We start from the raw sequence: 67666 nt of genomic DNA, 5'->3' as shown, positions 1-67666 counted from the left end.
GCAGCCTTGATGATTCGCGGGAGGAATCCTGCATCAAGAAGGGGAGGCCAGGTCAGGGGCTGGGGTCGCATGACCCCAACCCCGCCCAGGGCACGGACACACACACTTACCTGCAAAGAGTCCCCTGGTGCCCGACTCGGCCCGGATCCTCCGCAGCAGCAGCCAGGTGGAATCAGCACGGGGGGACCTCACTGCAAGGTCAAGGCATGCTGCTCAGACCCCCTTGGGCCCCCACCGGTCCCTCTACACCAGCCCAACCCCTCACCTCTCACAGCTTCCACCGCTCCCAGTGCAACCTGGCGCTGAGTCTTCACCACATCGAAGGGCAAAGTCAGGACGGCCGCCACCTGGTGGATGGGGAGAGGGCTCAGCTTCATTCCCAGGACCCCCACTCCTGCATCCAGCCACAGAAGGTGGCTCTGGAGGGTGGAAGGGATGAAGCACTCACTACCTGCTCACCACGTACCAGGCCACTGCAGCACTGTTCTGGAGGCAACCCCCCCATCCCCCCCCAAAGACACCCCACAGGTCTCACCCTGCCCTGTCAACTCACCGTCCCTGAGATGCCGCCAGCCACAAAGCTGATGCCCACAGATGTCTGGTCCTTTGGCCTTGGCCCACTCAGCCAGCTCTTCACCATCTCGTAGTTAAACCAATACAGGGCTTGATGGACAAAAACACTCGTCAGAGAAGAGAGAGCAAGGCAGCAAACACTGAATACCCATCGTCCTCTGACTACTATATGCCAAGCGCTCTCCAGGAATTATCAGAGAGAAACCAGGGCAAATACAATATCTGCTGTGCCCGTTTCACAGACTGGGAACTCACAGCCAGGGAACCCATGGCTCAGAAAAGTTAAGGATTCCATAGCAGTAGTGAAGTTAAGGCTTGGCCACAGATCCCGGTGTATCTCCCAAGGGCTCCCTTACCCAACCCCCTACACCTCTGGGTTCCTACCTGAGAAGGGCACATCCCGTAAGGCAGTGGGCCCCCAGCCCAACCACAGGGAGCGCCAGCCGCCCTGAGCCACCGCAGCCTGGACGCAGGTGCCCAGCTCACGGTATGACACATGCCGAGCCTGTAGCTTTGTCCGCACCAGCTCCAAGGGGCTGACCACGGTCACGGTGCCCACTGTGGGGAATATGGGATAGTGGGGAGGGCTCTGGTCATAGGTTCCAGGGTTTAGGGGTCTAGGACATGCCCTCTTCCCCCCACAGGCTAGCAAAAGTCAATGCTGGGAACCAAGATGGGGTTCAGACACCCGTGGGGACAGAGAGAGATCAGGGGCCTGGGACTGTGCTCACAGCGGGCCAAAGCGCCAGCCACCATAGGTGCGTAGAGGTCAGAAGTCAAGGCTTGGCCACACAGGAATGTCTTGAGTTGGTCATAAGTGGTGAAGTAGATGGCGGTGGCTGGCACAGTCATCACCCTGTGGGTGCAGGAGTGTGTGCAGATGTCAGCTGGGACTCCGCAACTTTTCCTGGACACCCTGAACTCCTACCTTCTCCACCCATCCAGCTGACTAGGAACAAGGGATCAGAGGCCAGTAAAAGGAGATGTACCAGGGAAGCTACTTACAGGGTGGCTGGGAGGCCGCTCCACAGTGTCTTGGTGCCCTCATGCCTCACAATCTTCACAAAGGCATCCTGGCCAGGTGGGCCCCAGCCCAGTGGGAAGAAGAATGAAGAAATCAAAGCCCCGTGATGGGGGCTGGCCCAGGCCTCCACCCACAGCCCTGGGGCCTACAATAGCCTCTCAAGCCTCCAGGCATGCAGTTTCCCATTTGGCTTTAGGCAGAGCCCTATCCACTCTTCAAAACCTCCTCTGAGAAGGCCTTGCTAAGACTGAACTGGTCATCTCTACGTGCCTTGCGGTAGTAGTTCTTCTCTCGCTTCAATCAAACTGTGAGCCTCTTGGGAATATCTACGAGCCCATCTGAGGGTTCTGCTGCTCACCATGGTACCAGTGAAGCGGATGGGATCCTGAAACCAGATGGCACAGCGGGTGCCATTTGGGCACAGGTACAGGGGCTCCAAAACACCACTGCAGTACAGGAGGCACTTCCCTGTGGGTTGGAGAGAGGAAGGCACTGGGGGGAGAAGAGAAAGCATTAGGATAAAAGCGCCCTGAAACCCTGCAGAGGTGGTAGGTCCCCAGGGAGGTAGATGTTCTTATGCAAAACAAAAAACTAAGTGACATGACTTGAAGACATGTACTAGCTCTGTGGAACAACTAGATACACCCCCCCACCCCCACCCCCCCATCCCCCTGCCCTACCCCCGTCCTCCCTACCGCCATCCCAGGTTCCCCGTGGCTTGGGGCACTCACATTTGGTGTAGGAGACACTCCAGAGTCTGGAGGAAAGCTTCCATTCTAAAATACAAATAAAAAAAAAAATACCAGGCAGCCCCTAAAGTCAGGCCAAGCCCCTCCACCCCAGGAACCCCAGGTGGGAAGCTCCTTCCACGCCCAAGCACCACCTCCTCTGGGCTCCTGGGCCAGGCACTCACCACTGGCCACCGAGGGGCGCTGGGACTGCAAGCGCACCTTCACCACATCCAGGGGTGTCACTGGGGAAAAGCAGTTCAGAGAGCTCCTTTTGGAACACCGTCCTAACTTCTCACCACAAACCAAGCCCCCTACCCTCCAGTTTAAGCCACCTCCAACCCCACCCCGTCTGCCCCAGTCCCCCACTGCTCCTCACCCCATGACCCCAAGCCTTACTGAAGAGAGAGGTGACTACAGCTCCAGCACCCGAAGCCACCATTTGTTGGAAGAGGCTGATGCCCCCAGGGCCCTGATCAGCCATCTTGTAATTTCGTCCTGAAAAATAAATCTGAGTCACAGGGAGCATCAAATCACAGAACAGGACTCCTGGGAGGGGCAGAAATGAGGCACGACATTTTGGGGCGTTAACCGACCCTCAACCTTCACCCACTACTCGCTGAAGCAGAAGTTGCCTCAGATAACTCTCAGAACAAACTTTTAGAGTGAATATCATCAGTTCTGCTTTGCTACTGGAGAAACCGACGCTCAGAAAAGCGTAGCCATCTGTCCAAGACATAATTAACTACGTCGCTCCAAAACTAGGCAGGAAGCCAACAAAGTGACCCGGGTTTGCCTGCCTGCAAACCACACTTTCCAAACGCCGTTCGTTCGTTCATTCATTCCCGCCGCACACGGTTGCTGGGCACCTAAGCGCAGGCGCCGGGTCTGGCCCTGGCGCCTCAAAGACTGAAACGCCTAGGCCACCTTCCTCTGCTTCTCAGTCCAGCCCCCAGCCCCGGGCGGGCACGTGCGAGCCCCACGTCGCCAGGTATGCAGTGGGCCCGGGCGGCGAGCGAAACGTGTGAACAAAGCTGACGGCGGCGAGGGTCCGTCGGCCTTCTCGGGGCTGCAGGCTGGGGCGCTCGGCCCTGCTGTGCGCCCGGCCCCCGGAGCCTGGGCGGGAACAGCTACTTCTTTGCCATCTCTCCCCAAACACAGGCCGCGGGCTCAGCTCAGGGGCCTGGAAATAGGGACCGGACACAGGATAGCTCCTCATCGGCTATTCCTGCCCCGCCCCGGCGGGCAGGGGGGTGCCCAGTGGGGCCGACGAGGTCGACCCGATGGCCCGCGCCTCCCGTCCCCGGCCCCGCCGCGGCTCAGTCCCCGGGACCCCCAAAGGCCCGGCTCCGGTTTCCGCCCCGAGCCGGGCTCAGCCCCAGCCCAGCCCCGCCCACCTGGGTCTAGGCCGGTGCTCGCGCGGCGCGGCGCCCGGGGCCGGACCGGCCCATAGCGGCTCTGCGGCCGCTGCAGGATTCACGCGCGTTCGCCTGGCACGGAGGCCTCCACGGAGAGAGGCCGAAACGGCCCCGCCCCCGAGCGCGCCACGAGGCCCCGCCCCCAGCGCCCGCCGCGGGCCAACCGGCCTCATGCCCGGAGTGACGCCGGCCCCGCCCACTCGCGTCCTCATTCCCTCCCCTCCCCAGAACTCGCGCGCCAGGTGCGCGCAAACCCGCTCTGCCCCGCCCCCTGCCCCGCTCCCGCCCCCGTCTTGGCCGGGCACCTTGTTGGGCCAGCGCGCCAAGGTCGCGGTTAGGCCTGGCGCCCTTACTGTACTTGACAGCTTACAGATCCCCGCTCTATGCTCACAAACCCTACCCCAGCGCTCCCCAGCGAGCTCCGCCCGGGAACCCCGCGTTCCGACAAACTTTCCGGAGGATTGTGGGCAGCGCCCGCGTCACTCGCCTCTGCCTTCAGGGAGGTTAGCTCCCGTGTTCCAAGGTCGCTTGACGATCAAGTAACGATGGCAAACATCGACGCAGCATTCGCTACCTGCGGGGCTTCTGCTGAAGTTTTCGTAGCGACCCGTGTCCAGCAGCAATTAGCATTACCACATTTTACAGATGGTCGGATGAGGCCGCAAGTGAGAATCCACCATCTGCAGGCTGGACAGTGGGAAAGGCTGGCCTAGGAGCCAGAGTCCGCGTTCAGCCGGCCTGTCCCAAATGCATGTGGTCTCGGGCAAGATTCAATTCCGCTTTGAGCTGCAGATTCCTTCGCAGGAGCTAAGATTGAAGTAGGGGAAAAGGGGCAGACATTTTTGGGTGGCTTCTGTGTGCCGGTCACTTCACATTTTATTTCTTCTAAGTCTCAAAACTTTGAGAGGTAGGTTGTTTTTGTCAGGTGCCCCGAAGTCAATTTTCCACTCATAGCAACTTCATGTAATCATGCGACAGGGTAGAACTGCCCCATAGGGTTTTCTAGTTGTAATCTTTATGGCTGCACCAGTACTTGGACATGGAACTGTCAGAAATTCAAGCCAGATACAGAAGAGGACGTGGAACAAGGAGTATCGTTGTGGGTGTCAGATGGATCTGGGCTGAAACCATGGAGTACCAGAAAGATGTTTACCTGTGTTTCATTGACTATACAAATGCACTCAACTGTTGATCATAACAAATCATGCAAAACATTGTGAAGAGTAGGAATTCCAGAACAATTAATTGTGCTCAGGAGGAACCGGTACTTAGACCAAGAGGCAGTTGTTTGACCAGAACAAGGGGATACTTCATGGTTTAAAGTCAGGAAAGGTGTGCATCAGGGTTGTGTCTTTTCACCATACTTATTCAATCTGTATGCTGAGCAAATAATCCGAGAAGCTGACTATATGAATAAGAACTGGTTATCAGATTTGGAGGAGGACTCATTAACAACCTGTGATATGCAGATGACACACCTTGCTTGCAGAAATTACACTTGAAGATTTCATCTTACTGATGAAGATCAAAGACCACAGCATTCAGTATGTTTTACACCTCAACATAAAACTAAGATCCTCACAACGGGGCCAATAAGCAACATCATGATAAACAGAGAAAAGATTGAAGTTGTCAAGGATTTCATTTTACTTGCATCGACAATCAATGCTCATGGAAGCAGCAGTCAAGAAATCAAACAAAGTACTGCATTGGGCAAACCTGCTGCGAAAGACCTCTTTGAAGTGTTGAAAAGCAAAGATACCGCTTTGAGGACTAAGGTCCACCTGACCCAAGCCATGGTATTTTCAGTCTTCTCAAGTGCGTGTGAAAGCAGGACAGTGAATAAGGAAGACTGAAGAAGAATTGGTGCCTTCGAATTAGGGTGTTGGAGGAGTTGAATATGGACTGCCCGAAGAACGAACAAGCCTATCTTGGAGGAAGTACAGCCAGAGTGCTCTTTGGAAGCAAGAACAGTGAGACTTCATCTCATGTACTTTGGACATACTGTCAGAAGGGGCCAGTTCCTGGAGAAGGACATCATGTTTGGTAGAGGGTCAGTGAAAGAGAAAAAGATCTTCAGTGAGATGTACTGACACAGTGGCTGCAACAGTGGGCTCAAGCATAGCAAGGTTTGTCAGGATGGCGCAGGACCAGGCAGTGTTTTGTTCTGTTGTACTCAGGGTTGGGTCGCTGTAAGTCCAAACCATATGGAGGGCAGCTAACACAACAGCAACAATGAAGTCTTACGGAAGCAAATCTACCAGGAAGCTGCTGGGTGCATTCGAACCACCCATCTTTCGGTTAAGCAGCTCAGCATTTAATGACTGAGCCACCAACGCTCCTTTAGGCCATATTTTACGGAAGATGAAACTGAGGCTTGAAGTTCAGAACCCGGGATTCGAACTGGCAGGTACTTTTTCCACTGCACTAAGCTGCCTCCCCAGGTGACGCCTTGCAATAGAGTGGATTACAACTCATAGCAACCCCACAGGGTTTCCAAGGAGGGCCTGGTGGATTCAAACTGCTGGCCTTTTGGTTATCAGTGCAGCTCTTAACCACTGTGCCACCAGGGTTTCAGACAGGCTTAAATCCAGCACTGACTCTCTGATCCCGCTGCCCAAGGAGACTCACTTCTTTACAGCCCAGCCCCGCACTTGAGGCTCCGCCACCACCTCCCCACCCCCGCCTTTAAAACTTTTGAATCTTAGTGACTGTTTGTCCTAAGACAGAACACGCCTTCTGAGCCTGCTCCTTTAAGAAGGGCAGGGCGTGACTTTGACGTCACCACATTCTCCGCCCCTCCTTCCCCGGTGGAAGCGTCTGGGCCTGGAGCCGTCCAGTCAGTCGGGGCCTGTCTGGTAGCACGTGGATCCCAAGGGGTCAACCATCAGCTTTCCCTGAGAAAATGCGTTGCGGCTTCCCTCGTGTTGGAGATGCCAGTCTGGGGGCCGGGAGCGTGCAATCTGTGACCCAGAGAGGCCGCTGGGTCTAAGGGGCCGATGAGAAGGCGTACTTTACATTTCTTTCTCACCTCCAGCTAAGTTTTGAAATGATACCATTAAAGAATCCAGCCCCCATTAAGGTCCTTTACAGTCCCGAAGTTACAGTTTACCGAACAGTTTCATAACCAAGCCAAGAAATTCTCCCTGTTTTACTACGGAGAAAACGGAGGTCCTTGTGTGTAACGACTTCTATAGGGTGGAGTAGAACCCAAACTTTCCCACACAGTCTCCCATTTTACAGATGAGAAAACGGAGGCCCCAGAGGTCAAATCGCACTAAGGTCACTCAAGTGAAAGAGTCAGAATTCAAACCCCAACTCCTGATTCCAGGGGAGGCCCACCGCTCCCTTTTCCCAGCCAGAAAGCTTGGCTCCCACTGGTAACTGCAGTAGATTGATCTATTCAGCCTTCTGGCCCCCAAAACTGGCAAGAAGTACAGGGCGAGCTGGGCAGCACCTTGGACCTGCTTGAAAAGAAAATTTTTCAGAGCAAGTGGGAGGCAGGAAACAGGCTCCAAACTCCGCTTCCTCCGGCAGCAGCTGTGGGACCTTTAGCAAACATCTTAACTCCTCTAAGCCTATTTCCCATTTAGAAAATGAGCTGATAGTGATAGTCATGCTGGTAGCTCCCAGGGATTATGTGAGGATTTAATGAGTTAATAGCTGTGAATTGCTTAGAGGAGTGGTTGGCCAAGCCAAGCACTCAGCGACTACTACTATTACTGATTGTCCTCCAGGACCTGTGGTGCACAAAGTTCCTGAAAAGGCAGAGTGCCTGGGTTCTCGTCCCGCCTCTGCCTCCAATATGCACCATGATCCCAGGCTCAAATAATAACTCCTTACAAGGGCTGCTTCTTTCCTAGAGCCAACATCAGGCAGCTGTAAAGTAGGACAGCCAGGAATCAAATCTAGTGACCTCTGACAGGAGGGGCTTTTGCACTCCCATTTCTGCTTTCTTTTTGCTACGATCTTAAATAAGTTACCTTTGAGATTTGTCTCTACACCTCAGTTTCCTTGCCACAAATACAGAGGATATCCCCTACCCTGCCTGGCTTAGAGAGGATCTTAGCGAAGATCAGGTCTGTGAAAGCTACGTGAAGAGTCAGGTGACAGTTAAGTGGCCCCTGCCAGGGCCCTGGGGCTGAGTAGATCACAGGCCCTGCCTCCCCCTCCATGTACATACTCTGAAGCTTAGAAAACCGTGGGGTGTTGTTGACATGACCCAAGCCCAGTGTGGTGGCTGCAGCTTGGCAATTGGAGAGGTTATCCGATGGGCAATGAGGTGTATTGGAACTGGTAAAGATCTCCCCCAAAGATGACTGTGGCGGCTGTAGGGCAGAGCTGGAGGCCTGAAATGCCTATGAAGTTTGGGAGCCTTGGCTGACAGCTTCCACCCGTACCCTGGACAGAGGAGCAAGCCTGGAGGCCCAAGGAGGAGGTGGCCATTTCCTGGCTCTCATCCAGAGCAGCAACTTTCACCCCAAGTGGCCATTCCCAGCATCCTCATACAGATGGAAAAACAAAAACTCCATTCACCAGTAAGAGGGGGAGAAAATAGACCAGGTGCAGGGGTTGTTGGGGGGACAGAAGGACAGGTCCTTGCCCTGCACAGAGGGAGAGCTAGTTTATTGTGAGGCTGAATTCCTCCAGCACAAGGCCCCAGGGCAGGGCCAGTGTCCCCTCCATCTTGTACCTCTAGGGCCTAGGAAGACATTTATGGGGCTGAAGCGAGGCTCCAGGGGTCCACGGGAGGGACCCCACCAGTACCTGTGAGTCCTGGGCCAGTGCTGTCCTGACATAGAGCTGCCTCAGAACTGCAGAGCCCCTGGGAGAAGAGAAACCCAAACTCCAGGCAACAGCAAAGGGCGAGCTTTGAGTGGATCGGGGGTGGGGGGTGGGCAGTTGTCACTGGGACACCTGGAGAAAATGGAAGAAGGTCTGTAGGGTAGATATGGTTACTTTATCAATGTTAACTGTGTGGAATGTGACAACCATACTGTGATTACGTAGGAGAATGTCCTTGTTCCGAGAAAACGCGCACTGAAATGTTTAGAGGTAAATGAAGAGTTATGATGTCTGCAACTTAGTCTCAGATGGCAAAAAGCAGAGAGGGACAGACGGGGAAAAAGATAAAGAGAGGGCGCGTGTGTGCCAGCGTAGCAAAGCATTCACAACCGGGGAATCCAGGTGGGGGCACGCAGGTGCTTGGCAACTAAGAGCATACTACTCTTGCAACTTTTCTGAAGTTTTGAACATTTTGAAAATAAAAGGTTGGGGGTGGGAGGAATTTCCCTCTCCCTGAAATACGCATGTGTTACTTATAGAATCAGTGAAAGCAACAAAGCTGTCTAAAAATAAATAAATAAATGTAACAACGAGGTCAGTCCATCTGGGGAAGTGCCTCCGTACCCCACCCGATGGTCTGAGAAGGTGGGTTGGGCAGTTTCTGGACACCCAAGGCTTCATGGGTGGGGGTGGGAGAGCTGGATGTGGTCTAAGGAGATGGTTCCCAGAGAGGAAGGGTCCTGGCAAAGTCCTTCCAGAATTGCTCCTCCAAACTCCCCCCCAAAGCTCTGGGGAGAGGCTTTCGCGTGCTCAGCTTGGGTCGGTAGGCTAATTCATCTCTGTGGAGGGCAGTATGGGGCTGTCATTCTCAAAGTTCCAAATGCCCAGACCCTGTGACCCAGCCAGCACCTCTAAGAATTCCTCCCTGCAGGGAGTCCCTGAAGGCACAAACGGTTAAGCGCTGGACTACTAATCAAAAGGTTGGCTGTTTGATCCCATCCAGAGGTGCCTCAGAAGTAAGGCCTGGCAATCTGCTTTTGAAAGGTCACTGCCTTGAAAACCCTAAGGAGCAGTTCTACTCCGCACGTATGGGGTCCCCGTGAGTTGGAATCGACTCACGCAACTAACAGCAACAACAATATGCTTGAACCTGTGTGAAATGACATGTCAACTGTGTCTTCTTCCTGCAGCCTCGTTTGCAACAAGACAGGAAGGAGACTTCTTGCATGGGAAGGAGACTTTTAACTATGTGGCAGTGCCTCTGTATAACCGAGCACCATGCAGCTAGGAAGGGGATGCAGGTCTCTATGTCCTTTTGTAAAATCATCTCAAAGATACAGTTAAAGTAAAAAGCAGGCACTGCAGGGGTGTTGCACCGTTGTTCTCAACAGGGGCGGTACTGCCCCCTAGGGGACATTTTAAAAACTTATGGAGGAGTGTCTGTCGTCAAAAGATTGGGGACCCCTCCTGGCATTTGACAGGTGGCAGGCCAGGGATGCTAAGTGTAACATTAGGACTCCAAGCTGACACTCTCTTGGCTCTAATTTGGGCCTCTGGGCCAAGGAGAGGGATATGGCTGGTCGTGTCTGCCCCCCAATCCCTGACCACAAGCCGCCAAGCACCTTCCAATCCCATGTAGTATCATCCCCTTCTGCGGGCTGCAAGTCTGCTTCTCAGTGTGATCAAGGCTGCCTGGTATAAGTCAGCCACCAGACCAGGGGCTTCAGGAAGTGTGGCCAAGCCAGGGCTGGGTAGTGACCCCAACTGAGGAGAAGCTGCCCACCTGGGTCTGGACTGAAGGCCTGGCCCATGGGCATTTCTTTCTTTTTTTTATGTATTGAACATTCCTCTCTCTCCTTTTCTGTTTAACTTCTGTGTGTGTCTTGCATGCCAAGCACTGTAGTAGGCACTGGGTACAGCAGTGAGCAAACCACAGAAGGTCCCTGCTCACACTTTGTAGTGTAGGAGACACTACAAACAAGGAAACAAGGAGACACACACAAGTAAACAAGTAAATAAACAAGACAGCTGCAGACAGGACATCTGTGCAGTCAATAAAAAGGGTCACATGGTAGAGAGTATCTGGGATGGGCTAGAAAAGGGAGAACTAGCAGGTGAGGGATGCTGATGGCGATGACCCCACAGTGAAGGGCTGAGGGAGGGCAGAGCAGAGTGGGATAAGGGGAGGTGCTCAGGTGAGCACCTGGGGCATCTCATTCACTTAAAATGAAGGCTATTGTGCTTATAAACACAAGCTCTGGACTCAAGCCTGAATTCAATTTCTGGTTCTGTTTCTTCCTAACTGTGTGACCTCAGGAAAGTTGCTTAACTTTTCTGAGTCTTAGTTCTTTCATCCTATAATGGGATAATAATTGTACCCCTCAAAGGACTGTGTTAAAGTGTAAAGGAGAACTTACCACAGAACCTGACACAATGTAAAATCTCAATAAACAGGACCTGCTTTTTAAAAACACTGAAATCAAGTATCACAGTGATTGTCATAACACAAGAGACTGAAATAAAGTCCTCTGGTGCACATCTGAGTTCTGCTTTCTCTGCTACCTTGCTGGGGGATCTTGTCTCCTTTCTGGGCCTCAGTTTTTTCATCTTTAAAATGGAAAGAATAATGCTGCTATCCTACTTCCCACATGGGGCTGCTGCGAGGTTTCAGTTAAGAGAGATGAGGTTTGGGAAGGTGCTTTGTGACTGCGAAAGGGTGCCCTGGGCAGGTGGTCTCTTCCTCCCCTCCTGTCCTCTTTGCAGCTGCCTCCTCTCCACTCCCTCAGGCTCCTAGAGATGACTGTAACCTCTCTGAGCTGTCCAGGGAGGGTGGTGGCCTGGCCTATTGCTTCAGAGACAGATCACCAGGTTAATGAAAGGAACCCCTTTGATGTCCTGAAAAGAATTCCTCCCATTTTTAACGTGCCAGTTTACAAGGTTCTTTCACATTCATCATCGCATTTGCACCTCACATGACTGTGTGGAGGCACTCGGGGGTTATTGTGTACCCATTTTACAGATGAGGAAACTGAGCCCCAGAGGAATTAAGTGACCTGTCCACATAGTTTGGAGCAGGTATATCCTGACTTCTAGCCCGGACTTCCACTGGGTGGGGACCACTTGGAGAAGGGCCAGGAGATCTTGGCTGGGCTGGAGGAGAGAATCAGGGCAGTGAGCTGAGTGGGGTCTCAGCATCCATGGAGCCTGGTGATTCACACAAAAGCTCTGGAGTCTGACTGACCTGGATTCAGATACTGACACCACTGCTTACCAGCCGGCTGACCCTGGACAAAATCCTTAGTCTCTTGAACATCCATGAAATGGAGATAATACCTTGCAGTGTTGCTGTAAGAAGTCTGCTGATGTAGTAACACAGCTAGCACAGAGTGGGCATTCAAAAAAAATAGTCCTTGCCCTGACAGGGAACACAACAGAGAATCCCTGATGGAGCAGGAGAGCAGTGGGATGCAGACCTCAAATTTTCACAAAAAGACCAGACTTAATGGTCTGACTGAGACTAGACAGACCCCGGAGGTCATGGTCCCTGGACCCTCTGCTAGCCTAAGACTGGAACTACTCCCAAAGCCAACTCTTCAAACAGGGATTAGACTGGACTGTAAGACAGAAAATGACACTGGTGAGGAGTGATGAAGTAGACACACAAGACTATGAGGGCAGCTCCTGACTGGAGGTGAGATGAGAAGGCAGAGGCGGCAGGAGCTGGCTGAATGGTCACAGGGAATACAGGGTGGAGAAGAGGAGTGTGCTGTCTCATTAGGGGGAGAGCAGCTAGGAGTACATAGCAAGGTGTGTATGAGTTTTTGTATGAGAAACTGACTTGATTTGTAAACTTTCACTTAAAGCACAAGAAATTTTTTAAAAATTAGATTAAACTTAAAAAATAATAAAATAAAAACAGTCCTAATTTTTGTTCTCCCCGCCCCAGCAATCTGAGCTCATTAGCCTCCCAGCTGACAGTCAGTGACTCAACAGACCCACAACGCAAGCTGCTCTTCCATTTCCAGGACCCAAACTGTCTGTTTGCTGCCCTTGAGAATGGCTGGGCTCCAATTCTGCAACCGAGGGCCCACTTAGGGGCACAGCTGCCCCTAACAGGTCCTCAAGTTCAGGAAAAGGCACAAGTGGGGAAAGGTACTCCATTTTCCTACAGGGAGGCATGACACCACCAGACCACCACTTTGCAGCCTGGCCCCTCCGGAGTCTCCCAGGCCCAGTTCTCCTCCCCCAGGAGGGGAGAGACAAGGTGTCCTTAGGCCCAGGGCCTGCATCAGTGAGGAACTTGGGAAGGTTCAGAGGACCTGAGTTTCTGCCTTTGTTTTGGCTGGGTATTTTTTCGGTCTAATGGAGTCAGGTTTTAATATCATTAATTTGAAAAAGTTGAGTAGGAAAATAAGTTCCCTATTTCTGAACTAATGCAGTTTGGTTGTCAGAATTCTTTCAAACATAGGAGTGATCAAGAAGGAAGGAGAGGCCAGTTTGTTTATTTTGATAAAAATATACCCAACAAAACATACAACTTCAACAGTTCCTACACGTAAAATTCAGTGGCCTTGGTTACATTCTTTAAGTTGTGCCACCTTTCTTGACAACCTTTTCCAAACTATTTCACCATCATCAACACAAACTCACTGCCCCCCTAGCTTCTCATCTACCCTTTTGAGTTGCTGTTGTCAATGTGATCACATGGAGATACTTCTTTAAAGGAGCATAGTGCTTAACACAGGCATTCCTTTCTAGTTAGACTCAATTGTTACTTGGTTCGGAAACCCTGGTGGCGTAGTGGTTAAGTACTATGGCTGCTAACCAAAAGGTCGACAGTTCAAATCCACCACACGCTCCTTGGAAACTCTATGGGGCAGTTCTAGTCTGTCCTATAGGGTCACTATGAGTCAGAATCGACACCATGGCAAAGGGTTTGGTTTTTTTATTATCTGGTTCAAAGATGACTTTGGGCGACAGTTTAGTTTCAAGGTTTAAAGATTTCCTCAGGGTAATAGTTTCAGGGGATCTTCCAGCCTCAATGGCTCCAGAAAGTCTAGACTCCATGAGAAGTTGAAAATCTGTTCATCGTTTTTCCCCTTTTGATCAGGAGGAAATGACAGTTTATTGAAGAACTACTACGTGCCAGGCACTTGACAAAGATGTTTTGTTATATTTCGTCCTCTAGAATGTCCTGGGAGGTAGGTATTGTTTACCTCATGTCACAGAAGAAGGAATTTAAGGGCAAAAAAATGAGCCAAAGTTGCCCAGCTGGTAAGAGTCAGAGCTGGGATATAAGCCCAGCAGGCAATGAAGAAGTCTGGCTGCTCTGATCCCAGCCCACTATCAGGATTTGTTAGAAAGAGCTGACTTCTGTCCTCTGGCACCTGCCACCTGTCCTGGAGGCTACTCTGGCTTCCTGGAGACTCACTGGGATTTGCTGCCCTAACCAGGAAGTTCTTCTCAAGATCACACTTGTGATCTCAGAATATTTGAAACTGAAACTTAACCTGAGAATATGCCCTCCTTCTCCTGTAGGGGGCAGATACTGACTCCCAAGGCCTGGAAGCAGGGATTCCTTTGTTCAATCCAGGAAAGCTTCCTGTAGGAAGGGCAGAAAACTGCCAGGCATTGAGGACCCACCATGTGCCAAGCAGTGTATGTTGTGTTTTACAAGTATTATTTAATTCAACCCTCATCATAGCCCGTGGAGATAGATTCTGCTTTGATACCATTTTATAGCTGAGGAACACAAGGCTCAGAGAAGGGAGGTGACTTGCCCAAGGGTACACAGCTCACATCTGGCAAAGCTGGGATAAGAGGAGGTCTATTTAACTTCCGAGCCTGTGTTCTTCTAATATCGCAAGGTGCGGACGTCCACCACAGACACCCAGGAGAGAGATGGGCTCTGACAAGGAGAGTGAAGTGGCCATTCCCACAAAAGGTGAAGGTGGCCGGGCTGCTGATGAGGACAAAGAAGAGGAGAATGTGCCCCAGCTGGTCAGCAGGCTCCCAGAGTGAGTGCCAGTCTACTCTGGTATCTGGAATTCTTACGATGGTCCTGTCTGAGTTGGGCCTGAGCCCCTGGGACCTCTGCTCCCTGAGGCGCTGGTGCTGTGCTGGGCTGGCCTCCACCCCATTCTCTGAGATTGGACCAACTGCCCCACACTGTCCACGCAGGTGGTGGGAGAGCAGGTGGGGCTGAGACCCTATCTTCATCTGTAAGGCCTGGGGTCCAACCCCCTGAGGCCTGCAGGGCTCTGCTCCAGCTCTGGACCCATCGCCATGGCAACCATCTTTGCTGACAGGGCTCCTGTCTTCCCACTACGCTACAGTGCTGCGCACTCTGGGTAGAAGTCAGTGAAGCACACTTGACCCTGTGTCTACCCTGCCCCTGTACCATGCATGAGGGGCTGATTTTTCTTCTGCTTCTCTCTGCAGTCTGGCCTGAGGGAACCTGATGGTTTCTGTCATAGGGGGGCCCTGATAGGGGATCCAAAGTGGCCTGACTGCAAATTATCCCAGCTGGACGGAGTTCTGGACACTGGCCAGGCAGATGGGATGGTGAGCAGTTGAGGCAGGGATCCAGGTGGATTTCCAATAGGAGAGACACATGGGCCAGGGCTGGAGAGGAGAGGGTGTGGTGGGCCAAGGTGGCAGCTGGGAAATTGCCTAGGCTAAGGGCCTGAGGGAAACCCTGGCAGCACGTAGTGGTTAAGTGCTACGGCTGCTAATCAAAAGGTCAGCAGTTCACATCCACTAGGCACTTCTTAGAAACTCTATGGGGCAGTTCTACTCTGTCCTGTAGGGTTGCTATGAGTCTGAGTTGGAAGGAGTTTGGCTTGTTGTTTTTTTTAAGGGCCTGAGGGAGGGGCCACGGGAAGGACTTCATGCTTGGTAAAGTAGAGGGTCAGTGGAAAAGAGGGAGACCCTCAACAAGATGGATTGACACAGTGGCTGCAACAATGGGCTCAAGCATAACAACGATTGTGAGGATGGCGCAGGGCCTGGCAGTGTTTCATTCTGTTGTGCGTAGGATCGCTATGAGTCAGAAACTAACAACAATAACAACAAGGGCCTGAGGGAGGGCCACGAGAAACTGGTTGAGGAATCACCTCGAAGGTAGGGCTGTGTTTATTGAGCTCAAGCCCTGTGCTGAGGGCTTCCCAGGCATCATTACCTCATTCCATGGAGGGAAGTCCAGCCCTGTCAACGTCCTCAGTGTACAGACTAGGATGCCGAGACACAGGGACGGTAAGTAAAATCACATATCCATAACAGGAAGAGAGACCAGAGTGGAGTTTCCTCGATGAGCCTCAGGTTCCTCATTGCATAAAGAGGTTGGACAAGACCTGGGGTTCAGGTCCTCTCTAGCTGTAAAAGCTTGCCACATGACTCCAGTGGGCAGCTGGAGCTGAGAACTTGGTCCAGAATACCCCGAGGGCTGCTCCAGCCAAGGCCTCCACAGATTCAAGTAATCTGCTCCCTCAACCTGCCTCCCTGCTTCCCTCCTCCACCCCACAGCTGGATTTAAAGATACCTGCTGTTTCATTCCCCCCTCACTCCCCCACCCTCCCCCCACCCCGTCAATCTCAGCAGCTGGAGGGCCAGGCCCTGAGCTGGACACGGGCCAGAGGAACTCAGTCCCTGCCACTCCTCCCACCACCTCTGCAGCTGGAGCAGCTGCAAGCTGACAAGGAGCAGTGCAGTGCTGCCCACAACCCAGGTGAAAACACTGGGGCCAGAGGCAAACCCAGAACTAGCACGTGAGCACTGCTTTAAACAGGCAGGCTTACTCTCAGAAAGCAACAGGTAAAGGATTAGAAAGTGGGTGACTGGGGTGGGAAAGGAGAGAGGACGAGAGTCCTGTTTTGTGTTATAATTTGACTTTTAGAAATTGTTTGTATTTTGTCGTTGTTAGGTGCCGACTCATAGTGATGGTACGTTACAACAGAACGAAACTCTGCGCAGGCCTGTGCCATTCCCCACAATCTTGATATGTTTGAGCCCGTTATTGTAGCCACTGTGTCAATCTACCTCGTTGAGGTCTCTTACTCTCTTACGCTGACCCTCTACCTTAACCAACCATGATGTCCTTCTCCAGGAACTGGTTCCAAACATGTCCAAAGTACATGAGACAAAGTCTCAGCATCCTTGCTTCTAAGGAGCAGAATGCAATGTTTCTTCCAAGACAGATTTGTTCCTTCTTCTGGCAGTCCATGGTTTAGTCAATATTCTTCGCCAACACATAATTCAAAGACATACTATAATTTGTTAAAAATAGTAATTGATATAAAAAAAGAAAAGGGAAGTGACCTGCCCGCTGTCGCTTGACAAGTTCTTGCCTGTGCTGGAACAGGAACCCAGGTGTCCTGACTGTCTAGTACCTCTGTCCCCAGATACTCTGCCACAGCCTCAGGCCTGTACGTGGACTGTCTCCTGTCCCCTCCACCCACCATGGCCCAGCACCCACCCCTTACTCCTGGACTGGACCTTCCACTGGTCACTTGGGCCCACACAGCTGGACCAGAGGCTGGTTCTGCCACTCCCCAGCTGTGCAACCACTGGCAGGCTACTTGCCCTCTGGTTTCACCTCCTGCTGAAGTGGGACTCTGTAGGAACGAAACTCCTTCCTCCCCAGCCCCTTCCCTGCCCCCCCACTGCCTCACTAGGCATCAGCTGTGAGTTACCACGGTTTGGGAAGGACACAACCTTGTCTACTCCTGCTGTCCCAACCTGCCTGTCCTGTGGGGAGGGATCTGGGCCAGAAAGATGGAGCAACATGGAGCAGGGGGTCACGCCCAGCTTGGAGGGACTTCCAGAGATCTGGGTATGCATCTGGCTCTGACTTGAATGAGAAATGCCTGATGTTTTCATAGCATTTTCAGTTGACAAAGCATGTGCCTAGCCTGGCCCCATTTGATCTTCTTGAGGAGGAAGGACTCAGGGAATCCATGTTGCATTTTATACACTTGAGGAGACTGAGGCTGAGATTGACCTGGGCCTAGAGTACACATGAAAATGTGAGGTCGCATGTGCAGAGCTGATTAAAAATTTCAAGACGGTGACAACAGAGCATTAAACCAAGTGGGGGGTCCTTCTAAGCATGGGGCCCTGTATAGCTGGGTGCACAGGGCCCATGATCATGAGGCTGGCCTGCCTACAGCCCAGAGCTCTGGTGCATGCGCATTACAAGACCAGTTGCTGGCAAGTAGATCCTGACTCATGGCAGCCCCATGTGTGTCAGAGTAGAACCGAGACCCATAGGGTTTTCAATGGCTGATTTTTCAGAAGTAGATCGCCAGGTCTTTCTTCCTAGGCTCCCCTGGGTGGACTTGAACCTCCAACCTTTCTGTTAAGTAGCTGAGCACATTAACCTTTTGCACCACCCAGGGACTTCTCTCACTTTACACTTTAGAATCTCCCAGGCTACGAGGTCTTGGTCTGAACTACTCCTCTGTGCCTCAGTTTCCTCTCCTGTGATGTGTGGAGCAATGATCCCTAAGGTCCCTTCCAGCACTCAATTTCTGGAACAACCTGAAGCTCCCTCTCCCACCCCAAGTTCTCTCCAGAGTATCTCCTCTCTTTTCCCCCTCCCGCTCCCCCATCCTCCAGAAGTCCAGAGAGGAAAGGTGGCTGTGTGCCCCTGAGCAAGTGGATGAACCTCTCTGGGCTTCAGTACAGTGGGGGAGGAGCCTCTTCTCACCAGCTGGAGGTTCAGGGTCTGACTCATTCTCCCCCCATGGCCCGCTGGCAGGGAGTCAGGCCTAGCAGAGAGCGGCTGGCACACCACTCTGGCGCCTGAGGAAGAGGGCAGGCTAGACAGGAACTGGGGCAACAATTGCTCACACCAAGGTGACTCAGGCAGGAAGGAGAGACAACACGTGGGTGTGTCAGGGGCTATTTTCCTGCCCTCCCTCCAACTTTAGTCTTCAGCGTTGCCAGATTTAGCAAATAAAAATACAGGACGCCTAGTTAAATTTGAATTTCAGATAAGCAACATAGATTCTTTTAGTGTAAGTCTGCTCCATGCAATATTTGAGACATATTTATATTTTGTCTGGCAACTCATGGTCCTGGTGGGAAAGGCCCCTGCCCTAGGGCCAAGATGGCACTACTATGGGGGCAGAGCAGTAATTCTGGATTAAGAAAACACTGAAGGCGAAAGGTGATGGAAATTTTGGAAATGGATAATGGTGATGGTTGTGAACAACATGATGAATGTAATTAACGTCCACTGAATTATACATGCAAAAAATGTTAAAACGGAAAATATTTTGTTACATAAATATTCAACACAATAGGAAAAAAAAGAAAATCCTGAAGGGGTAATTGGAAGAATCAGGGTGAAGCAGAGAGAAGTGGAAGGAGGGAGGGAAAAGGAAGTTCTGAAACCAGTCGTAACCTCTGAAAGCAGCTCTAAGGCTGACCTGGAGGAAATCTCTTAATCAGAGAGACAAGGAGCAGCCTGGGAGGGAGCTATGCTTTCATCCTCAGGGGCCTCTCCATTCCATGCTCCTGGGCAGGATCTGCTGTCATTTCTGGTGCCTCAATTCAAAGAAAGAGGCTGAGTCCATCTAGGGCCCAGTCTACACTGAGTTTCAGCAACACTAGAAATGGACCAGGAAGAACATATTTATAACTTCTTATGAACGAGGGTGGGAGGAAGGTTAAAAAAAAAAAAAAAAAAAAGCAGAAGCCACAAAGGAAAAGATTGATCAATAGATTCCAGATGACATAGCAACAACAATACCACAACTTCTGACCCCAAAAACACCATTAAAAAAACATAAAAGACAAATGACAGACTGAAAGAAAATAATCTGTAACATACCCAGAATATATAAAGGGCTCCTACAGTTCAACAAGAAAAAGATTAAACACCTTGTAGAAAAATAAGCAAAGGATAAGAACAGGCAATTCACAGAAGAAATGCATATGCAAGTAAGCATATGAAAAAAATGCTCAGCTTCACCAGGAATCAAGGACATGCAGATAAAACAACCATGAAATATCTTCTGTAATTGGACTGGCAAAAAATTTAAAAACCGGCATATCCAATGTTGATGAATATCTGGGAAATAAATTCCCTCAAATACCATGACTGGGAGTTTAAATTGGAAATTAAAAAAAAAATTTATTTTGTGCCTTAAATGAAAGTTTACAAATCAAGTCAGTCTCTCATACAAAAATTTGTATACACCTTGCTATGCACTCGTAGTTGCTCTGCCCCTAATGAGACAGCACACCCCTTCCCTCCGCTCTCTATTTTTGTGTCCATTCTGCCAGCTTCTGACCCCCTCTGCCCTCTCATCTCCACTCCAGACAGGAGCTGCCCACATAGTCTCATGTGTCTACTTGATCCAAGAAGCTCACTCTTCATCAGTATCATTTTCTAACCCATAGTGCAGTCCAATCCCTGACTGAAGAGTTGGCTTTGGGAATGGTTCCTGTCTTGGGCTAAGAGAAGGTCTGGGGACCATGACTTCCACAGGGTCCTTCTAGTCTCAGCCAGACCATTAAGTCTGGTCTTTTTGTGAAAATTTGAGGTCTACATCCCACTGCTTTCTTGCTCTCTCAGGGTTGCTCTGTTGCGTTCCCTGTCAGGGCAGTCATCGGTTGTCGTCGGGCACCATCTAATTCTTCTGGTCTCAGGCTGATGTAGTCTCTGGTTTATGTGGCCCTTTCTGTCTCCTGGGTTTATAATTACCTGGTGTCTTTGGTGTTCTTCATTCTCCTTTGATGCAGGTGGGTTGAGACCAATTGATGCATCTTAGATGGCCGCCTGCTAGCATTTAAGACCCCAAACGCCACTCACCAAGGTGGGATGCAGAATGTTTCCTTAATAGATATTATTATGCCATAAATTGGAAAATTTTTGAAGGCAATTTGGCCTTAAAATTTTAAATGTGTATAACCTTTTGTCCAGTAATTTTAATTTTACTTTAAGAAATTTAAATCCCACATGTGCACTCAGAGACACATTCACAAATATTCATTGCAGGATTATTTGTAATAGAAAAAAATTAGAAACACATAAAAGTCCATCAAAATGAGACTGGTTACACCAGCAATGAGAAATCTGAAAGGGAAATTAGGAAAACAATTCCATTTACAAGGGCATCTAAGAGAATAAGATGTCTAAGAATAAATTTAACCAGGAATGTGAAGGACTTACAATGAAAATTACAAAACGCTCCTTAAAGAGATTTAAAAAAAAATTTTATTTTATTGTTGTTGAGAATATACACAGCAAAACATACACCAATTCAATGGTTTCTACGTGTACAATTTGGCGACATTGATTACACTCTTCACATTGTGCAACCATTTTTACCTTCTTTTTCTGACTTGTTCCTCCTCCATTAACATAAACTCACTGCACCCCAAGGTTCCTATTAAATCTTTCCAGTTGCTCTTGCCAATTTGATCCCATACAAATAGTTCTTAAAAGAGCACAATGCCCAAAGCAGACATTTTTTACTAATTAAGCTGAACTATTGTTTAATATTGTTTAATCTTAAGAAGACTTCAGGGGATATTTTTGGTTTAAGATTTAAAGATTATTTCAGAGCAATAGTTTCGGGATTCATCCAGCCTCTATGGCTCCAGAAAGTCTGGGCTTCATGAGAATTTGAAATTCTGTTCTGCATTTTCTCCGTTTTGATCAGAATTCTTCAGTAGAATCTTTGATCAAAATGTTCAGTCATGGTAGCTGGGCACCATCCAGTTCTGGTTTCATGGCAAAGGAGGCAGTTGTTCATGGAGGCAGTTAGCCATACATTCCATTTCCTCCTCTTATCCCTGACTCTTTTCGTTGCTCCAGGAGAATACAGACCAACTGTTGTGAGTTGGATGACTGCTTGCAAGCTTTTAAGACCCCAAGAACTACACAACAAAACCAGGAGGTAGAACAAAAGCACTAAACATATTAGGCCAGTTAACTGGGATGTCCCGTGAAACCATGACCCTAAACCTCCAAACCAAGGAACCAAAACCCATGAGGTGTTTGGTTGTACATAAGCAGCCTCAGCAGCTACTCTTTCTTTTTTTTTTTTTTTTGGTCATTGTTGTAAATGGTCTATCATACAACTTTTGCCAATTCAACTGTTTACACCTGTACAACTTATTGACAGCACTTACAATAATCAGCTGTGCAACCCTATCCTTAATCAATGGGATTTTTCCATCACCATAAACTGAAACTCAGTACTACATAAGTGATAACTCCCTCTTTCCCCCTCCCCCCTGCCCCTAGTACCAATAAGGTCTCTATACATTTGTCTTTTCTTGTTTTTTTTATGTAAGGGAGGTCATATAGTATTTGTCCTTTTGTGACTGAGTTTTTTTCACTCAGCATAATGTCTTTAAGCTCCATCCATATTGTAGCATGTGTCAAGACTTTATTTCTCTTACTTGGGATCCGGATCAATTTGGAAGTAACAGAACAAATTGGGATTAGCATCAGGAAGCACATAGACAAGTTTCCAGGGTAGAGAGCACATCCCTGCCTTCTTCAGTGCCAGACAGCTTCCAATCAGGACAGCTCTCTGCAGCGCAGGCCTTTCTGCCATGCAGGATTTTCTGCTGCCAACTGGCCCAGCTCACAGCCAGGGTAACAGCTTGCTTAGTGTTGCTCTCCTAGCAGATTTCTGCTGTTACCACTGGCTCTGCCACTGGGCCCCTTCTGGGCCTCTTGCCATCTTCAATGTTACAGCGCCTGACCTGTATTATAGCTCTTTTAGGAGGGTCTCCTGGCAGGAACCCCAGGTCCAAACAGCTCCTCCCCAGGATCTTCTTGGTCTTGAGGTTCCTTCCTTGCCTCCCCCCCCCCCCCATTTAGCCTCTTATATAAGCAAACTCCTTGTCAATTTCAAGGCGTGGACCTCCCAGCAGAACCAGGAATCAACCAATCCCCTCGGTGGACCAAAAGTCGTTCAATCTTATTGGGTGGTTTTACACACCACTTTTTTTTTTTTTGACTAGTAAACTAACTGCAAGGTGCAAAATAGACCAATCACAGGGAAGCCTGTGGCCTAACCAATCATTTTTTGGCAGATTACAAACCCAGGGCCAGAAAAGCCATATATAAACCATTACACTGCAGTGACTTTTTGGCGCATTTATATTGAATTGTGTATTTAAAACTAAAAAAAAGAAGGGAGATGGAAGAAGGAAGAGTGAGGGGGGAAAAAAGAAAGGTAGAAAAGAAGGAAGGAAGAAAGATATAAAATTCTTGGAAGGAGATGGCAGGGGGTCAGGTTCAGGGCCCACCCCTGCCTACCTCTGTCCACCCGGTGCTACATTCTCTACACTAGAGCCAAGCCTCACTTTGGAATCAGGCTGAACACCAGGGCATTCAGGGAAGGGCTGAGTCACCAGACTGGGCAGAAGCCCAGGTGGTTATGCTTGAGGCCCTCACAGCAGGTACAGGCAGGAGAGGAGGGTTGAAGGGGGTTTGCAGAGGTGCCTGGAGAGTTGCAGGCAGGCAACGCTGGTTTTCCCAGGGACCAGGGAACCTGGGGCCAGATGTAGGGCAGGAGTGAACATGTCTGTGGAGATTTCAGGCTGTGGTTTATTTCCTTGTAAGCAAACCCAAAAAAGGACAGAGGTCGAGATACTAACACCCAGGCTGGGCAGGGTGAGGTCATGCAGGGAAGCAGCATGAGTCCTGGGGACCACAAGGCCTGACAAAGCGGGCCTGGGAAGGGCTTAGGGAGGGGCGCAAATGGGGACTGACTCCTTGATGTCATATCTCTTTTACAGGGGACATCTAGTTCAATTGGCATAACAATTTATAAAGAAAAGGCTCTACATCCTACTTTGGTGAGTAGAGTCTGGTTTCTTAAAAGCTTGTGAGCAGCCATCTAAAATACTTCACTGGTCCCACACCGTCTGGAGCAAGGGAGAATGAAGAAAACCAAAGACACAAGGGAAAGACTACTTCGAAGGACTAATGGATCACAACTACCTCAGTCTCCACCAGACTGAGTCCAGCACAACTAGATTAAAAAATAATAATAATTTATTTGTCATTGTTGTTGAGAATATACATAGCAAAATATACACCAATTCAACAGTTTCTACGCAACTTGGTGACACTGATTACAATCTTCAAGCTGTGCAACCATTCTCACCTTCCTTTTCTGAGTTGTTGCTCCTCCATTAACATAAACTCACTGCCCTCTAAGGTTCCTATGGGATCTTTCCAGTTGCTGCTGTCAATTCGATCTCATATAAATAGTTCTTAAAAGAGCATAATGCCCAAGGCAGACGTTTTTTACTAGTTAAGTTAAACTATTGTTTGGTTTTAAGAAAACTTGGGGGATATTTTGATTTAAATTTTAAGGATTATCTCAGGGCAATAGTTTTGAGATTCATCTAGCTTCCATGGCTCCAGAAAGTCTGGATTCCATGAGAGTTTGAAATTCTGCTCTGCATTTTATCCGTTTTGATCAAGGTCCCCTGGAGGTGTTCTTGAGGAATGTGGTAGCTGGCCCACAGCCCTGGAGGATGGAGTGGGGCTGGGGACTGTATCCTCTCCACTGAAGTGCCCAAGGCTCATTTCATCCACTTTGTCAAGTGGTTTAGTAAACGTATTTCACACTTCCTTGCCTTAGTAATCAGAGTAACTGCATATGATTTAAACTTTTCTGAATGCTCTGGCTGATCCCTTGACTGTCAATTACTGTCCTTTAGGAGGGATGCCCTTACGGTCGCCAGTCCTACAGGGCTGTTTTGGCCCTGCATTCAATGTCCCACATCTGGTGTGCTTTTGAGTTCTTCAGTCTGCTTTTCAGCGGTTTTGTCCCCTTAAGCCTTTAATCCTTGCTAAACGCCAAGTGCCTACCTCTAGAAACTTCAACATATCCCCTCATCTTTCTGTTGCTGGGAAATCAGATAGTCACATTTATTAAAAGTGTATGAAATCAAAGGGCCTATGCACGTGGAAAACTTGGGACTCCCTTATGGAAAAAGTTTGTGATCCTTTATGACAGGGTTTCTCAACCTCAGCACTATGGACATTTTGGGCCAGATTATTCTTCACCGTGGAGGACTGTTCTGTGCATTGTAGGATAGTTAGCAGCATCCCTGACCTCTACCTACTAGATGCCAGTACTGCCCCCCCAAATTGTCCTCTGGGGACAAAATCACTGCTTTAGAGATTGAATTTGTGATGTCTGTTTCAGTCACTTTGGAGGTTTTTTCTCCTGCATGCATTTTCTCTGGTTCTGTGTAGTTGTGATGCATAGATTCATTTATTAATTTGCTTAACATTTCATGAAGCTCAAGTGCGTGCGTGTATTCAATAGAAACATAAGCCATACTCCCTAACCTCAGGATACACAGGAAGAAAATACACACAAATAAGTCACCAGGGTGCAAAGTAGTCCTAGTTTAGCAGCAGGAGCCTTATCCACTTTCTGGGCCCTTTCTAGCCCCAGGCTAAGAACCCCTGTAACACAATTCCACAACTCTGTCACTCCTTCCCTACCTAGACTCCCACCACTCCTATTTGTCTCCCTGCCCCAGCCCTGAGTGCCTGGGTGTCTCCAACGTTAAGTGCTCTACTACCAGCCAAAAGGTTAGAGGTCTGAACCCACCCAGAGGCACCTCAGGAGACAGGCCTATTGATCTGCCTCTGAAAGGTCACAGCCTTGAAAACCCTAGAGAGCACAGTCCTACTCTGCACACGTGGAGTCACCAGAGTATGAATTGACTCGATGATAACAACCACCTTACCTCAAGCCCTCTCCTCAGCTTGTAGTGCCCTCTGTCCACTCTGCCTCTGTCCACTGCCCTTCCTCCAAGGCCCAGCACTTTCCCTGGGCCTCTCCTCTCTTCTGGCCCATCTCCCCATCAGCCACTGCTGCCTGTGCCAGGCCACTGGCACTGAGCAGTTCTGGCTTCTGTCACTGGCTAATCTGTTCTGTGTATAAATTTTCTCTCCTTACCTGTCATGTCAATTTCTGGAAGGCAGGGCCTACTGAAACTAAGAAGTACTTCCACTTCCCACCCCCAGCCCAGCCTTGTTTCAGGCACCCAGCAGCTACTCAAGGCCACTTGCACTGAACAGGGCATTCAACCTGCCTATGTCTGCCCTTCCCATCTAGTGTTCTGATGCTCTTCCCAAGACCGCCCCAACCCCTGGCCTCCAGTCATTTCTACAGCCTCTCCCCTAAAAACCAGTTGCCACCAAGTTGATTCCAACTCATGGTGATCCTGTGTGTGTGCAGAGTATAGCTGTATTCCATAGGGTTTTTAAGGTTTTGTGATCTTTCGGAAGCAGACAGCCAGGCTTTTCTTCACAGGTGCCTCTACGTGTGTTCCAACTTCCAACCTTTGCGGTTCTGAACTGTTTACACCACCCAGGGACTCCTAGCCCCTCCCCACCTGTCAGTTAAAATCCTCCCAGACACAGCTCAAGAAGGAACTCCCAAAGTGGAATTAATCTCTTCTTCCCCACCCTGTGGCAAACCTACTACCTCTTCATATTCACAATATATAGCACCTGGCACACGACCTCGTACATTTAAATTAGATTTATTCCGATTTGTTCTCCCTTCCTTATCCGCGGCCAGCCGTGAGCGTCTTGAAAAAAAGGCCTGGGGGCTGCTTGTCCTTATCCTCACAACCCTCCTCAACCCACTGTGGGCCCTGAATCCCTAGCATTTAATTAACTGCTGAATAGAGTAGAAAGGGGATGCAACCCGACATCCTGTAAACGCCTTTGAGCAAAACCCCTGAGGGGCAGCCCCCTTGGCTGTTAACATCCCCAGACACGTTGCCTCCTTGAGGCTAACTCTCCCAGGAGCCCAGAGGAGGGGTGGAGGTAGGAAGATCTGCAAGCTGGCTCTGGACGGCAGTCTGAGAAGGGCCAGAGCGTCACATGATTCTCCAATCACATGATCTGCAGGAATGGGGGGTGGGGAGAGATAGGAAGGGGGAGTGAATTGGGTTGAAAAGAAACACAGTATTCCAGACTGGCCCTGCCTCCACGTCGACAAATAACCAATGGGAGGGAGGCATGCCGGCCGCTGGCCAATGGACACTGAGGTGGGCGGGTCCTCGGGCGGAGGGGCTGTAGTGCGCGAGCCGACCGGCTGCTGCTGCCAGGGAGCGCGGATCCGGACGCAGGTAAGAGGGTGGCGGTGCACACCTCTCACTGGCTCCTTCCCAGGGGTCCGGCCGGGGACTGGTGAGCTTGAGGTGCTCCTGGAGTCTCAGCCGGGAGACGAAGGGAGATTTGCGTCCAGAAACTCCTTTGAGGGTTTCTGATGCATTGGAGGGAATTTTAGGGGAGAGTAGGTGGTAACTGCAGTGACCCCATTAGAAGGGGGCTTTTTCCGTGCCAGGATCCCCGGAAGCTGCAGCCCCTTTCCTCAAAGCAGGTACCACCCTATTCTAGAGCCATCTGTTGACAGGAGCCGGCTCCTTCCTCTTTTGGTGGTGGCGGTGGAGTGGTCCCCGTGGCTGCCCCGGGGAACTGGGAGCAGGACTTGAGACCCTGGCCGCCCCAAAGGTAGGGACTTGGGAGTGGTGACCGAGCCCCTGTGTTGTGTCGACTTATAGCCACCCTATAGGACAGAGTAGAACTGCCACACAAGGTTTCCAGGGAGTGGCTGGTGGACTCGAACTATTGACCTTTTGGTTAGCAGCCAAACGCACCACCAGGGCTCCTGGGTTTTGTCTGGCTCTTCCTTGCTTCCTCACGTGGGGGTAGGACGAGCTAACTTCCGCCTCTCCCAGCCACTTTTTCCTCCTCAGTTGCAAATGTATTGGCTCACTTTTGGGGAATCTTCCTCTCTGCCACTAGGAGTTGGGGGGTGCCCCCTAGTGGAAGATGACGGAGCTGGGGGCTTGAAGACGCTCCTGTCCTTTCTGTTGTGGAAGTGTGCGTTGGGGGTGACAGGCCGCCGCTAGGAACCCTACTGAGGAGCAGCCCGAGGCGGGGACTGGGCCTCCTTCTCCCCCGTCTCTAGTTCTGTGTGTGTATGTATTCAATAGAGATTTGAACTATACACCCTAACCTAAGGATACACAGGAAGGAAAATAAACATAAATCACTGGGGTCCAGAACAAGCATAGATCTGTGCAGACAACCCTCTGGCCTCAGCCAGGGCAGCAGGGTAGGCAGCTGAGGAGTGAGTTTAGACACCCCCACCCCCGAAGCAGGTGGGGCCAGCTGCAGAGGCTTTTCCTGGGAGCGGTGGTGGTGGAGGAGAGGGAGAAAAGGCAGCATCCCATACCAGTCTTCATCCTCATCTGTTCTTTGACCTGGGGGAGGGGGCACCTGAGGAAAACCAGGTGAGGGAGTGACTGGGTGGGTGAGATTTCCTGATCCACTCACCTTTTGAGGCTCTCACAATCTGTTGGTGACAATTCCAGGACTAGGACCCAAGTGCAGTTTCCACAAAACCCCTGTTCCCTTTTCTTCCCTGCCCCTTCCACCTGCTCAGGAAATGCCTCTGTCCCCCTCCCTTTGCTTGGACCCCAGGCCTCTGTTTGGGGGGGTTCATTCCTGAGCCCTGCCTGGGGCATTACTTGTGAAAAGAACCAGGTCCAATAAGCTGTGCAGCCATCAAAACCTGTCGTCGCCATGACCTGACGTACAGCAGCGGCACCATACTTAACATCTCTGAGCCTCAGTTTCCTCCTTTGAAAAGTAAAGATAATAATTATTATTTTGGGTGGTTATTGCAAAGACGAAATAAAATAGGATGTTATAATTGGTTCTCAAGGGGCACAACAAACACACTGGGCAAGTCAATGCCTCCCAGGCCTGCCCCGTTGCTCTCGTCAGGCCGTGGAGCTTGGGGGAAGAGTTGTTTAGGAAGTGAGAGGCTTAGTTCCTCCTGCTGACTCAAGTCGAGGCAGGTGAGGGCCGAGAGGCCCTCATGGATCCCATGTGGTCTCTTTTTGTATGTGATTGAGTTTTGGCGCTCAGGGTAGAGGAGAAGCAGGGGCAAGTGGTTGGTATGTTTTGGGGAGTCTGAGAGGGCCCTGGTGGTATTGGGGGGCTCTCAAAGAACAGGTGTCTCAAAGGCCGCCCCCCAGCCTTGTGTCTCCCTCCATGGGGGTAGGGGTAGGGGAGAGTCAGCTGGCCTCTGGGAAAAGAAGCCCAGACTCCACTGTCCACCACACTTCCCTTTTTTCAACTTTCTCAACCCTGTGGTTTCCCATGTCATCATGTGACCACCCCACACACGCAGGCCGTAGCGGGCTACATGTGTATGCACACCACCAGGCTGGGAGGTATCTGGAAGAGCTGGCTGAGGACGAGGGGCCGTGGAGCTCTCTCCTGCCACCCCCATCCCTGTTTTCTCCTGTGGCTACTGGTGCTCACCACACCCCACCCTACCCCACCCAGGTGGCCTGTGTCCCCACAGATCAGACCCACAAAAACCACACATCCTCCTGACTGTCACATGCATACGTCTCTGCCACACGCACAGACTCAGGTGTTAGGCCATGTCGGGGACTCAGATTCACACATATACTCATGTCAGCATTGATGCTCATGGAGACACACACACACAGGTGACATGTAGAAGTGGAATCTCGGACCCCACATCTTTCTTCCTACTTGGACAGGGAGTTGTTGGGGAGGCTCAGGTAGGCCTGGGCCTGGGCCTAGGCCTGAGCCTGTGAATGGCCTCAGAATCAAGGGTGGCATGGGCTTAAGCTAATGAGTTCCCAAATGCTGGTTGACATTTTGCAGGTGGACCATGTGGACCCTGGTGAGCTGGGTGGCCTTGGTGGCAGGGCTGGTGGATGGAACACAGTGCCCAGATGGTCAGCTCTGCCCTGTGGCCTGCTGCCTGGACCCAGGGGGAGCCAGCTACAGCTGCTGCAACCCCATTCTGGTGAGCACCCCTCAGCCCAGGCGGAAGCTGGGAGCCTAAGTTTCCCCAGGTTGGCCTGAGGACAAAGCCAGGCATGGACCCTTTGGTTTATCCTCGTCCCTCTCTTCCCAGGACACATGGCCCTCTCTGTCCACAACATGGAGCAGGCATCTGGGTATACCCTGCCAGACTGATGCCCACTGCTCTGCTGGCTCTTCCTGCCTCCTCACTGTCTCGGGAACCTCCCGCTGCTGCCCATTACCAGAGGTGAGGGTGCCACTGGCTCAGTGGATGGGCTTAGATCTGCATTTACTTGCTGCACTCTCCCACCCCAGGGAAGAGGACCTCTCCAATGCAGGCTTCTCTATGTCCCACAGGCCGTGTCTTGCGGGGATGGACGCCACTGCTGCCCCCGGGGCTTCCAATGCAATGCCGATGGGCGGTCCTGCTTTCGCAGACTAGGTGTGGTGAGGCAGACAGGCAGCATGTTGAGTGCCCAGGAGCCTGGCTGCCTGAGTGACCCTGATTCCTACCCTTATGACTTCATTTGTGTGGCATCTGTACTGAGCAACCCTCCTTTGGACAGAGGGGCAGCACTGGGGCCAGGAGGGAATCCAGGACTCCAGGCCCCTGGTCCAGGCCTTGCAGGGGTGGGTAGAGGCCAAGCTGGGCTGTTTTAACCCCAGAGTGGTGGCTACTACCCTGTGTCATCTTGTTGGGGCAGAGACTGGTTTGTTGGGGAAATGGGTTAGGGGTGGCTGGGAGGTCAGCTAGCCTTAGTGCCAGCCCTTTAGCACCCTGGCAGCTGCCACCAGCTCCTTGAGTGATGGGGGACAATGACTTTGCTGTCCACAGATGCCAGCCCCTTGGGTGCCATCCAGTGCCCTAATAGCCAGTTTGAATGCCCCAGCTCTTCCACGTGCTGCGCTACGCTTGATGGCTCCTGGGGCTGTTGCCCCATGCCCCAGGTACAGATTTGGGGTGATGGGGATGGAGGGCACCAGGGCAAAGTGAGGGACTGGAGGGGACAAAGACGAGTCAGGACCGTCTCTTCTCAGGCTTCTTGCTGCCAAGACAAGGTGCACTGCTGCCCCCATGGTACCTCCTGTGACTTGGCACAGGCCCGCTGCCTCACGCCCACGGGCACCTACCCTTTGGCGAGGAAGACCCCTGCACGGAAGACTAATAGGGCAGGTAAGGGGGTGGGAAAAGAGCCCTGGTGGTGCAGTGGTTAAGCACTTGGCTGCTAACTGAAAGGCTGGCAGTTCAAACCCACCAGCCACTCTGCAGGAGAAAGAGGTGGCAGTCTGCTTCTGTAAAGATTACACCCTAGAAAACTCTATGGGGCAGTTCTAACCTGTCCTGTAGGGTCACTATGAGTCAGAATCGACTCAGTGGCAACGGACAAGGGGGTGGAAGAGCATCAGGTGGGGGTCGGGGGTGAGGAGAGGCCTTATCTGGCTCCCAGGTGGGAAAAATTTCCCCCTTCACTGCCCTTTCCCCCTCCCCTTCCAGTGGCCCTGCCCACCGCTGTCATGTGCCCTGATGCACAATCCCAGTGCCCTGACGGTTCTACCTGCTGTGAGCTGCCCAGTGGGAAGTATGGCTGCTGCCCAATGCCCAATGTGAGTGAGGGGAACAGCCACCTGGCTGGGTGATTGTTGGGTGACTCAGGACTCATGCCACCCCCTAGTGGGGGGTTGGGGTAGTGCCAGCTGCCAGCTTGGCTGTTCCCTGGGCCCGACTGAGCCTGGCAGTTCAAACACCCACCCTTTCCTCACCTAGGCCATCTGCTGCTCTGACCACCTGCACTGCTGCCCCCAGGACACTGTGTGTGACCTGATCCAGAGTAGGTGCCTCTCCAAGGAGAACGCGACAGACCTCCTCACCAAGGTGCTTGCACACACAGGTACCAGCAGGCCACGGACCCCATTCCACCTACCCTGTGAGGAGGAGTCTCCACCAAGCTGTCCCAGGAACAGATGTGGGGGAGGGTGATCATGGTGGTGTGGAGGGGCTGGTGGGTACAAACTCTTCTCCTCCATACTGGGCCTTGCCTCACACTCAGTGTCAGGGGTGGCATGAGTGGTGCCCTCTGCTTATCATTGGTTCCGGCTGTGAAGCTGGCAAAGGATGGGCACCCGTGGGTCCCCGGCGCCCCTGCTGACCTGTCCTCCTTGCCCACCTCACAGTGCAGGAGGTGAAGTGTGACCTGGAGGTGAGCTGCCCAGATGGCTATACCTGCTGCCGCCTGTCTACGGGGGCCTGGGGCTGCTGCCCTTTCACCCAGGTACCTGGGAGTGGTGGGTGGGCTGAGTAGAGGTGGCAGCCAGCTAGGCCCCTGTGCCCACTGGCTCCTCTCCATCCACCCTAGGCTGTGTGCTGTGAGGACCATGTGCACTGCTGCCCAGAGGGCTTTAGATGTAACACAGAGAAGGGGACCTGTGAGCAGGGGAACCGCCAGGTGCCCTGGATGAAGAAGGCCCCAGCCCACCTCAGCCTTCCAGACCCCCAAGCCATAGAGAGTGATGTCCCCTGTGACAACGTCACCAGCTGTCCACCTTTCAATACCTGCTGCCGACTTGTGTCTGGGGAGTGGGGCTGTTGTCCTGCCCCAGAGGTACATGGGTAGGGGGGCAACACTGGGGGGACAGTGTCTTGGCTTGGACAGGTTGCCAGACTCCTGTTTCCTTGCTATTCTACCCTCTTCCTAGCCTAAGGGTGGCATGGCAGCTCTGTCAGATTTGTTTCCAGCTGGAGGAGCTGAGAGCAGGAGCGGCAGGGTAGGGGCTTGGCACCCCGCCCCATACAGCAGCTCCCTAGACCACCGTCTTCTGCTTACCCACCAGGCCGTCTGCTGCTCGGACCACCAACACTGCTGCCCCCACGGCTACACATGCACAGACGAGGGGCAGTGTCAGAAAGGGGACAAGATGGCAGCTGCACTGAAGAAGATGCCTGCCCGTCAGTCCTCCCTGTCTTACCCCAGAGACACCAGCTGTGACCAGCACACCAGCTGCCCGGTGGGGCAGACCTGCTGCCCCAGCCTGAGCAGGGGCTGGGCCTGCTGCCAGTTGCCTCATGTGAGTGCCCACTTGCCTGCCCCTAGGTAGGGAGCTCAGTCCTGGGGTGTGGAAGGCAGAACGAGTATATATTGCCACTGTGTCCCCCCAGGCCGTGTGCTGTGAGGATCGCCAGCACTGCTGTCCAGCTGGGTATACCTGCAATGTGAAGGCCCGCACCTGTGAGAAGGAGGTGGCCCCTACCCAGCCCACCACCCCCCTGGCCCACAGCCTTCACGTGGGCGTGGGGGACGTGGCTTGTGGGGACAGCCACTTCTGTCACGATAACCAGACCTGCTGCCAAGATAGCCACGGGGGCTGGGGCTGCTGTCCCTACCGCCAGGTCAGTGCCACCCCTACCCTGGGGCTGGGTAAGGGCCCAGGCCAGGTCCGACCTTGTCTGACTCTCACACTCCCCTCTGACTATCCAGGGCATCTGTTGCACAGATAAGCGTCACTGCTGTCCTGCTGGCTTCCGCTGTGGGGCCAGGGGTACCAAGTGTTTGCGCAAGGAGATCCTGCCCTGGAAAACCCCTGTGAGGGGCCCAGCCCAGAGACCGCTGCTATAAGGAAGGACTGAGGACTGACGACATTCCTCAGCCCTGGGGACCCTGTTCAGAGGGTCCCCACTGCTCAGGCCTCCTCAGCATCTCTCCCACCAATTCTCCCTGACACCCTTCCATTCTGAGTCCCCTTCACCACAGGAGGTGGGGCTTCAACCTAAGGCCTCCCCTCTGGAAAGGGGGAACCTGTGGCAAAAAACACATTAAAAGCTGCCATCCCCTCTCCCAATTTCTGTGGACCCTGTGGCCAGGTGCTCTCCCCTATCCACAGGTGGTCGTGTGTGTATGTGTGTGCCCCAATAAAGTTTGTACACTTTCTTAACTGTCTGATTTGGCCACCCTGTGTGCCCTTCCCAGGGGGCCCCTCATCCAGGGCCAACCTCCCCCCTACCCACAGAAAGACAAACACAGTTCATCGCACCAGTTTTATATTTGCTGTTGCCCACAGCGGCCCCATCACATTACCCCCCGATCCCCAGACCTGCCCCTGCCACCAGCCCTGTGACACTGTAGCCCAGGAGTGGGCCAGTCAGCAAGCAGCACCCCTCCCCTCCCAGGGGTCCACAGGGAATGCCCCCACCCTTCCCAGCCCTCACACTAGCAGCTGGGACCCCTTTGCCCCTCCTGCTTTCCCACATAGAGCTTTCTATGTACAGCCACTTCTATACAGGCACTGCTTCAACCCACCCAGCCCTCCTCCCAGCACCTCCTGGTGGGGGTCTGGACCCCTCCCACCTCCCTCGGCCTGGAGGCCCACATGGGGTCCCTCCCAGACCTTACCCAGCACATATCACTGCACAGCTCCGCAGGCCCGGGGCACCTTTCCAGGTCGGGCACTGGGGCTAAGAGCAGGTGCTCCTGCAACACCCCAGGCCGCGCACCCTGGGGACGGGCTCAGAAATGGCGCTACTTCACGTTGAACACCATAAGCGGCCGCTCCTCTCGCCGCTGCCACGGGCTTTTCTTGTCGCCCGCCTCGTCTCCCACCTCTGCCCCCAGCTCGTCCTCGGGGCTGGTGAGAGAGTCGCGGCGCAGCTCGCTGGCGCTGCTCCGGGAACTGTCCCCGCGGCTGCGGCCCCGCCCCCGGGGCACCGTGGCTGCCCGGCCCTCGGGAGCCGCCACCTCGTCCAGCAGTGGCGTCAGCGAGTTGTCCTCCGGTGAGCAGAGGCCCGTGCGGCTCTCACTGCTGCTCGGCTCGGTGTCTTCGCCGAGCGCCAGGCGCGGAGGCGCAGGCGGCGGCGGCGGGGCAGCCGGTGGGGCGCGCTCCTCCCGCGGAGGCCGCCGGCGCGCGGGCCGCGCCTCGTGCACGTCGACGCCCGAGTCCAGGCTGGCGTCCGTGCTGCGGCCCCCGCCTCCTGCCTGCAGGTCGATGTAGGAGTGGCGTACCTGCGAGTTGGAGCGCCCGTCGAGGGACACAAACCAGGCGCGCGGGTGAGGCTTCACGCCCAGTTCCAGCAGCTTCTTCTCGGTCAGCGCCTGCAGCTCCCCGTTGAGCTGCGCCATGGTGGATTCATTGAACAGCACGGGGATCGTGACCGAACCGCTGACAGGCGCCGAACGCCCGCCCCCCCAGCCCTCACCGCCGCCACCCCCGCCGCCCTCGCCCCCCGCACCCGAGTGGCCCTGCATCAGCGGGCGCTGGGCGTCGGGCTGGGGAAAGGGGCGCACCGGGCCTGGGGCCGGGCCCTCGAGCGGGGTTGGCTCATCGCCCGCTCCCGCGGCGCTCGCCTCGCCCCCGAGGCGCACGTAGTGCGCGGGGATCACCAGGGTGGGCATGACGTTGCGGTAAACGCTGTCCTTGAGGTGGTCGATGGAGCCACAGAAGATGAGCTGCCCGGCCTGGCTGAGCGACGGCGGCCGCGCCAGCTGGTCCACCGACTGCGACAGGAGGAAGTCGGGGGTCTTGCTCTCGGCCGCCCCCTTGTGGCCCAGGTAGTGGTCGAAGGGCGGCGGCGGCGAGGGCGGCTCGTGCAGGAAGGCCGTGGCCCCCGAGGGCCCCCGCCGGTACTCCTCGAGACTCGGCTCCAGCCCGCCAGGGCCCTCTAGGGAGCGGGCGCCCTTCAGCCCGGCGCCCTCGCCCCCGCGGGCACCCGAAGGCTCGGCGGCGGGGCGGCTGGTAGGGCGCGGCTTGCCACGAAAAAAGTCGTCCCGGGAGGTGGCCAAGTCCCGGGAGCTGGAGAAAGCCGAGTGGAGTGGGCCTGGCGGTGGAGCCTCGGGATCCCCTGACGAGGCGGGCTCCAGAGGCCCCCCACAGATGAGGTGGAGCTGGGACATCGAGGTGGCCTGGTCTCGTTTGTTATTGTCAGAGGGCCCAGTGAGCTGCAGCTTTCGGTGCTGTTGCCTCGGCTTCAGGCAGCGCCTCCTGGAGAGGAGGGACCAGACAGGGACCCTCAGGAAAGGGTGCAGCTGGAGCAGCTCCCTAGCCCCGCACTTAGAAAATGACGGATGAATATGGTTGGTGGTTTGGGCAGAATGCTCGGGAATTCAGATGTGGAGGCGTGCTCAGAGGGGACCTGAGCCTGGTTTGCCAAAAGGGCTTCGGTGTCTATGGGAGGTCCAGCCAGTGGTTGTGCGCATTTGGGTCCTAGGACTCCGGTGGAGTCCTGGAGGCGCAGTGGTTAAGAGCGCTGCTGCTAACCAAAAAGGTCCACAGTTCCAGTCCACCAACAGCTTCTTGGGAACCCCATAGGGGCAGTTCTGCTGTCCTATAGGATCGCTATGAGTTGGAATCGACTTGACGGCAACAGGTTTGGGTTGTTGGTTTAGGAACCCTGGTGGTTCAATAGGTAAAGCGTTTGGCTCCCAACCGAAAGGTCAGTGGTTCCAATCCACCAGCCGTTCCATGAGAGAAAAGGCCTGGTGATCTGCTCCCGTAAAGATTACAGCCCAGGAAACCCTATGAGACAGTTCTAGTCTGTCATATAGGGTCCCAATGAGTCTGAGCCAACTCAATGGCACACAACAACAGGGGTAAATGGCACTCCTTCACTTATAGGAGGTGCAGTGAGAACCTGGGAAGAGCATCTAAGCCAACTGGGGAGTCATGTCCGGCCTGAGGTCTCCTGGGAGTGAGAGCTGGCTGGTAGGAGCAGCTGAAGATCGTCTCATGGGGGCCCTGCCTGCAGGTCCTGCCTTCCCCACCGTCAAGCTACCAGAACTTTGTCTCTCAAGCTACCAGGTCTTTGCATGTGCATTTCCTGTCAGTGCCTGAGGCTTTGCCCCTGCATCTTTGGGGCTCTAGCGCCCAGTAGAAGGCCTGGCCTAGAGCAGGCATCAGCCAGTGCATTGGATGAGAGGAGCGGTGGGGGGCAGGCTCAGGGAGGCTGAGGCATGGAGGCCCGTGTACTCACCGGCAGTAGTAGATGAGTAAACACAGCAGAATCAGCACCAGCAAGGCCAGGGCTGCCAGGATGGTGAGCAGGAAGATGGTGTGGTAGGTGCCGATGTCCTGGATGCCCGACGTCATGGTGACCAGCCCTGTGCCAGGCAAGGGCTTAGCGTTCCAGGTATGGATGCCTTTCTGCCTTTCAGAAGGAGTCCACTTTCCCAGCCTTCCCTTCCAGCCTCCTGTCCACCACTGCACCCCTCCGCTCCCTGCTGCCCCACACTCTCACCGGCCATGGGGGAGGCCATGGCAGCTGCCCAGTACCCCAGCTGGGAGGAGACGAAGGTCCAGTAGAGCTGCCGGCCTTCCTTCCGGATCACACCAGTGCCATTGCGTACCCACAGCCCTGGGAGAGGCGAGGGTTTCATCAAACTCAACGTCCCCCCACTTAAGCCCCACTTTCCTTCCCCAAACTCCAGTACATGGAACCCCTGAGGCACTCACCACTCTTGGGGTCAAACCTCCAGGCTGGAATGCTGGTGCCCGCAGTGAGGGCACGAGGCTCTGAGGGCATAGGCAGGGACAGATGAATGGGGCCCGAAAGTGGCACCTCAGTCCCATTGCCTGTCAGCAGGTGTATGCTCACAGCAGCCAGTGGCATCAGCTCCAGCCAGGAGCCATTGCCTGGGGGCAGGGGACACAAGAGCTGAGGGCTAAGTCCTTGGAGGAGCAACCCCCACCCCCAGCACCTAGCATTACCTGAGCTGGAGGTCTCAATACCCAGGAAAGTAGGGAAAGCCCGCATTTCCTGCTGGGTGCTGGCCGGTGTGAGGGAGGCCCAGAGCTGACTGTAGGTAGAACTTATAGGCAGGCGGGCAGCCCGGCGCTGGAACTGCACCCAGGGCTGGGAGCGGGCACCTGGACAGAGAGAGGGGCTGCAGTGACCTGGCCAGGGACAAGGTTCCCCAGGGACCAGAGCAGGAAGCAAGTATCTGTAGAGAAAGGGAGTCATTGGTTCAAGCCACTTGGAAAGGCCAGGGAGGGTGGCAACTTGGGGAGAGAACTGGGCAGTCATAGAATGTTAACCTGGAAGGGACATGGACGTGAATTCTAGTCTGTGTGACCATGAGCACGTTACTTGCTCTCTCCGAAACAGTATTATAAAGCTATAAAATGATGAGGTTCAGGTCCTCAATTATTCTCACCTACTGTGTGGCAGGCATTGTGTTAGGTGCTGGGGGTACAAAGATGAATAAGACACAATTCCCTGCCTTCAAGTTCATAGTCTAGTGCAGCATTATCTACTATAGTACCCACTAGAACTTTCTGCTGTGATGGAAATGCCCATTATGCTATCCACTAGACACAGGTGGCTATTAAACCCTTGAAATGTGTGACTGAGGAACTGAATTTTTTTTTAATTAAGAAATTTTTTAACTAAAGTTTTAATTAATTTAAAGCATGTAAATTTAAATAGCTACATGTGACTAGTGGCTACTGCGGTCTAGTTTGTGTGTGTGTGTCAGCGGTGGGGGCAGACATATAAACAGAATTCCAATACAATTTGGTAATAAACAAAAAAAAACCATTGCCATTGAGTTGATTCCAACTCATAGCGACCCTATAGGACAGAGTAGAACTGCCCCAGAGAGTTAGCAGGGAGCACCTGGTGGATTCGAACTGCCGACCTTTTGATCAGCAGGAGTCGCACTTTATCACTAGGCCACCAGTGTCTCCTTGGTAATATGTAACATTTATTAAGCCTTAAGATATGCCTGGCACTGTTCTAAGCTGGATACCTATATTAACTCCTTTAATCAACACAGCAATCGCTGAGACAACTACCTTTATTGCAAAACCCATTTTATAGACAAATTGAGGCAAAGTTGGGTAACCTACCCAAGGTTACAAACTCAAGGACACACTCTTAGAGCCAAGATTGAAGCCCAGGCAATCTGGCACCAGAGCTGGTGCTGCCAACCACTATTCCACCTGCCTTGCTATTAAGATGGAAGGATATAGGGTGCAAGGGGAGCTTGGTCAGCCTAGCTCAGGGAAGGCCTGTGGAGTCTTGAAGGATGAGACTCAGGGAGGAAGGAAAGAAAGTGAGGAGGGAGGGACTTCCAGCAGGACTGGCCTGAGAAAGACCCAGAGGCACAAGGAGGCATCCAGGGACCTGTAAGCAGCAAGTGGGTGGGAGACTGCACTTAGTGGCAGTCCTAGAGAATGCTGTTAGCTTTGTGAAGGAGGCTGGGCTCTATACTGAAAGCGGCAGGACCCATGGCGGGCTTAAGCCAGTGGGTAAAAAAATAGTTTAGCATTTTAGAAACCTCCAAAGGCATTTTAGAAATCTCTCCTGTTCAAGATCAGAGAGATGAAGGCGAGCAAATAAGTGATTTATGGACGAGAACTCAAGCTGAGAATATAAATTGGGGAGGGAGTTCCTCCCACGCAAAAGCCCACCGTGGCTCCTTTGTACTAGTGGATGGAGTCTGCCTTCTGCCTGGCTTCTCATCCAGCCTACAGCAGGTGCTCTAGCTGCATAGCCAGACCAGAGTGTTCCTGCACCCCCACTCCTCCCAGTCCCCCCTCACTGTCCCCTTCTGCCCCTGTACCTCAATGGCTCCCCTGACCTTCTTCTCCAGTGAAGGGGTCTTTGGTCCTCCTTCAACTCCCCAGCCCCCATGGGCTCACAGCTCCCCCCCTCCAAATTCTCCTGCCCACCACACTCCCAGGTGAGGGGTTCTCAATATTGAATGCAGCTGTCTTCTGCTCCTCTGACCTGCCTGTTCTGTAATGATCTCCAGTTTGTGATGATGTGTCTGCCTTCCTACTTGCTGTGAACTCACCAAGTTTGCTGTCCCTTCCCGCTGTTCCCCAGCTTCACACACAATGCGTGGCCCAGTGGAAGTGCAGAATTAAGAATTAGTTGAGTGAAACTGAAAGCCTGTGGGTGGACAGGACCACTGTGGGATCACCTCTGGCCTTGCATTTGGTAGATATCCAATACCTGGAGAATGACCTGTGGCCTTCTAATAGCTAGGCACCCAGTAGGTGTGCAACTGAAGATAAAGGTGCAGGGAGTGGGCTTCTAAAGGTAGGAGTAAAGAAAGGGAGAATAGAAGCCATAAGAAGTCCCAATAGCAACATTTATTGAGCATCTACTGTGTGAAATTCTTCACATGCTTTACGTTATTTAACCCTTGTCACAATTAGATGGCTAGGCACTAGCCTTGTGCACATCTTACAGATGAACAGACCATAGCTCAGAGAGGTTAAGTGACTTGTCCAAGGTCATTCAGCTAATATGTGGACAAACAGAGCTCTCTACATCCAGGTCAGGGTGAAGGAGGAGGGTTTGGGGGTGGGGTGAAGGGAAGCCTTACCAGGAGAGCCCAAGAGGATGTGCACAAGGTCCTCATAGAGGATGAGGGTGGCCGGCCGCTCGGGGAGCAGGTAGAGGCTGACGGATGCATACACTGCAGGAGGGGCAGCCTTTCAGCTCCAGAGAAGCCACCCCCTCCCCAGGCAGGGTGCTCCTGCCGTCTGGCTTCATCCTCCCAAAGCCCCCTTTGCAAACCCAGCCCAGGCAGCAGCTGCTGGAAGGCCTGTCCCCTTCACCCCACCCCCAGGACTATTTTGGGAAGGGGCTGTTGGAGGGTCAGCTGCTGCTCCCCCTCCACCTGCCCCTGCACTTACAGGGCAGCTTGTCAACACGCCAGGGCACCGAGTTGGTGAGGAAACCAGGGCGGGCAGCTGTGACCAGCACCCAGGTGCTCAGGCGGTAACTGAGGGGCAGTGTGGCCACGCCCTCTGAGTCTGTGGTGCCAGCTGCCAGAAGGGTCCGGTTCCCAAACACGTCCACTGAGGCTCGGGCCAGAGGTACCAGCTCCCCGCTTACATACACCTGCACCTTGATCAGGACCTCTGTGGACAAGATGGGGTGAGAGGAGCGAGAAGGAGGGATGGGAAGAGACAGAGTTAGGGGAACCCTGAGATTGGGGTGGGGGGGATGGAGTGGCTCTTGTCTGGGAGAGGCTGTGGGGCTGAGGCTACAGAAGCATTTATAGAGCACTCATTTACATGGCACACTGGACTGTGAGGTGGGTGCTATCACCATATTTCATCGAGTCTAACACATGCACTTTTTTCACATTTTAACATATCTGAACTCAGGTGATACCTGTAATCAATGATATCATAATTATAATTGGCAGTATTTTTTCTTTCTCACTGGTACATGAAATAATGGTACATCTTACAGTCAATGGTGTCTTGGATTAGATAAAACATGCTCTTACCCCATTTTACAGATGAGGAAACTGAGGCTCAAAGAATCTAGACACTTGCAAATCAGGCACTATAGTTAAGTGGCCAGTCTAGGATCCAGACCTGGCAGTCTGCCTCTAGAGCCCACACTCTTAACCATTGGACCCTATATGGTGGGTGTCAGGGGAGGGGACAAAGATAAGAGGGCTGAGAAGGATGAATAAGTGGAGAACTAGGGGCCTGAAGGTGGAGAGGAGAGGTCAGGACTTAGGCCTTCAGAAGGGAGGATGGATGGCTGGGTAAGACTCGAGCTTCTCAGGAAAAAATTGAGAAGGGGACACTAGGGAATTGGTGTTTCCCATCATTCATCCTTTTCCCAGAATCCTTTGCACAAGCCTGTTTCCCTTCAGATTTGGGGACTCATCCCAACCCCTAAGCCCAAACAAGTACGTCCTAACCCCTCCCCCTCACATGTACAGCCTGCCCCCTCCCAGCTGGTCAGCTAGTTGGTCACCATGGCAACGCCCTCATTCCTCCCTGGAGATGGGCTGGGAGCTGGGGCCCTGGTAAGGGGAAGGAGGTCTAGGGGGGCCGACCAAGGCCCAGGGAAACGTGCAGAGGGGGCTGAGATGGGAAACCCATCTGTCTTCTGCCTTCCAGGGCCCCCTTGCCCCCTGTCCCAAGCCAGTCTGGCCAGGCTGGGTCTGCAGGTGTTCTGAGCTCAGATGGGGTGAGCCAGGCCTTAAGTTATTCCCCCAGGCAGTCCCTCTGATTCACAGCACTACCTACCCCTTCCACTAGCAGGGCCCCTCCTTCAAGAACATGCCTCATCCCTACCTTTTTGCTAATTACAGGAGTAGGTGTCCTGCCTGGAAAGTTATAGGGAGATCAATGCGGGGCCCAGAGGAGGCAGGTAGGGAGTGGGCTGGTTGCTGGACACAAACCTAGTAGAGTCCAGGTATGGACAGAAGACCTGGACCTGAGAGCAGCAGGGTGCAGGGAGGTCAGAGGGTCATGGGGACTTTGGGAAGGCTGGGTGGGGCTGACACTCCACATGACAGGTGTCTTATGTCAGGCTTCCAATCCCAGGGCCAGCACCACGCCTGCCTCTGGCATCCCACCCAGCTGTCGGCCTAAGCCTCCCTCCTGTTCCCCTCCCAAGCCAGAGCCCACCCTGCTGAGTGGGCGCATACACCCAAAACTCTCCCACTGTGTGGCTCTCCCAGGAGCTGGCAGCCCCCCTCCTCCACCACTGCCCAGAAGGAATTCTGAAGGAGCAGCTGGACTGAGCAGCTGGGAGGAGGGGACCCAGGAGTTGGGAATATGGTAATTTGAGGGAATGCCTTGGGTTCCAGGGCCAGAGTCTCAGAGGAGAGAGAGACTGGGGGACAAAACAGGGGCGGGCAGGTAAGGCCTGAAGGAGGCGTCAGTGGCAATCTGGGGCAGTAGGTGGGGAAGTGCCTAGCAGATTCCCTTCCCCCTTCCGCCCAGCCTGGGCTCCCAGCCAGGGGCCTAGGAGAGCCCCTATCCTGGCTCTATTCCAGCCAGTCCTCTGGGCCCCCTCCCCTGGGGTGCAGCGGCCTGAGGGAGGGCCTTCCTGAGAGACTACCTAGCAAAACCTTCTCCTCCACCCCCCAGAGACCAGGGGAGACTGAGGCCAGGGGAGATCCTTCCATTCCTGGAAGTCTGACATTCCACACAATATCCGCCTCTCCCAGCTTCAGCCCTGCCTCATTCCAGGAGGAAATCCGACTGCCTCCCTCCATCCGGACCCCACTTCCCTCACCCAGACCCCCCCCCACCCTGCTTTTCCTGCTAGCTACTTCAGGTTGAGGGTGGATGGGCTGCAGAAGTAGGGGATGGGAGGGCCGTAGTTGGGGTGGTGGGACAAGAGGCTGGGAGGAGGGTGCAGGACTGGGGTGGGCAGAGGCCCCTAAGAACCCAGCGGGTGTGGAGTATGGTCTTGCTTTCCCACCCTACCCGTTGCAGAAGCAGGCCCCACCCTCACCTCGAGCACCCACCTGGGCCCAGGGAGGCGCTAGGAGGGCTCCACTGCGAAGGAGAGGTGACATGAGAAGGGGGTGCGAGGGGGTGTGGGCTGGGACAGGAGTGACGGAAGGCCTGCTGGGCGGGGACCCAGGCACCTGCCCTCCCAGCCGGCACTGTCCAGTCAGCCAGCTCAGCATGGCTCCACGACCCTGCCATGCGCCTTGAGCTGGGGATCACAATGTAACCCTTTTCCAGAGCCCTCCAACTACAGCCCACCTCCATCATAAGCCGATCAGCGTTCTTCGGGTGCACCCCAATTCTAAACCTGGAGGGCCACTGAGGGCTGTCAGGCTCCAGGGCGAAGAACCCCATTAGATCAGTCAAACCCGCCCACAGCCTCACCCACTCCCCCTTCTCCCCTCCACCCTTTAGGTCCGGCTCTAGACGCCCAGGCCCCGTCCGGGGCCAAGGTGGCAGCCGATGCCTGCGCCCCCACCTAGCCTGAGTCGGGAGCGAGGACTCCGTGGGGGGCCGCGGTGCCGGCGCCCGCCCCAGCCCGCCTCTGGGCGGGTGCCTTCGGTAGACAATGGCTCAGGCAGCAGCGCCTCGAGGACCAGGAGGGAGAAAAACAAGGCAGGAGGGGGCGGCGGCGCGGAGCCCGTGGACCCCCGCCCTCCCCATTGTGTCTGTCCGAGACCCCCACCCCAGGCAGCCCCCCTCCGCCCACCTTTCCCCATTAACGTTTACCCTAGGTCACCTAGTTCTCCCCACCCAAATCGGAGAATACCCCCAATTCACGAGCGCCGCGAATACAGGGCTGGCAGGCGGGGACCGGGTCGGAGGGGGGCGCAGGCCCGCGATCGCGGACCCTTCGGACCAGGACTCACCCTGCGGGCTGGGGGGCTCTGGGGGCGACTTGCCGGGAGCCCGGGAGGCGCCGCCGAGCAGCAGTCCCAGCAGCGGCAGCAGCCGCGCGAGGACGCTGGGGCCACTCGGCGGCGGCATCGCGGGGCTCGGCCGGGCCCTAGCTGTCCATGGCTTGCGCTCGCCGGCCCCGCTCAGCCCCCGCGCGGCGCCGCGCCGCGCCGCGCCGCGCAGCTCGGGCTCCCGCTCCGGCTGCGGCGCCCGCTCAGCGCGATTGTCTCCGCCCGGTGCCGCCGCCAGCGCCCCCTGCAGGCGGCGCCCCGCACCGCGGGCCTCCCGGCACCGCCCCCTCCCGGCCCGGCTCCGCCCACCGCCCCCAGCCCTTCCGACCCCAACAGCTAGCCACCAACCCACCCAGAGGACCATGACTTGCGGCACTCCCACGCCCAGCTGATCCAGACTCAGCTCTCAGACTTCCGCTGAAAGGGAGAGTAGCGATAAGGGTACAATCACTGGGGTTCTTGGAGTCCGAAAGCCCCTGAAATTGGGCGGGAGGAAGGGCTATCCCTTAAAGCACACTCTCAAAGATGTATGGTTCATGAGTGCCTCAAAAAAGTGTAAGGACTCCCTCCTCTCCGCAGTTCCTGGCGTAGTGTTGAGGTGGCACGCACCCGGTTGGGAATCAGACCTGGATTTTTGTCCAGCTTCTGTCTCTTGCTTAAATCATGGACAAGTTACTTAGCTTTCTGGTCCCCCTCGTCTTCCCTCTAACCTGAGGATTTTAATAATCCCTATCTCATGGGGTTGTCGTAGCATTAAATGAGATATGATACAAAGAGTTGAGCACATGCCTGACCAGAGCCGAGGCACAATAGATGGTCACTATGAGTCAGAATCAACTCGAGGGGAACAGGTTTGGTTTGTTTTTTGTTGTTGTTGGTCTAGGATGAGGTGGGGCTCACCTGCACCCAGGTAACCAGATCAATTGCTGGGCAGTCATAATGGTTAGGGAGTTCTTCCAGAGGTCAACGCACGGTTTATTCTCCCACTGAGAATCACCCGTTGATGCCACTAGTTCTGGCTTCACCAGCAACAAACCAGCTGTTTTACTTCTTCCTCAACCATTGAACCCCACATTTGAAAACAGCTGTTGGTCTGCCCCACCCTAATCCAGCTTTCCAGCTCAGTATTTCTGGTTGTCATCAACACTCAGCCCTGGCTTGGCCAAATCCTCACCTAATCTAGTCTCTTCTGGCTCTCTCTGACTTGTCACCTTCTCTTTCCTATGGTGCCCAGGAGGGGACTTGATACCCAGGACAGGGGCCTGATCCCCCAGAAGACAGCAGGCTTCCCTACTGGTCAGGTCCCCTGGCTGGGTCTTCTGATTTAAGAGGACCTGTTCTGAGCTTGTGGACAAAACCATCAAATTCTCTCTCTTTCTTTTTAACAGAAATTTCCATCTGACCAGATTTCCCAGTCCTATTCTTATGTAACCAATTCTTTGGAAGCCAAACACAGGACTTTGCACTCATCCCTGGCGAATTTCATCTCCTTGGTTTCCACCCAACTTTACAGTCTGTCAAGGCTGCCTTGAATCTGCTTCAGTCACCCATTGTGTTGGAGCTTCCTCCCAGCCAGCACCCATCTGCAGGGTAAAGAGCAGCTTCCTCTGCCTCTATTCAGGGGGTCACAACAGTGCCAGGAAGCCTAGAGCCAGCATGGAGCTTTGGGACACCCCCAGAGAGATCTACTTCAGCTTTATCAGAATTGTTTGGGTCTAAATCTGAGTCTTTATCTTCCAGCTCACAATTCTGTCTTGTCTGTTAAGGAGAAATGATAAATGCCTTGCTGGATCAAGATAAGATGTCAGACAACAGATATATAGACCAATGGAACAGAATTGAGAATCCAGACATAAATCCATCCACATATGAGCAGTTGATATTTGACAAAGGCCCCAAATCAGTTAAATAGGAAACGACAGCCTTTTTAACAAATGGTGCTGGCATAACTGGATATCCATCTGCAAAAAAAATGAAACAAGACCCATACCTCACACCATGCACAAAAATGAACTCAAAATGGATCAAAGACCTAAATATAAAATCTAAAATGATAAAGATCATGGAAGAAAAAATAGGGACAACATTAGAAGCCCTAATACATGGCATAAACAGTATACGAAACATTACTAACAGTGCAGAAGAAAAACTAGATAACTGGGAGCTCCTAACTCCTACGCTCATCAAAAGACTTCACCAAAAGAGTAAAAAGATTACCTACAGACTGGGAAAAAGTTTTTAGTTATGACATTTCTGATCAGCACCTGATCTCTAAAATCTGCATGATACTGCAAAAACTCAACTACAAAAAGACAAATAACCCAATTAAAAAATGGGCAAAAGATATGAACAGACACTTCACTAAAGAAGACATTCAGGTAGCTAACAGATTCATGAAGAAATACGATCATTAGCCATTAGAGAAATGCAAATCAAAACTACAATGAGATTCCATCTCACTCCAACAAGGCTGGCATTAATCCAAAAAACATAAAATAATAAATGTTGGAGAGGTTGTGGAGAGACTGGAACACTTATACACTGCTAGTGGGAATGTAAAATGGTACAACCACTTTGGAAATTGATTTGGCACATCCTTAAAAAGCTAAAAATAGAACTACCATATGATCCAGCAATCCTACTCCTTGGAATATATCCTAGAGAAATAAGAGCCTTTATACAAACAGATATATATGCACACCCATGTTCACTGCAGCACTGTTTACAATAGCAAAAAGATGGAAGCAACCAAGATGCCCATCAACAGATGAATGGATAAATAAATTATGGTATATTCACACAATGGAATACTACACATTGATAAAGAACCATCATGAATCTGTGAAACATTTCATAACATAGAGGAATCTGGAAGGCATTATGCTGAGTGAAATTAATCAGTTGCAAAAGGACAAATATTGTATAAGACCACTATTATAAGAACTGGGGAAATAGTTTAAACAGAGAAGAAAATATTCTTTGATGGTTATGAGAGGGGGGAGGGAGGGAGAAGGGTACTCACTAATTAGATAGCAAATAAGAACAAAACTACTTTAGGTGAAGTGAAAGACAGCACACAATACAGGTGAGGTCAGCACAATTGGACTAAACCAAAAGCAAAGAAGTTTCCTGAATAAACTGAATGCTTTAAAGGCCAGCATAGCAGGGGCAGAGTTTTGGAGACCATGGTTTCAGGGGACATCTAAGTCAATTGGCATAATAAAATCTAGTAAGAAAACATTTTGCATCCCACTTTGGAGAGCAGCATCTGGGGTCTTAAATGCTAGCAAGCTGCCATCTAAGATGCATCAATTGTTCTCAACCCACCTGGACCAAAGGAGAATGAAGAACACCAAGGACATAAGGTAATTAGAAGCCCAAGAGACAGAAAGGGCCACATAAACCAGAGACTACATCAGCTTGAGACCAGAAGAACTAGATGGTGCCTGGCTACAACCGATGACTGCCCTGACAGGGAACACAACAGAGAACCCCTGAGGGAGCAGGAGAGTAGTGGGATAAAGATGCAGACCCCAAATTCTCATAAAAAGACCAGACTTAATGGTCTGGCTGAGACTAGAAGGACCTCGGTGGTCATGGCCCCCAGACCTTCTCTTAGCCCAGAACAAGAACCATTCCCAAAGCCAACTCTTCAGATAGGGATTGGACTGGACAATGGGATAGAATAAGATCCTTGTGAAGAATGAGCTTCTTGGATCAAGTAGACACTTGAGTCTATGTTGGCATCTCCTATCTGGAGGGGAGAAAAGAGGGCAGAGAGGGTTAGAAACTGGTGGAATGGACACGAAAAGAGAGCGTGGAGGGAAGAAGCGGGTTGTCTCATCAGGGGGAGAGCAATTAGGAGTTTATAGCAAGGTGTATATAAATTTTTGTATGAGAGACTGACTTGATTTGTAAACTTTCACTTAAAGCACAATAAGAATAAAAAAAAAAGATGTCAGGAGTCATCCAGTTACAATGGCGGGGGAGGGAGCAGTAATTTGGAGGGTGTTCAAGGATCAAAGCTTAATATGTCTCTAAATGGTCACAGTCACCTAACTTGAAACCTGTTCTGGCACTTGCCATGCATGGATGTCAAATTATTCTGTTCTTTTCAGAATCTCCCTTTTACCCTTTTGGGTAAAATCAAATACCAGTAGCTGTTGTGAGGTAAATGTATTAATCAGTGGCATCCCCCAATACAACATGTAGCATCAAGTCCAAAGTCCTTCCGTGGCTACCAGGTGCTGCATGCCTGGCCCCAGGCCACCTCTCTGGCCTCATCTTTTAAATCCCTCACACACCCACCTTCAGCCACATGAGCCTCCTTGCTTTTGCTTGAACACACCTCAGGGCCTTGGCACTGGTTATTCTCTCTGTCTGGAACACTTCATCCCCAAGCAGCCACATGGCTCATTCATGTCTCTGTTCACCTCATCAGAAAGACCTTCCCTGACCACCCTACCAAACACCCACATACCTTCAATCACTATCTCCTTACCTTTTTTTTTTTTTTTAATTTTTATTGTGCTTTAAGTGAAAGCTTACAAATCAAGTCAGTCTCTCACACAAAAACTTATATATGCCTTGCTACATACTCCCAGTTGCTCTCCCCCTAATGAGACAGCCCTCTCCCTCCCTCCATTCTCTCTTTTCCTGTCCATTTCGCCAGCTTCTAAGCCTCTCTACCCTCTCATCTCCCCTCCAGATAGGAGATGCCAACATAGTTCAAGTGTCCACCTGATCCAAGAAGCTCACTCCTCACCAGCATCCCTCTCCAACCCACTGTCCAGTCCAATCCCTGTCTGAAGAGTTGGCTTTGGGAATGGTTCCTGTCCTGGGCCAACAGGTCTGGGGGCCATGACCACCGAGGTCCTTCTAGTCTCAGTTAGACCATTAAGTCTGGTCTTTTTACAAGACTTTGGGGTCTGCATCCCACTACTCTCCTGCTCCCTCAGGGGTTCTCTGTTGCGTTCCCTGTCAGGGCAGTCACCTGTTGTAGCCGGGCACCATCTAGCTCTTCTGGTCTCAGGCTGATGTAGTCTCTGGTTTATGTGGCCCTTCCTGTCTCTTGGGCTCGTAATTACCTTGTGTCCTTGGTGTTCGTCATTCTCCTTTGGTCCAGGTGGGCTGAGACCAATTGATGCATCTTCGATGGCCGCTTGCTAGCATTTAAGACCCCAGATGCCTCTCTTCAAGGTGGTCTATCCCCTTACCTTTATTTTTACTCATAGCACTTACTGCCGCTGACCATACATTTATTTCTCTCTACCCCCAGTTGAATGTAAGTCCCATGAGGACGAGGGCTTTGTTCACTGTTCCATTCCCATACCTGGACTAGTGCCAGGCACATGGTGGTGCCTAATAAATATTTATTGAACAAGTGGATCAAGGATTCAGGACTCCAGGTGGACTCTACCACCCCTATCTTCAGCCCCAACACTGCAGTTGGAGAGCTGTCTTCCACTCCTGGCTTTCCTGAAGGCTCCCTGCCTAGTGCCCTTTTGCCTAATGGGAAACTCTTGTCCTTGGTGGAGAAGAAGGAATAGCAGCAGGGTGGCCCAAGAGCAATGCCTGTTCTCCCCCTGGCATGGCACTGCTTTCCTTAGGCTGAGGGCTTAGCCAGCCTCCCTCACTCTGAACCAGGCTTTGCTGTTGGTGGTGGTTGCTACCGAGTTGGCTCCAACTCATGATGACCTTATGTATAACAGAACAAAACGTTGCCCAGTCCTGCACCATCTTCATGATCATTGGTATGTTTGAGTCCATTATTGTGGCCACTGTGTATTTGGAGTGCCTGCCAACAAAGGGGACTCATCTTCCAGCACTATATTGGACAGTATTCTGTTGTGATCCATAAGGTTTTGATTGGTTAATTTCTGGAAGTAGATTGCCAGGCCTTTCTTCCTAGTCTGTCTTAGTCTGGAAGCTCTGCTGAAACCTGTCCAACATGGGTGACCCTGCTGGTATTTGAAATACTGGTGGCATAGTTTCCAGCATCACAGCAACACACAACCACCACAGTAGAACAAACTGACAGACAGGTAATGGGAACCCAGCTTTAAAGGCCTTTTTTTTTCCAGGGGGAGGGGTGTTATTTTCCCTGGCCTCAGGTAATTTTGGGGTTTACGCCTCTAAAATCATGAAAAAAAAAAAAAAGGTTTACAGCGGTCCACAAGGGATCCAGTCTCCTTCTCTTATGCCCTCAAACCCATCCCATTGTTACTGGTGTGTGCTGTCAATTCTGACTCATAGTGACCCTACAGGACAGAGTAGAACTACTCCATAGGGTTTCCTAGGCTGTAATCTTTACAGGAGCAGGTTGTCAGGTCATTTCTTGGTGGGTTCAAACCGCTGACCTTTCAGTTAGCAGCTGAGAGCTTAACCTGTGTGCCACCAGGACTCCTAAGCCCATCCTACCTTCCTTCAAAATCTTCCAGCTCTCCCCTGTTGCCTCCAGCTTCACCTAGATGTCTTGTCATCCTTTATTCCTTGTTCCTCTCAAAACTGCCACCATCCACTCTCTACTCTCTGACATTCCCCAAAGACAGCAATTCACAACCTTTGCCCTGGTTCAGAGATCCTCTTTGCTCACACTTCCATCAACCCTAGCTCCCTACCCCAGGTACTCCTTCGGTGCCCTCTCTCCTCCTCTGACCCCAAAAGGAGGCAGCATATTGGTGGAGGGGGGCTCAGCCTCTTTATTAGGCAGCAGGTAAAGAGGTGGCCCAGCTCTGTAGGGAAGGGGAGGACACCAGGAGGCTCCCATGGAAGAGCTCCAACTTGTGGGTGCTCAGAGCTGGGGGGCACTCCGTGGAGAGGAAAGGGCAGAGCGGACACCACACCACCTTCCTGCTGGGACGGAGTGCAGGGCACCATCACTCCTCCTCATCTTCCTCTTCCAGGGGAGGGCGATTCCGCTTGAAGAAGCCAACCTGGGTGGACACAGGGGCCGGGGTCAGGGTGTGGAGCTGATTCCTAGGCCCCAGAGCATTGGAGGGGAAGGCGTACTGGAAACAGGGCTTCTAACCAGTTCTTCCTGGTTCAGTCATGGCTGAGGAAGCAAAGCCAGAACAGACGTGAATTTTTAAAATTTAGGTGAACCAGAACAATAACTGGAACGGGAAAAATTATGGGTCGAAGCCCTGCTAGAAACCAGCCAGCCGCACAGGTCCTCTCCCTGGGCTCGCACAGACCACGATCGCACAACTTCACAAATGGAACCATTTCCCCATTGAGAGATAATGTGTAATTGTCTGTGTGGGTTTTTTTCCTCCCTTGAATTTTTCTTAAATACAGACTTAGGCTTTTCTTAAATACATGACTCTAGCATGTGATGATATGTATTTGATTATAACAAGTTTAATGTGTGGTTTTCCCTAAGAGCACTGTGGCTTCCCAGGGCCTGGGCACCTGAGCGAGTTTGGGAGCTTCAGATCGAGCTATGCCTGCTTGTTCTCCAGGTGCAGAGGAGGACTGAGCTCGGGTCTCAAAAGGAGTGAGGTCTAAATCAGACCCTGGGTCAGTCAGGGGGAAGGACAGAGCTGGGAGGAAGTGAACCCTATCCTCCTCAGCAGCCCTGGAATTCCTGAAGGCAAAACTCATTCCCTGGGACTCTTCCTTTCAGGGAGAAACTCAAAACTCATAGTGACCATATAGGTTAGAGTAGAACCACCCCATAGGGTTTCCAAGACTGTGATGGTGGCACAGTGGTTAAGAGCTTGGCTGCTAACCAAAAGGTCTGCAGTTTGAATCCACTAGCCACTCCTTGGAAACCCTATAGGGCAGCTCTACTCTGTCCTATAGGGTCGCTATGAGTCAGAATCGACTCAGCAGCAATGGCTTTTAGTTTTTGTTTTCAATCTTTCCTGAAGGAGACTGCCACATCTTTCTCCCAAGGAGCAGCCCCAGTGGGATCAAACTGCCAACTTTTCAGTTAACAACCAAGCACTTAACCACTGTATCACCAGGCTCTCTCTCAGGGAAGAAAGGGTCTAAAGGCCTGAGGACCCGAGGTGCCACACTTTCCAGGGATATGTGCCCTAGGGGAGGTCCTCTGGAGAATGGCATTCTGATAGTGGAGATGTGGGTGTGATGGGCCCTGGGTCACCCACTTGGGCCACCGTCTCTCGGTGAGGTAGGGCAGGGTCAAGACTGCAACCACCTGGGGACTCCACCCTCTTCGTGCCTCACCTTCCACATGGCTAGGACCAGCAGTGTGAGCAGCAGCAGACCACCCAGCATGCCTACCAGAATCCACCAGATAGGAACGTCCCTCTCCTCCAAGACACGAAGGAGCTGCGTCTGCACCTAGGAACAAACCCATGTGCCTCCTCAGACCCTGTGATGACACCTATGCCAAGACTCAACCTGCGGACTGGTGACCCCCAGCCAAGCCATCTACCTGTACCACCCCTCAGACCCAGTGAGGCCTTGCCCCGGTCCTGGCTGGGCACTGCCACATGGGAAGGCCAGTGATCCTTCTTGGAGAACTCTGCCACCAACGCTGGTACTCACTAGTGCTTCCCCTCTCGGCAGGCTGAGGGCGGGCACCGCATAGGGAAGGGCGGATACGTTGAACCAAGCGTGAGACTGCAGGACAAACTGATCCAGTGGCCTCTGGATGGGGTTAAGGGTAAGAGCCGTTTATAGCCACACGGGGCCTATTGATTGCAAGAGTCTAAACCCTTGCCTCCTCCCTGAGGAGTCCTGATCCTCGGCTAATCCCGTCTCTACCCAAAGTAAACCGGGCCCTCACTTAGTCTCCACTCCCCCCCTGAAGCCCCGCCTCTCCTCGGAGCTAACCCAGCCTCCCGCCTCCAGGAAGCCCCGCCCCCTCGTGGGCAAGCCGGGTCTTCGGGCCCCACCAGTTCCCGCCAGCGTCCGATCCCACCTGGCGGAGGCTGGGCAGCCACAGGAAGGCCAGCACGGTGACCATGGCCCGCTGCCCGGGCGCCATCTCCTGTAGCTCACACTGCACTACAGTACACGGCGCCGAGTCGCAGTTCTGGGGAGAAGCGTCATTAATCTTCAACCCTTCCTGTCCCATCACTCCCTGACACAAGCACCCAATACAGAGAGGGTCAGAGGGCCAGGGAGCTGGGGCCTCCCCCTCTGAAAGGGCCTCCCCTTCAGGAATTCAAGCTTCAGACATTTTCTCTCAGTGGGGTTGCTCACAGTCCGTGAGATGCTGGGAGAGGGCAGAAAGAAGCGGGTCATGTAGCATTAAATACCCAGAACTTTTGTAACCCTAAGGAGTCCTTTCTGGTGGCGCAGTGATTAAGCCCTCGGCTGCTAACTGAAAGGTCAGCGGTTGATCCACTAAGCGGGAGAAAGACGTGGCAGTCTGCTTCCTAAAGATTACCCACTGCCATTGAGTTGATTCCAACTCGTAGAGACCCTATAGGCCAGAATAGAACTCCCCGTTGAGTTTCCAAGCCTGTAAATCTTTATAGAAGCAGACTGCCACATCTTTCTCCCGCGGTGCGGCTGGTGGGTTCCAAGCGCTGACCTTTTGGTTAGCAGCCGAGCGCTTTAGCCACTGCACCACCAGGGTTACCTCTGCATTGAAAATCCATTTGATGGTAGTGGGTTTGGTCTGTAACCCTGCTCCAACATAAAATCATTTTTTTTTCTAATGTATTGGGAACTTTAAAAATGCAAGTGCCTCCACCCCCCACTCCAGACACAAGCGCAGCACAATCCGTCATCTTCCTGCACTTGGAGCATTCCGCGGGGCCAAGTGTGGCCCCTGTGAGGCCCCTCTCCCTGCCCCCATCCCTCTACTCCTGGGCTCCAGGGAGGCCCCCGCTGGAGACCACAGAGCCTGCTCACCACTAGAATGGGGTCTTGGAGCTCTGAGGGCTGCTGTGAGCCTGGCTGGAGGGCCTGTCTGCGCTCCCGCTTGTGATGCTCAGGGTAAACAGGGGGTTGGCTGGGGGTGGGCAGCCTCTGGTCCAACTGGGAAGGCAAAGGAGTGGTCAGGCCCCTGTCTGCCCAGCTCCCACTCTTCAAGGTGCCCTGGTTGCTGGTATGGGGACTAGCCACAGCTTTCTTCCACCCCAGCTCTCACCTGGAGTGGTTTGGGGGAAGGCTGAGGGGAGCACTGGAGCCCCCCCTGGGGCTGCACATCCAGGATGTAGAGCAGGTCAGAAGGCTGAGACTGGCTGGGAAACTGCAGGTTGAGGCGCAGGCCACTGACAGCACCAGGGCCCTTGTTGTGGAGCTGGGGAAGGGGAGTTGGTGGCAGGATGTCAGGTGGCTCAGCACCCAGCCTCAGCTTCTGGGACCCTCCTACCCCAGCCTGGGGCCCAAAGGCTTCTCCTTACCTCATAGGTGTGCTCCACTCTGGGGCCCCAGCTGTCTGAGCTTTCTGTCTTCCTGTCGCCTTCCTCAGCTGGTACCACCAGGGAAGCTGGAAAGGAGTTCCTGCAGGTCCCCGAGCCCCCACCCAGGGTGAGCCTGACCCCCTGATCAGCCTGTGAGGGCTCTCTCAAGGGCTCCCTGAATCTCAGGGCCCTGCTTGCCATCTCCCTTATCCACCCCTAGGTTCTCACCCTCGAAGCTCCACGTGGGCCTCCGCCCAGACTGGCACATTCAACAGCACCATCTCACTGTTTGGATTCTGGCTGTTCTTGCTGGAGGGGAGGGAGTGAGGAGAGGCAGATGAGGGACACTAACCTGAGGCAGAATGTCAGGGTGTTCAGGGCAAGCTAATTCTACAAACAACATGCCACACTGAAGTTAGACCTGGGAAAGTACTTCCTTTAGGGCTCCAAGACTCAGAAACAAGTCTCTGAGGAAGAAAGGGAACAAGGAGACCTGAAGAACAGGCATCTCAAAAAGACCCTTCTGTCTTGAGAGCATCTGAAGGTCTCTACCTTGGGGTCAGGTAGGGGAACGGTGGCAGGTAGGCGTACTCCCTGGTCTAGTACCTCCTGATCTGCAGCTGGAAGGACATGTACTCCCCAACCTCTTCTAGATTCTCCACACTCAGCAACATTGTGATTTGTATCTGGAAAATGGGGAGGGCCAAAGTCACTGTCCAAATACCCACTCTGGGCAGCCCCACCCTGAAAATGGTCTCCAGTCTTTACCCTCCAAGACCACCATTATTATCTATTTCACACAGAAGCCCACTCAGAGAGTCACTCATTTAAGAACACACAGCTAGGGCATGTGAAGACCAGGATTTCCACCCAGAGTAGTCTGACTCCAAAACCCAACCTCTAAAACACACTGTCAATGAGCCTCTGCTGAAGAAGACCCAGCCCCAGGTCTCTTGTCCTCACCCGGGCATCCTTCTTCATGGGGTTGCCCAGCTCACACAGTACCATCTTGGTCTCATTCTCCTTCTTCTGGTTACAGATGAGCCTTTCATACCCCTTCAGGCAGGCAGTCCGAGAAAGAAGAGGGTTATTGAGCATCCCGTATATATTTATGCTCCCTTGAAAAGTCTGCAAAGATTCACATGCTGGGGTGGGAAGAGGGTTCTCTTGGGGTGGGAGTTCAAGGGATTGTATTGTTCTACATTATGTATTGCAGTGGCAATTTACTTCTTTAAAAATGAATTTTCATTTTGGAAATGAAACACAAAACATTACATAGAGTTATAACCCCATTGTTTTAAACTGTATCAGCAAAATTAAAAAAGAATATGTGCATATGTAAGGGTCTGTCAATGTCAAGAAAAGAGACTGGAAGCTACCAAATATTAACAGAGGTTTCTGTTAACATTTGGTTCCTGAGTTATTTTTGGTTTTAGTTTTATAACATGGAAACCCTGGTGGTGTTGTGGTTAAGTGCTATGGCTGCTAACCAAGAGTTCAGCAATTCAAATCCACCAGGTGCTCCTTGGAAACTCTACTCTGTCCTGTAGGGTCGCTATGAGTTGGAATCGACTCAACGGCAGTGGGTTTTTGTTTTTTTTTATAATATAGTTCCTGAATTGCGTGCCATTAGCAAATATTCCTTTCCCAAATTAAAAAATACATATGTTATAGCTTTTACAGCAAAGGCATAAGAAAAGTGGAAGTCAAGCCTCCTGCACTTCCCAGGTCCCTGGTAGTGCCTCCAGGATGGGGGCCTTACCTGAATGTCACTGAGGGCCTGCATGTAGTAGGCACCTGGGGGCAGGTGCACGACCAGTTCAGCCTCGTACGCCCCCTCGCCTTCGTTGACAGCATCCATCTGCAGCTTTAGTACACTGTCAGCCCCAATCAGGAGCGGGGAGCCCCTCCTGTGGGGGCAAACGGATGAGGCTCAGGATACCTGGTCCAGGCTCAGGGTCTGGCGGGGGAGAAGTGCTGAGGACAGAGTATCAGGATCCAGGTGGAAAGAGGGCATTGTTGGGGCAGAGAGGGCCAGGGCAAGGTAGAGCGGGGTATCCTCACATTTCACCAGTGAGCTGAAGCTGGGGTACACACAGGTGGTCCTCCCCACAATCCAGGATGATGCGGGTCTAGAGGGGTAACATCAGGGTGTATGGGTAAGTTTGGAGCCAGTGAGATTCGTGGTCCAGTTAGGGTTGGGAAAACAGCACTGAGCTGGGATTCACATTTGGGTTTAGGGAATAAGATCTGAGGATGAAAAGGAGTTTGGGGGTGACATCAGGGCTTTGGGGTTTATATTAGGGTTTGGGGTGATGTCAAGGTTTTGGTGATGACATCAGGGTTTATGAGTGTACATCAACACTTGGTGTTCACATCAGGGCGTAAGGGTTATTGCGATTTGGGGGTTTTCATTAGGGTTTAGAGTCAGAGATTAAAGGTGACATCAAGGTTTTGCGGTTCCTATGACAATCTGGGCACTAGCCCTCAGCTTAACTTCCTAGCAAAGGTCATGAACCTCTCTTGCCTGTCCCTGCCTGCCCCCACCTGCTCCTAAACAAAAAAAAACCAAACCCAGTGCCGTCGAGTCGATTCCGACACATAGTGACTCTATAGGACAGAGTAGAACTGCCCCATAGAGTTTCCAAGGAGCGCCTGGTGGATTTGAACTGCTGACCCTTTGGTTAGCAGCCGTAGCACTTAACCACTACACGACCAGGTTTCCCACCTGCTCCTGGACATGAGTATCTCCAAGCAGCAGGAGAGCAGGGGCCAGTCCAGCCTCCTCAGGCTGCAGGGAGACGTTGAGGCTGAACACAATGGGGCTCAGCTTGTCCCGGAAGTCAGCCTCATCCTGGGGAGGGCAACAAGAGTCAGGCTGTCTTGCTACCATGCACAACCCAGCCTCTTGTGGCCAGTAGGGACCATGTCCCACTGACCACCTCTGGATACACAGTGCCCACCCCACCCCTGCCTGGGCATACTCGGAGGAAGGCCTTGGTGGTGTGGCAGATAGGGCTGTGCCTCCTGCTCAGGTCCAGGCTCAGGGTGGTGCTCGCCTGCTGAGAGCCCAGCAGCAGCACCCGCCGGCCCTGGCGTGGCTTCTGTCGGTCCAGCTGCAGCTCAGCATTCAGGTCTGGCAGGGCCAGAGGAAGGTGAGGGCCTTCCTGGCCAGCCTCCAGGGAAGCCCAGTCCCTCCTCTCTCCTGCCCTGTCACGCCACTCACGCAGCTTTTCAGTAATGTTATGCCCGGTGGCTCCCACACACATCTGGATGTTAAAGCTGCAAAGACGAGAGCAGGGCTCAGGGGCTAGGGGCTCCCCCGAGGACCCAGGCCCTGTCTGGCCCTGCCCTCCACCTCCTCACCAGCTCACTGCTTTGTTGGTCTGGGTCAGGATACAATCCTTCACTGCAGGGTTCAGTGAATCTTGCACCAGCAGCTGGACACTGGCCATCACCACAGGCTGAGCTCTGATGGGATGCGGGAGGCCTGCCATTGTGGACCCTCTTGGCCTGGCCTCCCTAATGGTGTAGGCTGCCATGTCCTGGGGGCTCTCCTCTACCCTGTCCCTGGAGCTAGTACTCACCTGTACACAGCCACCTTGCTGGCCCCGTAAGCTCCCACCAGCAGGTCTATAGACATTGGGAGTGGGGATCAGGATTGGCAATTAGAAAGGGCATGGGGTCCTCACCTCATCTTCCCAGGGCCCCCCACATCATCTCCTCCATTGGAAGTTTGCCTGATGCCCCTGGCATTCCATAACTAATGGGTCAGAGCCCTCAGTGGTACACCAGCTCAGGCATGGGGCCCTGGCTGTGTCTCTTAGCACTTCCAGCTAATGCCCATGGGCCCATCTTGCCCAGCTGGAGGCAGTTCAGGGGCACCTGGGTATCCGTTGTCATCAATGTCTGTGGCACCTCGCAGGGAGAAGCCAAAGCCGGAGCCTTTGGGGAAGGGGCTGTCCAGGACCTGGGATGGGCGTGAGCTCAGCCCCTCACTCTGACCCCGAAACACTAGCACCTGGCCCCGGCCACTGGGACCCCCATAGGGGGCAGCCACTGCAAGATCTGGAAGGAACAATAGGGAGGGAGTGGTTGTTATTCAATCTCCCAAGTGAACCTATAACACTTTCCTGAGCTCCTTCTCTGAGAAGACCTCCAGGAGACCAGCAGAGGGGTGCCAAGGTCTCGGTTAAGGAGGTAGCTGCCTGCTCTCCAGGAGTTTACAATCATGTAGGAGAGGTAGGACTGTAAAGTAGGAATTGTTCTAAAAACTGTCACAGCCCTAGCCACATACTGAGATAAATATATTGACATGATCTCATTTAACCTTGAAAGTTAGGCACTATTGTTCCCCTTTTAGATGAGAAAGCTGAGTTCCAGAAGATTGAATCACCAAAAACAAACCAAAACCAAAACAAACAAACAAACCAAAAAAGCCAAACCAGTTGCCATTGAGCCAATTCTGACTCATGGCGAGCCCATGTGAGTCAGGGTAGAACTGTGTTCCATAGGGTTTTCAATGACTAAGTTTTTTTGGAAGTAGATTGCTAGGCCTTTCTGCTGAGTGGGCTTGAACCACTAGCCTTTCTGTTAATAGCCAATCGCCATCCAGGGACTCCAATTAAGTAACAGAGATCTATTAAATACTGGCACCTCTTCCCCTAGGGACCTTTACCCCATTGCACTTCTGCCAGGGAGATCCAGAGCCACACCATGGACTTGGCATCACTAATAACTTTCAAGATCTCCTTTAAAAATGCCTCTGGGTGGGCATTAATCACCACTTATTAATTTTTAAGAGTTCTTTGCATCTTATAGGAATTATATGTGTTCCAACTGTCTTTTCTTTGTCTTATGACTTTGTTTACGGTGTTTTTTTTTTTTTTCTTTTAAATATACTTATTGATTTTTCTGACCAAGCTATACAGAATTCACCCAAATGGCCCAGTTCTGACCACAGTTGTTTCCCCAAGCCCTTGGCCTCCAATCTCTTCTGATCTGTTGGCTTCCTCATCCTGCCCATTTGGCCACCCTTGCCATATCTTGAGCCTTCTTGTTCCTTTGCCAGTCCTAGGCAAGCCTGGCCAGAATCTGCCTAGGGTTAATTCAATATCCACCTGTATCTAGGGCTGCAGGAGAGGCAGAGCAGATTGGCACCATGAGTTTATGTCTCCAGCTGTCACCAGGGACCTCAGTGCTGCTTAGCAGTCCTGTGAGGTTTTCCGGTCAGTTCCCTCTCCCAGTCTGCTCAGCACCTATTTCAAACCTTTTATGTTTGGTCAAGATCCCAGCCCCCACTTCCTTTGGTAGATGATGTCAACACCTTCGTAAAGAGAGGCCACAGGCGTCCCCACAACAACCCTTGTGCCATAAATCCACACTCACTTTCTTTCCCCCTTCCCCATTTGACTGTGGAATACCTGTCCCTCCTTCACCCCCGCCACTGGGCTAAAAGTTCCACCCATCCCCCTTTGGCTTTGAAAGAGTCCTCCTCTGGATCATCCCCTCCTCCTATCTCCCCACAAGATCACTTTCCTCCATATGCAACTTATTCCATATTCCTCCAAATTAAAACAACCTTCTGTTGACTCTCATCTCCTTTCAGTGACCATCCTTTCTCTTTTCCCCTTCATAGTCAAACGGGTTGAAAGAGCTGTCTACACTGGCTGCCTCCAATTCTGCATCCACCATTCATATCTTGACCCATGGCATTCTGGCCTCTGTCCCTACCCCACCCTAAAATAGCTCTTGTTACTGTCACCATGCTAAAACCCCTGGATGCTTCTCCAGTTCCTTTCAACAGCATCAGAAGCCACTGACACCCCTCTCCTCTTACCTGAAACACCCTCTTCCTTTGAGTCTGAGCCATCAGCTCTCTGGGTGTTCCTCTTACCTCTCTGTGATACTCTTTCTTTGCCTCCTCCCAGACTTGCCTCCACTGTGAGTCCCCTAAATGGCTCTGTCCTGGGCCACTTCTCATTTCATAGGTTCCTCATTCACCCTCCCCATACCTCAGACTTCTCTTGTGGAAGTAGGGGAAGCCACACACGACTGTTCCCAGGGTTTTTCAATCTAATGTGCTCAATCAAGCCCTCAAGCTCAACAGGTCCAGAGTTGAACACTGATCTCTTCCCATCCAGACCTACAGCATGGCCCGAGTTTCCTGAGGCAATGAGGGGCACCACCACCCATCCAACTCCTCCCTCTTCCTTAGTCCCACATCTTGCCACCCAAATAATCAAGTCCTAAATATGTGTGGGAAACCCTGGTTGCATAGTGGTTAAGACCTATGACTGCTAATGAAAAGGTTGGTGGCTCAAATCCACCAGGCTCTCCTTGGAAATCCTATGGGGCAGTTCTACTCTGTCCTATAGGGTTGCTATGAGTCAGAATCAACTCAATGGCAATGGGTTTTGAGTTAAATATGTGTGAATTACCCTCATCTGGAACTCCAAATCCATCATCATCTCTTGTTAGATTATGCCAACCCTCCTTTAACTATCCAGTCTGCTCTTCACTTGGCAACCTGAGTCTCTAAACCACCTATTTGATGGGTCACTCTCTGCTTAAAGCCCTTCCTGGCTCTGCAGCTCTCAGGTCAGGTCCAAGTTCCTTGTAAGACTGTTAACCCCTCTGCAGCAAGCAAGCGGCACTCCTCTGTCCCTCACCATTGTAGCCATCCCGGTCGAGGTCACCCAGGGGGGCGATGGCTGAGCCAAATCGTCCGTAGAGCTGGGTGCCAGTCAGCAGGAGGTTGGGGGCGCCCAGCACATAGGTGCCACGGGGCTGCAGGTACAAGTACACGCGCCCCACCTCTGCCAGCTTTCGGTCAGACCGGCTGTCCATGTACAGTGGTGCGCCCACCAGCAGGTCATGTCTCCTGCGGGTGATACGTGGGGCTAGTCAAGGAGGTGCTGAGAGCCAGGCCAAATCTTGCCCACCTTTGACCTCCCGCTTTGCCTGGGTGGTCATGTGGGGTGGGGCAAAGAAAAAGGAGACTAAGGATGGCCAGAGGCATGGGGGGGACTGAGGAGAACATTTTTCCCCGGGGGTGCAAGTCCAAGGGGGTGCCGGAGGAGGCAAGAATGATATTTTGAGGTGCCACAAATATGAAAGGTGCCTGACTAAGGCAGCTGGACAAGATGGGGGGATGCGTTTCTGTGACACTTGGCTGCTATCAAAGTCTACTCTTCTTGAAACTGGCGGGGGGTGGGGTGGGGGTGGGGGTGGGGGTGGGGTGGGGTGTTGCAACTTAGAGATTGCTCCTGGGCGCTGTTACCCTTGCTTCGCTTCTATGGGTGGCCTATACTTCTGGTGACCCGGGACCCAAATGGGCTGCAGTGGGGGACCCCCTCCTCACCCGTCCCCATTGACATCAGTGACAGCCACCGAGTGCCCGAAATACGAAGCCATCTGCAGGAAGACGAAGCCCCTTAACTCACGCCCTCGGACCCAGCACCCTCTCCCAGACGTCGCCCTCCCCGATTCTGCGGGATATTGTGGGGTCCTAGTCCCCCAGCCTCGGCATCCCCACTGGGACGGGGCCCCCACCTGCTCCCCATGTAGCCGTTGCAGCGTCCGGTGGTCCGAGTTCAAAATCTCTACCTGTGTGGGGTGTGCAAGAGAGGGAGTCATTCCTGACCCCACGCAGCCTCGGGCTCAGTGTGAGACAGGGCAGGTTTAGGGGGCGTTGTCAAGCTGAGAACTGGGGTGGGAACTTCGGAATGCCAAGGGGCGGAATGGAGGGCACTCACCGCTCCCAGGGTCCAGCTCCAGGTGGGGGCACCGAAGACATACTCTGGGGAAAGCCGGGCCCAGCAAATGAGGTCCTTGGTGCCTGCCCCCCTCGCCCCCTGCCTCCCAGCGATTTCGGTGGGGGGCTTGCAGGTGCTTCTTCCGGCCTGGGCTCCCCAAACCCCACCCTTGTCTAAGGGAATTTCTTGCCTGTAGTGTTGGGACTCCCGTCGAACTCGCCCACGGCCACCGAGTACCCTGAGGACACAGCACGAATTAGAGAGGGGGAAGCAGGGAGGGGGGCTGAGGGCGAGGAACGAGGGGATTCTTAAACGACGCAGGTCAAACCCTGCGTTGTGTAGATGGGAACACTGAGGCTATGGAGCGGCCAAGGCCTGCTCAAGGCCGCGCCACGGGACCAAGGCTAGGAGGGCAAGGCGGGTCGCAAGGGAGCTGGGCTGTTTGCGGTGGGAGCTGCGAGGGGAGAGGTACCGGAGTTGGGGGGGGGGGGCTCAGGACTGACCGGCCCGGGTGGACAATGACCCTAAGGGGGCTGGGAAGCCTGGAAGCTCATTGCCAGGGTTACCCCGGTAGCCGTCGAAGAACTCTTGGCTGCTGGAGTCGGAGGTGAAGCTCTGGCTGGGCACGGACCGCAAGAGGGTGCCCGGACTGTAACTCGAGACGATATTGGCGACTGGAGCCCGGACCAGGAGCCCTAAGACGGAGGGGGAGGGTGTGGGGGCCCAGATGTCTGGGGTCTCCCTTAGGTGGGGAAGCTGGGAGAAAGGCGGGAGATGTACAGATGGGATGAGGGACATACCTAAGAAATAATAGCCACCGGGGGCCCCAAGCACCAGCTCCCCAGCCTAAAAGGGAAGCCCTGGAGGTGAGAGGGTGCCCTGTTCCCCGGCCGCCCCCACGCCTCTCACGCTCGGTACTCGCCTGGGTGACCACTGAGCTGAAGCCCACTTCGCAGTAGCGTCTGTCCAGCACTAGAGGGCGCAAGGAGGTGGGGTCAGTGAAGGGGCGGATCGAGAAGCGTGGATCCGAGCCTGGGCCCGGCGGGGGCGGGGCCATGGGGCGGGGCCAGGAGTAATATAGAGGCGTGACCTTGAAAGGACGCGAGGTCACTGGGCAAAACCAGACTGAAAGCAGAGTTTTGGCGCGCTGGGGGAGGGACTAGACTAAAGTAAAAAAACCGTCGGGTCGATTCCGACTCAAAGCGACCCGATTTTGTTAGAGCGCTGGGCAGCTAGTGGGCGGGGCCAAAGCAGGGGCGGAGCTTACTAAAACGATTTTGTTCGTAAATCTTGCTCATGATGCGGGCCCGGCAGGGCGAGTACTCCGCCCGGCTGCCGCTCTGGAGATGAGCCACCCAGCAGCTACCTACAGGCGTCTTCTCGGCCTCCTCGGTCTTTTCTAGCACATTCCAATGCTGCCAGGGAGCACAGGCCTGGGGCAGGGCCACAGAGGAGTAAGGAAGGGCGCGGGGCTGGGACTGAGGCCCCACCTCACTCCTCCCACCAGACGTATCCCCGGCCCCGCCTGCTCCCTATCCCCTATCCCGCGGCCACACCACAACGTTGTCTCTCCAGCTGACGACCGACGCCCCCAGTCCTTGCCCGGCCTTGAAGGTTTGGAGGGTTTGGTAGCCTACGTTTTGGTTGTCATCCGCTGGAGAACAGAAGAAGGTGTGGGGGCGCTGAAGCCCGGCTGTCCACGCCCCCTCTGGCCCCTCCTCCGTCCCTCCTGGCTCCGGACTCACTGAGGTGGAAGGACAGCGAGGTGCACTGGCCACCCTCGGCCTTCCAGGGGCACAGGAACACACCGCCAGTTTCCTCTCGTCTAGGACCCAAGGCCCGAGGGGCGCCCACCACGATGGCCACGCTGCGAAGGAGAGCTGGGTGAGCGCTGCACGCATTCCCGCGTGGCCCATGCCCAGTGCCCACGCTGGAAGCACTGCCCAGAGGACGGTGTGCCATGGGGGGCTGGACCAGCTTTCCTCAACAAGACCTCACAGACCGTCGAGGCCAGCATCTTCACCTTATGGACAGTGAAACTGACTCTGGGAGGAAATCACTTTCCTAAAGCAATCCAGCGAACTGAGGTTAAAGCTGGCACTATAACCATTTGGTTTGATTTGGACACGAGGGTTTTGCTATTCCTCATGAAAAAGACCTCTCAAGCTCTGCACACTACCTCCATCCCCTCTCCCTTTCCGTCCCACCAAAAGCCAGGCGTTCAGATGCTCCCTACAGTGTTCGTTTGAAGACTATTCCTTACCAGATCCCTTTCTGAGAATTGATTTTAATGGTGAAGAATGAAGAAAGCCAGAGGGCGCCTGGGGGTGGGGGGCGGGGGTGGGGGAAGGTTGCTGATAGAGCTGAGAACCCTAGCAGATCTAGGTTCAAATCACAGCTCTGCCATTTACTGTCTTTGTCCAAAGTCATTTAACCTTTCCTATGTAAAATGAGGACAATACCAGCCAATCACTGTTGTCATGAGGAGTAAATGTGTGAGGGACATTTGGCATGGTACCAACCAAATACATAGTAATGCTCAATATACAAAATGCTTTTTTTTTTTTTTTAAAACGCATTCAGGGTTTTTTTTCCGAAGTACCCATGAAACCAATACCTGTAGAAAGGAGGTGAAAGGAGTGGGCAGAAGTGGAACTGATATGCGGGTCCAAAGAAAGACTTGGGCCAACTCTCCTTCCCTCCCCTCCATGCCGTGGAGCTAGAAAGACCCTTCAAAATTATCACAGTCAGACCCTTATCACACACACACACACACACACACACACACGAGTTGTCAGTGGAAGTGGGCCACCTTGGGAAAGGTTTTGACTTTGGGCAAGGTGGTTCTCTTCAGCAGAGGAAATCTCACAAAGGGCTGACATTTGAAGCCTGTCTGCCCTTGCTACTTCCTGAAGCTGGACATCACAGTGTCCACCACACTACCTAGGTAGCTTAGGGTAACACAGCTATTAATAGGGGGGAATTCGGCAGTCTGATTTCATGGCCTAATCAATCCCAACCATTAATGCTCTATTGCTTCTTTTCAAATATGCATATTTGATAAGGGAAATGGAGTAGAATTGCAAGGTGGGAGCAGACTATTTTACAGTTTTGCAAGTCAACTTAAGACGTGCACCTCTCTGTATTTTGAGGGGAGGAAAGTGGAGTGGGTCTTACAACTGACCCTTGAGAAAAAAAATAAATCAACTTTTGTCTTCCCTTTGTTCTTGCTGCAGTTTTAGTGCCTATTTCCTCCCTGGTGTCCTCTCCCTGACACTCTCACCTGAGCTGGTCCCTGCCCACTATTTCTAACCAGACTTCAGCCTGAGCCACAAACCAAAACCCAGTGCTGTTCAGTGGATTCCGACCATAGAGACCCTATAGACCCTATAAATCGTCTTGCTCAACCTCCATCAGAAATGGGCTCACAGAAGCAGTGACAGGTTGGGGTTCCTTCTCTCTCCCAACCCCCAAACTTCCCACAAGGCTCACCTTCCTTTGCTGTCCTTGTAGAAGTCCAGTGAAAACCCAAAGTGGCTACCATTGGGGCCTGTGTAGACAGTGAGCCGCATCAGGTCCAGGTTCAAGGCCCAGGTTGGAGGGGTACCATCGGGTCCTAAGAGCAGCTGTGCCCACCCCAGGAGCCAGAGGGCATGCAGTGGACACAAAGCTCTGGCCATCTTCCTTCTCCCACAATCTCCTAGGCAGAAATGGGCCAGCTTCTTCCTCTTTCCTTCAGTTTCCACCACAGGAAGTCATTTCTTATCAAGCTGGGGCCCAAAGCAACTTGCTGAGCAGTGGATAGAGCAAAGGGCTATACAGCCCCTGCACACATCCATGTGTTCTCTAGGATTGCCAGGAAAGGGGTGAGGCTTAGGGCTGAGAGGAATGACTCCTCTCTTTCCCTGGGAACAGTTTATCACCAACTCCTGGTGGTTCTACCTCTCAACTATTTCTCTTGAATCTTCTCTCCATCTCCACTACCACCACTCTAGTGCAAGTCACCATTACTTTTTATTGGGATAGTACAATCATGAATTAACTGGTCTGTACGCCTCCACTATAGCCCACAGTTCTACAACCTTCCCGCCTGGCCTCGCCCTGCCCCCCACCCCCCGCAAGCTGGCTGCGCTGCTATGGCGCATTGACTTGGCCAAAAGTGGGGGAAGAAGGAAGCTGCTGCCTCCTGATAAGACCTCAGGCTGCTGTATCCTTTTGGATAAGGTACTTAATCACTTCCTCCTTCTAGGGCTTTGGACAGCCTCAGCCAGCCATACTGAGGCAGCAGCTTCCTCACTCCTTGTCCATGTTGGGCCAAGTCTCAGTGCTGCCAGAGCAGTGCAGCCAGTGTTGGGAGGGGGGACAGTGAATGGACCTTGGCCTAAGGGACAAGGAAATGGGTACAATTTGAAATTATTCCAGGGCATTCTGGTTCACAGGCTCTGAGATTATGTACAAGCTATTCAGTTGAAGGCAGGCTCTCGCTCCTTTTTGGGTGACAAAGTTCTTGTCTAACCATTAAGACTTGATTTTGCTGGGATCATCGCCTGGGGGAAGTTTCCTCCAACTCCTCAGGCTGGCACCCAGAGCTAACACTGACCACACTATATAATCATGGTCTGTTCACTGGATTTTGTCTGTGAATTCAAAGCATGGTTCCTTTCTGCAGTCCCAGGGCCTAATATGTAGTATGCATGACTAAAAGAAAGACTGAGCAGAAGTATGCACAAAAAGATAAAGATGCAAACACAGGGTCACACAGTGGGAAAAGAAGAAAGAGTTTTGAGCAAAAAGGCAAGGTCATCTTCTGTGGATACGGGGAAGAGGACAGGAGTGCTAAGTCTAACTGGCACTGCATGCCTTCCCAAAAAAGCTGTTCTCAAGGAGATTCAAGAAGTCTAGATGTAAAGGCAACATAGCCACATTCTTCTCTTCATCCATACTTGCCTTCTGATCAAACTGCCCAACTACCCTGTGCCATTCTGGAATCCTTTCAGCTCCCCTCATACTTCACCATCTCAGCACACAGCTCAAAATCCTATTCCTAGCTAGGTTAAACGCTCCTTCAACTTTAATCTGGGCTTTCTTCACTGCTGACTTCCAGTGCCAAGCTCCTGGCAGGCCTGCAATACATTTGTTAGAATGAATCCTTAACCCAGTCCTCTACTCACCCTCCCAACTGTCCTCAACTGAGCTGCTATTAACTCACGTTGCTGTTGTGTGTGGTCTAGTCAATTCCGACTCATAGTGACCCTATAGGACAGAGTAGAACTGCCTCATAGACTGTAATTTTTATGGGAGCAGATTGCCAGGTCTTTTTTCCTGCAGAGCGGCTGGTGGGTTTGAGCTGCCAACATTTTGGTTAGCAGTAGAGTGCTTGAACATTGTGCTACCAGAGCTCCTTATTAATTCATAGTCCACTACAACTTTCAATAAGTACTTGTTCTGTTCAAGGCACTGAGTGATACAGAGATCATTATCAAAGATCCTTAAAAAACTTAGTGCAGAGGGAGTTAAGACATGAACACACGTAACTGTGCATAGTTTTAGGTAAATTGCCCAAGTTACACAGCTAATAGGTGCCACTAACTAGGATTCAAACACAAGTTTGCACTTGAGTCCATGTTCTTAACCATTATACTACGTTGCCTTTTGTCTGAGAATGAAGGAGTTTCTACGCAGAGGAATAACATAAAAGAACAGCAGAACAACAAAAGCCACTTATAGGGAAAAGCAAGTACTAGTTAACTCAGCATAGGGTGCTCAAAGGGGTGAATTTGCACGAGGGTGAGACGGAAAGCTGGGATCAAACCACTGGAGGTTCTTCAATGCCATATTAAGGAAAATGAACTTTAACCCATAAAAAAAAAAAAAAAAAATCACTAAGATTTTTAAAGCCAGGGGATGGGATACATTGATCAATTGTGCTTTGATCTGGAAGATTAAACTGGCTGCCTGTGGCAAGAAAAGGATTTAGTGGGAAGACCAGATGGACAGTGACTGCAATCCTCTGGGTTAAAGGTGATGAGGTCTGAGCCCGAGTACTAATGGCAGGAACAAAAGTGATGACAGA

The 67666-nt window shown here is 52.6% G+C and overlaps 4 protein-coding genes across 11 annotated transcripts in view; 1 reads left to right on the top strand and 3 right to left on the bottom strand.

Moving 5' to 3' along the window:
• SLC25A39 (solute carrier family 25 member 39) overlaps positions 1-3839 on the bottom strand; it is a 4247-nt gene extending 408 nt beyond the window's left edge. Inside the window, exons 1-12 of one of the 4 annotated variants that reach the window (XM_064271047.1) lie at positions 3723-3839; positions 2725-2823; positions 2511-2570; positions 2329-2373; positions 1956-2089; positions 1579-1646; positions 1305-1429; positions 958-1131; positions 554-663; positions 266-347; positions 111-191; positions 1-28 (exon numbers count right to left, since the gene is read on the bottom strand). The exon at positions 1-28 is cut by the window's left edge and continues 408 nt beyond it. In XM_064271047.1, coding sequence (XP_064127117.1) covers positions 1-28; positions 111-191; positions 266-347; positions 554-663; positions 958-1131; positions 1305-1429; positions 1579-1646; positions 1956-2089; positions 2329-2373; positions 2511-2570; positions 2725-2809 — 992 coding nt within the window. In that variant the 5' untranslated portion in view covers positions 2810-2823; positions 3723-3839. Of the gene's footprint in view, positions 29-110; positions 192-265; positions 348-553; positions 664-957; positions 1132-1304; positions 1430-1578; positions 1647-1955; positions 2090-2328; positions 2374-2510; positions 2571-2724; positions 2824-2983; positions 3491-3722 lie in introns of those variants that run through there. The other 3 variants (XM_064271046.1, XM_064271045.1, XM_064271048.1) reach the window with 3 other exon arrangements.
• Positions 3840-26589: 22750 nt separating this feature from the next.
• Positions 26590-33321, top strand: GRN (granulin precursor). Of its 4 annotated transcripts, XM_023553747.2 has the most exons (14): positions 26685-27051; positions 27346-27521; positions 29251-29395; positions 29507-29641; positions 29752-29836; positions 30230-30342; positions 30433-30568; positions 30890-30999; positions 31160-31283; positions 31567-31664; positions 31749-31994; positions 32224-32457; positions 32549-32779; positions 32868-33321. In XM_023553747.2, exons 3-14 carry the CDS (start codon positions 29258-29260, stop codon positions 33003-33005), a joined length of 1788 nt encoding a protein of 595 aa, XP_023409515.1. In that variant the 5' UTR covers positions 26685-27051; positions 27346-27521; positions 29251-29257; the 3' UTR covers positions 33006-33321. The 4 variants fall into 4 exon arrangements, with proteins under 4 accessions (XP_003414545.1, XP_023409515.1, XP_010592815.1 ...); XM_003414497.4 differs by lacking the exons at positions 26685-27051; positions 27346-27521 and adding an exon at positions 26590-26666; XM_010594513.3 differs by lacking the exon at positions 27346-27521.
• FAM171A2 (family with sequence similarity 171 member A2) lies at positions 27630-43587 on the bottom strand. Its single transcript, XM_064271037.1, has 8 exons — positions 43470-43587; positions 40024-40251; positions 39711-39803; positions 37084-37242; positions 36829-37008; positions 36614-36730; positions 36350-36476; positions 27630-35361 (listed from the first exon to the last, which is right to left on the bottom strand). Exons 1-8 carry the CDS (start codon positions 43585-43587, stop codon positions 33906-33908), a joined length of 2478 nt encoding a protein of 825 aa, XP_064127107.1. The 3' UTR covers positions 27630-33905.
• A 6607-nt stretch (positions 43588-50194) lies between these two features.
• On the bottom strand, positions 50195-65804 carry ITGA2B (integrin subunit alpha 2b). Of its 2 annotated transcripts, none has more exons than XM_064271036.1 (30): positions 65086-65804; positions 63339-63460; positions 63150-63247; positions 62861-63026; positions 62516-62565; positions 62394-62439; positions 62160-62288; positions 61784-61831; positions 61594-61637; positions 61391-61444; positions 61200-61252; positions 60508-60719; positions 57722-57904; positions 57424-57469; positions 57203-57307; positions 57063-57118; positions 56821-56972; positions 56565-56690; positions 55901-55968; positions 55599-55746; positions 54800-54892; positions 54443-54522; positions 54065-54145; positions 53837-53936; positions 53581-53733; positions 53343-53468; positions 52402-52515; positions 52026-52127; positions 51759-51818; positions 50195-50443 (listed from the first exon to the last, which is right to left on the bottom strand). In XM_064271036.1, exons 1-30 carry the CDS (start codon positions 65271-65273, stop codon positions 50387-50389), a joined length of 3060 nt encoding a protein of 1019 aa, XP_064127106.1. In that variant the 5' UTR covers positions 65274-65804; the 3' UTR covers positions 50195-50386. The 2 variants fall into 2 exon arrangements, with proteins under 2 accessions (XP_064127106.1, XP_003414547.4); XM_003414499.4 differs by having other exon boundaries at positions 51702-51818; positions 65086-65802.
• Positions 65805-67666: the final 1862 nt, after the last annotated feature.

Source organism: Loxodonta africana, chromosome 18 (genome assembly GCF_030014295.1).
Source record: "Loxodonta africana isolate mLoxAfr1 chromosome 18, mLoxAfr1.hap2, whole genome shotgun sequence".
NCBI lineage: Eukaryota > Metazoa > Chordata > Mammalia > Proboscidea > Elephantidae > Loxodonta > Loxodonta africana.
Note: the sequence above shows the minus strand (reverse complement) of the source record. Positions and strands in the feature narration are given on the sequence as shown.

Coding starts and splice junctions, on each gene's coding strand:
- ITGA2B (XM_003414499.4), bottom strand. CDS start 65,273: ATGGCCAGAGCTTTGTGTCCACTGCATGCCCTCTGGCTCCTGGGGTGG. Junction 61,638..61,783: donor CGGGAGTCCCAACACTACAG/GCAAGAAATTCC, acceptor GGCTTTCCCCAG/AGTATGTCTTCGGTGCCCCC. Junction 54,146..54,442: donor TTCCAGCTGCAGATCAGGAG/GTACTAGACCAG, acceptor CCTCCCCTCCAG/CAAGAACAGCCAGAATCCAA.
- GRN (XM_003414497.4), top strand. CDS start 29,258: ATGTGGACCCTGGTGAGCTGGGTGGCCTTGGTGGCAGGGCTGGTGGAT. Junction 29,642..29,751: donor GCTGCTGCCCATTACCAGAG/GTGAGGGTGCCA, acceptor TATGTCCCACAG/GCCGTGTCTTGCGGGGATGG. Junction 31,995..32,223: donor GCTGTTGTCCTGCCCCAGAG/GTACATGGGTAG, acceptor CTTACCCACCAG/GCCGTCTGCTGCTCGGACCA.
- FAM171A2 (XM_064271037.1), bottom strand. CDS start 43,587: ATGCCGCCGCCGAGTGGCCCCAGCGTCCTCGCGCGGCTGCTGCCGCTG. Junction 40,252..43,469: donor AGAGCCCCCCAGCCCGCAGG/GTGAGTCCTGGT, acceptor TCTTGTCCACAG/AGGTCCTGATCAAGGTGCAG. Junction 36,731..36,828: donor GAGGTTTGACCCCAAGAGTG/GTGAGTGCCTCA, acceptor CGCCTCTCCCAG/GGCTGTGGGTACGCAATGGC.